The sequence below is a fragment of the Chenopodium album genome, chromosome 12 (genome assembly GCF_948465745.1).
Source record: "Chenopodium album chromosome 12, dcCheAlbu1.1, whole genome shotgun sequence".
In the NCBI taxonomy this organism is placed as follows: domain Eukaryota; kingdom Viridiplantae; phylum Streptophyta; class Magnoliopsida; order Caryophyllales; family Amaranthaceae; genus Chenopodium; species Chenopodium album.
In genome coordinates, this window is record NC_137845.1 from 51309487 (window position 1) to 51379470 (window position 69984).

General features: G+C 33.7%; 9 protein-coding genes, 3 non-coding genes and 1 pseudogene across 13 annotated transcripts in view; 6 read left to right on the forward strand and 7 right to left on the reverse strand.

Moving 5' to 3' along the window:
• The first annotated feature begins 1964 nt into the window (after positions 1–1964).
• Positions 1965–9876, forward strand: LOC145572553 (kinesin-like protein KIN-5C). The gene is made up of 23 exons (XM_081631520.1): positions 1965–2165; positions 2332–2461; positions 2917–3075; positions 3172–3521; positions 3656–3794; positions 3938–4035; positions 4115–4271; positions 4496–4565; positions 4646–4722; positions 4920–4973; positions 5052–5132; positions 5214–5325; positions 5419–5505; positions 5598–5773; positions 5928–6089; positions 6315–6422; positions 6604–6762; positions 6847–6930; positions 7011–7216; positions 7357–7458; positions 7654–7763; positions 8951–9102; positions 9364–9876. Exons 1-23 carry the CDS (start codon positions 2116–2118, stop codon positions 9559–9561), a joined length of 3021 nt encoding a protein of 1006 aa, XP_081487646.1. The 5' UTR covers positions 1965–2115; the 3' UTR covers positions 9562–9876.
• A 7908-nt stretch (positions 9877–17784) lies between these two features.
• LOC145572554 (beta-fructofuranosidase, insoluble isoenzyme 1-like) lies at positions 17785–20278 on the forward strand (annotated as a pseudogene).
• A 1706-nt stretch (positions 20279–21984) lies between these two features.
• On the reverse strand, positions 21985–23569 carry LOC145570600 (ubiquitin-ribosomal protein eL40 fusion protein-like). The gene is made up of 4 exons (XM_081629724.1): positions 23305–23569; positions 22714–22834; positions 22221–22287; positions 21985–22076 (listed from the first exon to the last, which is right to left on the reverse strand). Exons 1-4 carry the CDS (start codon positions 23492–23494, stop codon positions 22026–22028), a joined length of 429 nt encoding a protein of 142 aa, XP_081485850.1. The 5' UTR covers positions 23495–23569; the 3' UTR covers positions 21985–22025.
• Positions 23570–26715: 3146 nt separating this feature from the next.
• On the reverse strand, positions 26716–28602 carry LOC145570603 (ubiquitin-ribosomal protein eL40z fusion protein-like). Its single transcript, XM_081629728.1, has 5 exons — positions 28500–28602; positions 27953–28039; positions 27690–27801; positions 27257–27323; positions 26716–26748 (listed from the first exon to the last, which is right to left on the reverse strand). The coding sequence occupies exons 1-5, from the start codon at positions 28600–28602 to the stop codon at positions 26716–26718; spliced, it is 402 nt and encodes a 133-aa protein (XP_081485854.1).
• Positions 28603–30125: 1523 nt separating this feature from the next.
• LOC145570602 (UPF0426 protein At1g28150, chloroplastic-like) lies at positions 30126–33538 on the forward strand. 2 transcript variants are annotated; one of them, XM_081629727.1, is made up of 4 exons: positions 30126–30261; positions 30375–30503; positions 33117–33343; positions 33520–33538. In XM_081629727.1, exons 1-3 carry the CDS (start codon positions 30220–30222, stop codon positions 33294–33296), a joined length of 351 nt encoding a protein of 116 aa, XP_081485853.1. In that variant the 5' UTR covers positions 30126–30219; the 3' UTR covers positions 33297–33343; positions 33520–33538. The 2 variants fall into 2 exon arrangements, with proteins under 2 accessions (XP_081485853.1, XP_081485852.1); XM_081629726.1 differs by lacking the exon at positions 33520–33538 and having other exon boundaries at positions 33117–33466.
• Positions 33539–37522: 3984 nt separating this feature from the next.
• Positions 37523–37594, reverse strand: TRNAK-UUU (transfer RNA lysine (anticodon UUU)). Its single transcript has one exon. It is a non-coding gene; the product is annotated as a tRNA-Lys (tRNA).
• A 14700-nt stretch (positions 37595–52294) lies between these two features.
• Positions 52295–53341, forward strand: LOC145571303 (F-box/FBD/LRR-repeat protein At1g16930-like). The gene has a single exon (XM_081630360.1). It carries the CDS (start codon positions 52295–52297, stop codon positions 53339–53341), a length of 1047 nt encoding a protein of 348 aa, XP_081486486.1.
• Positions 53342–55807: 2466 nt separating this feature from the next.
• On the reverse strand, positions 55808–57043 carry LOC145571304 (uncharacterized). The gene has a single exon (XM_081630361.1). The coding sequence runs from the start codon at positions 57041–57043 to the stop codon at positions 55808–55810; it is 1236 nt and encodes a 411-aa protein (XP_081486487.1).
• A 3293-nt stretch (positions 57044–60336) lies between these two features.
• On the forward strand, positions 60337–62039 carry LOC145571306 (F-box/FBD/LRR-repeat protein At5g53840-like). The gene is made up of 4 exons (XM_081630362.1): positions 60337–61311; positions 61400–61555; positions 61638–61647; positions 61762–62039. Exons 1-4 carry the CDS (start codon positions 60337–60339, stop codon positions 62037–62039), a joined length of 1419 nt encoding a protein of 472 aa, XP_081486488.1.
• A 1554-nt stretch (positions 62040–63593) lies between these two features.
• LOC145571307 (FBD-associated F-box protein At4g10400-like) lies at positions 63594–65179 on the forward strand. The gene is made up of 3 exons (XM_081630363.1): positions 63594–64559; positions 64642–64797; positions 64877–65179. The coding sequence occupies exons 1-3, from the start codon at positions 63594–63596 to the stop codon at positions 65177–65179; spliced, it is 1425 nt and encodes a 474-aa protein (XP_081486489.1).
• Positions 65180–67986: 2807 nt separating this feature from the next.
• LOC145570601 (ubiquitin-ribosomal protein eL40 fusion protein) overlaps positions 67987–69984 on the reverse strand; it is a 2620-nt gene continuing 622 nt past the window's right edge. Inside the window, exons 4-5 of the mRNA XM_081629725.1 lie at positions 68524–68590; positions 67987–68294 (exon numbers count right to left, since the gene is read on the reverse strand). Of these exons, the coding sequence (XP_081485851.1) occupies positions 68268–68294; positions 68524–68590 (94 nt within the window). The 3' untranslated portion in view covers positions 67987–68267. The remainder of the gene's footprint in view (positions 68295–68523; positions 68591–69984) is intronic.
• LOC145573285 (small nucleolar RNA SNORD24) lies at positions 68841–68931 on the reverse strand. The gene has a single exon (XR_014097334.1). It is a non-coding gene; the product is annotated as a small nucleolar RNA SNORD24 (small nucleolar RNA).
• On the reverse strand, positions 69787–69892 carry LOC145573588 (small nucleolar RNA snoR99). Its single transcript, XR_014097572.1, has one exon. It is a non-coding gene; the product is annotated as a small nucleolar RNA snoR99 (small nucleolar RNA).

Consider the following 69984-nt stretch of genomic DNA (forward strand, 5'->3'; position numbering starts at 1 on the left):
TTAATCACCTGCTCGATGGCTTCTAGCCGGCCTTGGGCTTCAATGACGGTCAAACTCCTCCAATGCTCGAAGTAGCTTCATAAAATCCCGGGAAAGTGCTCCAAAGGTGCAATTCCCTACAAAACTCAACAAACACTACGAAAACACTAGAAAACGCATATTAGTAATAAAAGTGGCTCTAAGGAGCCAAAAACACTACTAATTATGACCGAGGGACGGGGGTAAAACACTATATAAAATGGACATATCATTCACCCTAGCCTAGATGTTGGCATCCAGATAATACACCTTACACAGACATGAAGTTTATTATTTGAGATGCCTCCGTATAGGTAGAGGTGTGAAATATAAACACCTTGTAGACCCCTAAATCGTGTCTTCCTAATTTAGAAGTCCAATGATTGAATTATACAATAGCTTAATTGGTCCAAATATACGATCGAGGAAAAAGAATGCCAAATATTATTTTCACAGCTTAGTTTTGTAATTATCTAACCTATTTACATAGATGTAATCCCAATCTTAGTTGTTGGCCAAGTTTTCTTGTTACTTAGCCCAAAATCAAACTCACTTAGCCTATATTCATAAATGTTAGCCCGATCTTAGTTGTATGTGAAATAGACGCTTTATTAACATGAGATGAGTATTTTAGACGATTTCAAACACCCAATACTTGATTCGTAAACCTGTACTAAGTCAAATCGAAGAGATGAGCCACCATTGAACAATAGTGGGGTTAAGACTCTGAATTTGCAATGCATGACACATGTTTAAGATCTCGAAATGGCAATCATGCTCTTCTCAAGATTAGGTCTAACATGTATATTTTTTTTATTTTGGTTTTTATTGAGATGAAGAGTGAAAATGAGTAGTCAAATAATCTTTATGATAACATTTCTTGTTTTTTTTAAATATATAATAACATTTTCAATGGACTAATTAGTTACCTTTTAGGTGGGCTTTATATGGAATGAAAATTTTGTACCTTTGATTATGATTGATTGATTAGGTTTGTTATATGATTTCGAGGTGTTATTATTTTGTTAGGGATTAACGAAACATGCTTATGATTAAGGGCCTGTTCACATCTACTTAGTTTCAGTTTAGTTCAGTTCCAATCAGTTCAATTCAGTTCAGCTCCTAATTTCCCTCTGTCATAAAATATTCATTTCAGCTCAGTTCAGTTCAGTTCAGGTCAGCTCCAATCAATTCAGTTCAGTTCAGTTCAGCTCCAATCAGTTCAGCTCAGCTCAGTTCAGTAAATGTGAACAGGCCCTAAGTTGAATAACATGGTCGAGTTGGAGGAGAAAGAGGTTGGGGAAAGAGGTGCACGAACCAAGGGACAACAATATTTTAGGACTAATACTTTGTTCACTTTACCTTATTAGATCAAATCTTCTAAACTCCATTCACTTGTTGACATATATATTTAATTTCGTAATTGTAAAATTATGAGAATTATATGTTTCAAAAACACACGTTGAGACGAATCTAACGAGATCACACTTGATAATATTTTTTCTTATATATTGATGTACAATAAAGTTAAAGTTTAGTTAAATCAAACAAAAAAAAATTCAAACAAGACCACAATAGAGTTTAAAAGAAATTTAGCCAATAACATTCTATTTCATGGGAAGAAACACAAAGCTTGTGACATGTTAGAAAATTGGTTGATCCTTGATGTAACATGGGCCAAATATCACAATGTTAAAAACCCCAGTGGCCTTATCCTATTCATCTACTTGGGCCAACGTACATATAATTCAAATTAATAATTAAAAAATGAAAACCTTAAAAAAAAAAAATACTCCCTCATCTCATCAAATCACCACCGTCCATTTTCTTTCAAATCCAATCGTCAAATTCCAACCATTAGATCCAAAAAAAAATAAAAACTTTGAAACTCAAACATCCAAATAAGCTTTACAATTAACGAGGAGCGCACCTCCAAATTTCAAATTTCTCCTTCATCCCGCTTTTTCTCTCTCCTCTTTTTCCACACTTCAAACTTTTAGAGAGAGAAAATCTTACTTACAAATTCATTCAAAATTTGCAGATCTTCATCTTTTTCTCTTTCTCTTCAACATTTGAAGAGAAATTTGAACAACAAAAATGTCGAATAAGGAGAAAGGGGTTAATGTTCAAGTCATTCTTCGTTGCAGGTAATACTAATGCTTTTGATTTTTTGAATTTTTGATGGATTTTTGAGTGTTATTTATATTAGGATTTAGGGTTTTGGAAATTTGTGATTAGGGTTTTTGAATAAGTGTGGGATTGAAAATTGATTAAGATTTTTTTGGGTTTTATTTGGGAGTGATTTAATTACAGGCCGTTTAGCGATGAAGAGCTGCGGAATAATGCGCCGCAAGTTGTTACTTGTAATGATTATCAGAGGGAAGTTGCTGTTTCTCAGAATATTGCTGGCAAACATTTTGATAGGGTTTTCGCTTTTGATAAGGTAATTTAATTTTATTTATCAAGGGTTTTCGATTAATCAAAATTGTTACAATTATTTTGAATGTTTGTTTAATTTAAACTAGGGGAAGTGATAATTTCCACAAGAATGCCGCTTTGAGTTTATAGTAATTGTTGTTGCGAATCGGAACCGAAACTGGCTAGCTAAGTTTAGGGGTTAGTGACACTGTGATAGTGGTGTACAATTGTGCTGATTTAGAAGTAATCTAAGGAAATGATCCAATGATGTTGTTTTATTTATCAAGACATGGCGTTTAATTGTTTAATCATATGTCGAAATGAATTCGATTTGATATAACAATAAATTCCATGTGTGAATTTTGGTTAATGTGGAATGTTTGTTGATAATCTAGATAGGTTTGGGAATGAGTAAAATGTATTAAAACCCTAGTAGGAGAGTCTCTGTGTCGAATTTGATTGGTGGGGGTGTGTGTGCAGGTATTTGGTCCAACATCCCAGCAACGAGAACTATATGATCAAGCAATTACCCCCATAGTGAATGAAGTTCTAGAGGGGTTTAACTGTACCATTTTCGCGTATGGTCAAACTGGTACAGGTAAAACATATACAATGGAAGGTGACTGTAAAAAAAACAAGGTACATGAACTTCTACTGTTTGTTACTTGCTGAGGTCCTTGGCATTGAATCTTTGTTACTGAATGGTTTGTTGATTTACCTTGCTAAACGTGACAGAGTGGTCCGAATGGAGAGCTTCCCATTGGAGCAGGAGTCATACCTAGAGCTATCAAGCAGATATTTGATACATTGGAGAGTCAGAATGCTGAGTATAGTGTAAAGGTCACTTTTTTGGAGTTGTATAATGAAGAAATTACTGATTTATTAGCACCGGAAGAAATTTCGAAAGCTGCTTTGGAGGATAGGCAGAAGAAGCAGCTGCCTCTTATGGAGGATGGTAAAGGAGGAGTGCTGGTCAGGGGTTTGGAAGAGGAAATTGTCACCAGTGCTAGTGAGATTTTTACCCTACTTGAAAGGGGATCAGCCAAACGTCGCACTGCTGAAACTCTTCTTAATAAACAATCAAGGTCTTTGATCAAACTTCACTTTACCTGTTATGTGTTCATCATTTTCCAGCCCTTATCTAACCCAACAACCTGTTAAAGAAAATTAAGACAGAAGGATGGGAAGAAGGACTCATTGTTTTATTGTTATTTTTCAGTCGATCACATTCTTTGTTTTCTATCACCATACACATTAAAGAAGCAACACCAGAAGGGGAAGAGCTCATCAAATGTGGAAAACTTAATTTGGTTGATTTAGCAGGATCAGAGAATATTTCTCGGTCTGGGGCTCGTGAGGTCTGATGCTTTTTGTGATATCTTTCATTTACATTTTGCTGACATGCCGCTGTAATGATAGTCCTGGACATGTTTAAATTACGATCTTAATCTAAATTGACATCCAGTAATGACTTACTGTGCTGATCTTACTCTTTATGTAGGGTCGTGCAAGAGAAGCTGGAGAGATTAACAAAAGTCTACTCACACTAGGGCGAGTTATCAATGCTCTGGTAGAGCATCTTGGACATATTCCCTACAGGTCAGTGATTTGGCTAGTTTATGTAAAACTTTTAATTATCAGTCATTAAAGCTAACCTTTCAATAATGGGAATGTATAGGGATAGCAAACTCACAAGATTATTGCGTGATTCGCTTGGTGGACGGACAAAGACATGCATCATAGCAACAGTATCACCAGCCGTCCATTGTCTTGAGGAGACCTTAAGCACTTTGGACTATGCACACAGAGCTAAGCATATCAAGAACAAGCCAGAGGTTGGTTCACTAATATTCCAGTCTATATGTAATAGATGATCCAAATATTTCAAGTACTTCAAACTGTATGGTGATTCTGTTTTATTTTTTAATTATATTTTTGTGGTGTTATGTTCATTTTTTAATATTTATTTTGTAGTTTGGTTATTACTTTTTGTTTAGTTACTCTCTGTGCTCTAGAAATTTACCTTAGATGATAGCATTAATGTGTAAATATTATACAGATCAATCAAAAAATGATGAAATCAACACTGATAAAAGATCTCTATGGTGAAATTGAGAGACTGAAGGGAGGTGAGAAACTTTTGTCTATAAGTGATGTGAATTATTCATCCTTTTTGAAATGTTTAGCTGAACCTGTAACCTTCTTTTAGAGGTTTATGCTGCACGAGAAAAGAATGGAGTATATATTCCAAAAGATCGTTACTACCAAGAAGAAACTGAACGAAAGGTATTAACATCCTCCTCCTCCTTATGGCCTTGTCTGACTGCTACAGTTAAGAACATAGAATTTCCTCGTTTATAAGTATAAGTATGTTTATATCATTATGTCGTTTGTTTTTCGGCTTCACTATGCATACATAGTCTTCATATTCATACAAAATATCGCTAATTTAAAATATTTTATTTGTTTTTCTACACGTGTAGACAATGGCTGATCAGATTGAGCAGATGGGAGTCACAATTGAGAACCAGCAGAAGGTATGATACTTCTTTGAATTGAGAATTGGTACTTGTTAAACTTATTGAAGTGTTAATTGTGATTTGCCATTGAAATAGCAAGTTGAAGATTTGCAAGGAAGATATGCTGCTCAAGTTCAAGAATGCTCTGACTTGAGTCGAAAGCTTGATTCAACACAGGTGATGCACGTTACTACTGCCTATAGTATGCTGTTGTTTATGTGCCATGCGAAATTTTGACCGGCAATGTCATCTTTGCAGAAAGACTTGAGTCTTACTAGAAAATTGCTAACTGGCACTGAAGAGGAACTGAAGAAAAGTAAATACACGCTTAAAGAAAAAGATTTTATAATATCCGAGCAGAAAAAAGCAGGTTGAACACTGTTTGAAATTTATTAAGATCTATTGTTGGCTGGTGTTGCTGGGTGTTCTGATCACCAAAAATTTTCTGTCATGATCTAAACAGAGAGAGCATTGACTCATCAAGCTTGTGAGTTGCGCTCAGACCTGGAGAAATCCCTTCAAGATAATGCCTCACTACATTCTAAAATTGGTATGAAGCTTGTTTATGTTATTTTGATTGTTCATCACTCGCTGCATGCACATCATATTTGATATCTAAAATGATTTCTCTTTGAGGAACAGATAGAGAGGACCAGTTGAATGCTGATAACAAGTCAGTGGTGGAAAATTACCAAACTGAGCTTTTAAAGCGACTTGGTTCCCTTTGCAGTACAGTAGCTTCTTCAATGTCTCAACAAAATGAAAACCTACAAAGTATTGATAAGCTCTGCCATTCAATGATTGATAACCATAATGTGGTAGGTACTCAGATTCAGTTATGGTTGAACTTGTTTTTTAACGTCTAGATCCTGCATGTGTTGTCTAATGTTTGATGACCTATGGCTTTCTTACATGATATGATCTCAACATTAACCTTTATAAATATTATTTTTGCACGAATTTTGTCTGCAGGCTGTGACTGATTTGAAGAAAAAAGTGGTGGCTTCAAAGACTTTGTATATTTCCCATGTTGATGCCCTACAAAATGTTGTTCGCTTGCACAAAGCAGGCACTGATGCTAATTTGGAGGAAATGGCTTCTCTAGCTTCTTCCAATACTAGGTCTATTGAAGAGGTATGTTAGGAAAACCAATGTTCAGATTTTTTTGGAATGCTTACCTATGTTTTTGGTCCTTAATTTTTATGTGGTAACCCTGTTATTTTTAACTTGATTACTGGGTTCTAATCAAGCATCAACTAGCATTTGTTAAAAGATATTCACTTCATGATGATTACTCAATTTAAGCGTTTAACATGAACAATTAGCTTTCCAGCCTCTAATTTTTTTTTGGGGTATTAGTTTCTAGAGGTTGAGGATGGCAAAGCAGTGTCTATATATGATGATCTTCAAGCAACTCTTGCAAGCCACCAAGGGGAAATGGCGCTTTTTGCCCGGGAACTGCGTCAGGTTGGTGTTTTTAACTCATGAACTATTAGGAGCATTCTCTTATTTAGATAGTAATTACTTCTTTTGAGTACTTAAATCTGAATCTGTCACTGTTTAAATGGGCATTTGCACTTCTATGCATTTGTTTGGAGGGATCACAAAGGAGTTTATTTTATATATTTTTGTGTGTGTGAAAATGCAGAGGTTTCATGATAGCATTGAGCACATGAAGGGGATTGCAGAGTTCATAAATATTTATTTGCAAAAGATGACTGAAGAATCAAGCAAGCTTGGTGTTCATGCATCTCAGATTGAGAAGATTCAGATAAATAGTATTTCTGAATTCCAGAAAGCATTTGAGGTCTGTTGCTTTTATTTTTGTGCGTGTAAGTAATACATTATGATTTTGTTGTTGTTTATGGTGTTTTGTGGGGGCTATTTTTAGGAACAATCTAGATCTGATGCTGAAAAGCTTCTAGCTGATGTGACTGATTTAGTAACCAGCCACATTCGTCGTCAGAAGGAGATGGTATGTGGGTCACTTTGTGGTTTCAACTCATGTCTTACTGTTTTGATATTTTGATGAAATTCTAAGAAATTACCATGCAGGTTGATGCAAGACTCATTGATCTCCGAGAGACTGCTATTGCAAACAAAGTTTACTTGGATGAGCATGTTTCATCTTTGGAGGGCTTCACAACTGATGCAAAAAGAAAATGGCAGACATTCTCGATGCAGGCTGAGAGTAATGCGAATGATAATGCTGATTACTCTGCAGCTCAACATTGTAGCATGGAGTTGCTTTTACAGAAATGGTTGGTCTTCTGATCAACAATGGTCATGCACGTGTTCATTGTGGAATTCTTTCGTTTAGTCATTTGTATATTATTTTTATTGGTTTCATCTTGCACGTAAATATTTGCTGACGTTTCTCTTATTCTTTTTTAAAATTTAGTGTGAGCACGGCTGAGACGGCTTCCAAGCAGTTGAAGACGACTCATGAGTCTGTAAATGAGAAATGCAGTAATCAAGCTTCAACAATGATTTCTTTAGTGAGGTCAGTGTTTGGTTACAAATGCCGACAAGTTTTTTGGATTGTATAATTCATAAAAACCTCCAGATGCTGCTGCAGATTGCATGCTCTGGCAGTCATGATTCTGCACAGCAATTTTTAATTAAGAGAATCACTATTGAGCCAACCAGTTTACTTTGTCTATGATACTATGTCATATATCATAATATCTATGTGCAGGAGCATGGTAGAAAGCCATGAGCAGCATGATTTAGAAGTTGATTCTGCAAGGGTTGCAGCTGGTCAAGATGCAGCTAAATGCAGTGAAGATATTGTGCACGATCTAGATAGTAAGTTTTCTGTTATGGTTGTGATCTTACTGAGAGTCTTGTTAATATTGATGACAGTAATTAATATCTACTGTGCTCAATGTTTTTATATTGTGAAGACGAATGAATCTTTTTAGACACTTATTTTTTTTAAGTTTGATACTGTAAGTTGGATCTTTATGGTGGCTTACTCTATAACTTATTTCCTACCAGTTAATATATTTGTTGAAAATTAAATAATATTTAATGAATATTAAGGGAATAACAGACAAAACATGTAAGGGAAACAGTGACTAAATTTATTTTGATAATGGTTTGGGAAAACAAATGTTGTTAAATTTGCTCTAGATAGGATAATTACATATAAAACAGAATATGAGTATACACATTAAAAGAGAATAAAGTATATTCTCTAGAATTTGGTGTGTGTAATACACTGCATTTAACAAATTTAGGTCTTTGCACCTTTGTGGAAGATGGACTATAGCCTTATTTGAAACTACAGTAGACAGTTGGAGAGGTATATATGATGTAGGAGGAAGTTGGACATTGTGGATTGAAGATGGAGAAAAAGTTTTTTGCTTTTGCTATTCATCTCAAATCCAAAAAAATTGCTCTAAGAAATGAGAGAGTTAATGGTACTTTCTCTCCCAAGTATTTAGGAACTGCAGCTTGCAATTATAAAAATATAGGATTTGAGGAAAGTGGGGGATAGATTATTTTTGTGGGAACGCCTAAATTCACTTCTCTAGGCTTTTGGAATGATTTTAGAGAAAATTGCTCCTCTTGATGTACTAGATAATGCTTTCCGTAATGTTTCTTATTTTTGATGTACTAGATGGAAGTGAAATCAGTCACTTGGGGAATTCAGTTTTAGTCTTCTATAATGAAGGTGCCATACGGTTGATGGATTGATGCTATAAGAATTAATGCTCAATTCCTATGGTTGGGTTGGTTGAAGTTAGCTTATGGGTGATCTGATAGAATGTTTGGAAGTAAAACTGTGACTTTCATCCTCACAGAAACACTTGAAATCATCTGTATTTTGGTTATACACATTTCTTTGTAAAGATCTGGTGCTTTTGTGTTTGCTTTGTACATTTGGATATTGGTAGTCTTTTTTTTCAGTCACCTTGTGTGCTTAAAAAAGACACATCTTTGTTCAATTCTCAAATTATTTATTGTAATCTGGTGCAATTTTTTCACAGGATTATCGGAGAGGCAAAATGGAGAAATGTCGGGTATATGTTCATCTGTCAAAACTCAGGTAGAGAACCTTGAAGTTTTCAGGGAGGATCATGCTGGGCAGGTTGTACGTATTGAAAATGAGGCACAGACGACTTTCCAGCAGAGATATATGGTAAAGATATAGCTTATAGCCATGCGCTTAAAACTGTCAGGTTAAAAAACCTGCTGATGTGTTGAATCCGGATTAAGAATTTAATAACACCATATGAAGTACCTAGGAAGAGTTGTTTATTAGTTGTATAACTGAAAGTTGTTGGTAAGAACAATTTTGTATATAATCATTGGGCATGATTAAGTTGATATTAAATGCTCTCAGAATTCAGATTGCTGGCAAAGTGACTATTCTGATGATAAAAAATTCTTGTTTTCTCAGGATTATGAACCAACTGGGGCGACACCAGTAAGATGTGAGACAGATGTTCCAAGCAAGGGCACTATTGAGGCCTTGTGCACCATGCCAATGGATACTCTCTTAGAAGAATTTCGAGAAAATCACCCTTATGAGTCAGTGGAAGATAAAGAAGTAAAACCATCTCTCATACCACGTTCACCCTTAGTAGAACGGAACTGAAAATTTTGGCAATGATGGGGTGTGGTGCATTTTGCTAAATATATATGTAACTTCCATGTATGCTGTTATTGTTATTGCCAGAAGCATAGTGAAACACATTTCTATTTTCTAATTTCTGTAGCTAGGGGGCTGAGCTGTGGCACCGATGCAATGCGTTGAATAAATTCCATCTTGGAATTTAACAACTTATATATAGTGTAGATCACAGGGTGAGTTTTATTGCAATGAAGTTGTTCACTCAGATAGCCATATTGTTGAATATGAACGTGTTGTAAGATACAAACTACTTTGGTTTAAACCAATTTATTGGGAAAGCAATTAGTCTTATCATTATTGCGGAGCTGCTTATGTCTGCTTTGTTCCATTAAGAAAAAAATGTTGCAACTACAGCAATGAAAAATTCCTTGCTTTGCAGAATGTTCAATATTTGCACTCCTTTATGACTGATTGGTTTGTGTTCTGTATATCTGTTAATGTTCGAATTCTGCACTCTTAATGAAGATGATGCTACCAGTTAATTAGGGCAGAAGGTCCAAACTCGATGGTTTTGATCGAGTACATGTAAGGGTATCATGGTACTGATGGCAGGGTTAGCTTAAAAACAAACTCGAAGTTTTGTCCAATTACGGGTGAAAATGCTACATCTATTCATCTACCCAATTGCTAGATAACCCTGATAAACTATTACGTGTTGGGAGAATAATATGTGTAATTATTCATCATATGCACAATCTATAGGAAGCCTAATCACCTAATAAGTCTACATCAACACTAAGTTCTATTATTAAGCATATAAATTCATGATAAACCCATTACTAATAAACCATCAAATTCTTCCAGATGACTTTGATCTTCTACTACTAAAGTTAATTAGAGCAGGTAACTAATACGACGAATTGACCAAGTTTTTTCCATTCAAATGCACCATAGGTTAGACTATTGGAGAACATATGGTATAGATGTTTGTCAATAGAATGTTTATACTCCGTCGAAGTAATATTTAGATGGCCCTGCCTCTTCCGCGGCTGGATTCCCTTGGCTAGTTCATCAATATGCTTTAGACAAATTGGTAATCATAATAATATACGATTTTTTTGTAAAACAAAGTTATGTCTGAACACAAATTTTAGTCCACATTTAAGATTCATCTATAAGTACGTATACTAATATATGAACTTTCCCTTTTTCTTTTATGATTAAACTTGTGCATTGACAAATGTGTCAATCAAACTGTTACATTTAACCTAAAACAAAGGTATACCGTTTTAATTATTTTTACAATTACCGTCTTAAAATAAGTAGTGTTATTATAAATTTACGTTATACAATTTTATGCTTAGGGAAGAATTCCAATTGAACAATCACATGATGATCTAACATAACCTTTGGTTAAATCACTACGCTAAGACTACGAAAAGGTCTATATGTGACAAGTTGGCTGAATTTCCATCTCTATGCATAGCTTACTCAATTGAAAGGGATTCTACCTTCTTTAAAATGTTTAGCCACCCATTTGTTATCACCTATAGCTGCTCACATCCTTGCAATTTATGTTGATGCTACTTTACTATCTTTTTCGCGCATATTACTTGATTTTAATAAGCTCACGTAAAAATTAAAAAAAAAAAAAAAAAAAAAAAAAGCACTTATTTTAGTGTCCACATTTACACATCTAAGCTAAGTAACATAGAAAAAGCTAGAGATCAGTAAATTAATTTTGCAATGTTGGATGGGAATAGGGATGGCAATGGATCGGATGTGGGTCGGGTGATGCTTCATCCGCCTCCATCCGCCAAAAATCCATCCATCACCCGACCCATCCATCACCTAATTTTCCTTCATCCACATCCGATCCATCCGTCATCCATGGATGAATCGGGTGGATCGGGTGATAATTCGGGTGAAATATATATATAAATACAACTTTGCACTTTAATAATTAAAATTGAGATTTGAAAAAAAAAATGATCAATTAATTAAAACTTTTATACATCCTTCTAATACTCGTTCCTTTTTACTAAATTAAAAACAAATTTCAATTCCTAACACTACAATAGACATTAATTTATTAAAAAAAATATTTATTTTTATTTTTTTATATATAAATTTAACGGGTGGATGGATGGGTCGGGTGATGGATCGGATGATGGATTGGATGTATCATCATCCGTATCCGACCCGATCCGTCACCCAACCCATCCATCATCCATCCGTCATCCGCTTAAGTTCGGGTTTTCATCCATATATTTGGATCGGGTGGATGGTTATCCATCGGGTTTGGATGATATTGCCACCCCTAGATGGGAAAGATGTGTTGGATCCCAAACCACATGATTCTAGTTGCCTCCTTTATATGAAATTTGGCTAAATCAATTCTAATGAACTATTAAAATGTTTTTACCAAGTTTAGGTTATGGTTTTGACACTTACCTATGCTTCTTTTTCTTTAGCATCCATCATTTCTTGACGTGGAAGGCTCTATAGAAGGTCATTTCTTTACCTATTCTCAATTAGATCTTATTTGATAATTTTGGTTTAACTCGCTAAATTAGCTGGTTTAATTACCTGATTGTAATAGTTGTGTAAAAGTATTTGATAACTAGCTAGCTGTACTTTGACCGTTTTTGTATAAAATGAAAATATTTTTTTTTATAGTTAGGGAGTGGGATTTGATCCAATCATTCCCTTTTTTTTTAGCTCATCATAAATTCATAATAGTATATTTCACTACACCAAATAAATTCCAGCTAGCAAGTAGTGATGAATATTTATGAAAAAAAATTTAAAAAGTGAAAAAAATACAGAGTAATGGCTTGCTCTGATTTACTTAACTGAGCTGAACTGAACTGAACTGATTGGAGCTGAACTGAACTGAACTCAAATGAATTATTTATGAGAGAAGGAAATTAGGAACTAAAATGAGCTGAACTGAACTGAACTGAACTGAAATTAAGCTGAAGAGAACAAGCCCTAATAGAGATATATACTACATAATTTCTTTTTTTTTCTCAACAAACGAGGTTGTTTTATCACCAATTAATATTACACTGGATTAGGTCCCGTGCCATGCACGATAATTTTCACTATTTATTATTAGTTTAACACTATATTTAATTATTATAATAATTATCAAATTGCAAAATAAGATAAAAAAAAAGGTCGTAATTACAAAATAAAAATAAAATTATATCATACTAAAGAAAATAGTGGGAGTATTACATGCATGACTAAAAAAAATAATTATGAATTACGCTACAAAGTTATATGAAGGAATGAAAATATTATTGCATAGTATTAAATAAACAAATACGAAGTAATTTTTTGTTGAATGTGTATAAATAGAATACAATTACCTAATAGTAATGGAAATATTATTGCATAGTATTAAATATACTTTAAGAAGGTTTGGAAAAAAAATATATTATTTGAGCAAATTTTTTTAAAAAGGAGATGACATATGTCATTCCTGGTATCACCTTTATTATAATAATATATTGTTATAGTTACAGATTTATGTGTTAAATTCAATTTGATACAATATGACGTAATTTTTTTTCGGTACTACAAATTAAATCCATGTGATTGTAATATAACATAAAAATATCTCAAATAATATTAATATTAGTAGTAAGAATCTTTAATTTCTATTATAATGTATGAACTAAATATATGCATTATATAATTTTATTGTCTTAAATAAGTTGTCAACCAAAAAGATATAAAAAGAAAAATAAAGTTAACATATTTTTTTTTATTTGAAAAGTGTTTTTTGGAGGGAAAAAAACGACATCAGAAAGTGACATGTGTCATTTCCGGTGTTTGTTTTAGTATTATGTTACTAGATTAGTACCCGTGCGATGCACGGTAAGTAATAATCTTTTTCTCATAATTAATTGTGATACATAAAAATGAGCCAACTCATGTGGAATAAACAAATGCAATTATTTCAATATATGAATCAATTTTTTTTTATTACTTTTTCAGTAATATTCAATAATACTCCATTTAAAAGATAATTAAAAAAAAAAGTGTTGGAATTATATTTTATGTAAATGTGAATGGAAAATTTTAGAACACAAAATAAAAAGGTATACATTTTATATAGAGATAATAATATATAATTGGAATAAATATTACGGAGTATTATAGTTGTATTATACTATTATTCCAAAAATAAAATAAAAAAATTTGTTAAAATGGGAGGGGGAGTTTTGGAGGGAAAGAACAGCACCAGGATGTGACACATGTCACTCCCGGTGTCTGTTTCAGAGGAAAATAATCTTTAATTTCTATTATAATGTATGAACTAAATATATGCATTGTATAATTTTATTGTCTTAAATAAGTTAACACATTTTTTTTTATTTGGAAAGTGTTTTTTGGAGGGAAAAAGCGACACCAGGGAGTGACATGTGTCATTTTCGGTGTCTGTTTTAGTATTATGTTATTGATTGATTCTTTTTTCCTCTTTTTAGTTAACATGTTTTAATTTTGACACTAATGAGAAATTTTACTTTGATTACATTTTGTCATTTATTATGATAAAATATACTTATGTGAAATTTTATTAAAATCACCACAATGTATCTAGAGAATACATACAAAATACTATATAAATATTTTTAATAATTTTTACTTATTAATAATTAGAGTTTATTGATCGTTAGCTTAGATATATTAATCGTTGATGAATAATGTTTCTAATTTGCATAGTGTTCCTATATCATAGATAATCGACTACATTCGATTAGATTACAAATTATACTCGATTATGTATAAAATAGGAAGAGAATAAAAAGTAAAAAAAAAAATTAAATAAAATAAAAAGGTCAAGATTCTAAAAAGCCTTCCAAGAAGTATTTTACACACGTCCAATTATTTTCTACTTTTTATATACTTCGTATCTATTTATGTGCATCTAACTTACATGTCATGAATAATTTTTTTTTTTTTTAATTTTTTCTTTGATGGGACATGACATGAATTAATTTTAGTCAATATAACTCTCCAAGAGCTTCACTAGTCATCGTAAATTGGTAAAATTATTGTTTCTGAAAAATTGAGGAATACATTATAAACTTAGAAAAATTGATTCTAATAATTCCACTTTTGGCTGGTTCGCTATTAATAATCCTACTTTTATAGGAAACCTTCTTCTATTGGTCCCTTGTGATTAGTAACCTGTATTTTAGGTAAATTATTATTATTTATTTAAAATTTCAGTGACACGTGTCACTACATTATTGGTCAAAAAGAAAAACCTTTTAAAATTTTTTTGATTGAACTAATTAAAAAAAAAAAAAAAGAACCAGCCAACCCCCAATGACTACCCTAACCCCCAACCTTCGGCAGCCTCTCCTCCCCATCCCCATCCCCACCGTCGGAACCTGCATCCCCACCACCGGAACCCCTCTACCCACCCCCACGCAGCAAAACCCAGCCCTTAATTTCAATGAATTAAGAAAAAAAAAGTAAAAACCTTCAAGAGCAGAAGGGATGGCTTGGGTAGGAGTTTTGGTGGTTAGAGGGGCTTCTCGTAGGTTTTCGGCAAGAGAAGCGTTTTTAAAAGGTAGTGGTTATAGTGGTTTCGGGGTTAGGATTTGGATTAGGGGTGATTTTGGGGGTGCCTTTTAGTTGGCTGGGTGTGTTCTGAAATTGGGGGGTTTCGGCTGACCGTTTTCGGGGATTTAGGGTGGCGGCCAGCCGATTTTTGATGGGGCTAGGGTGAGGGTTGGGGTTTCACAGTGGTCAGGGGTGGCTTGTGGGTATTTTTCTTTTCTTTTTTTAGTGTTTTTTTTCAACCAATTACAAAATGACACGTGAAAAATTAACTTCTCAAAATTGGTTACCAATAGGGTAGAGACCAATAGAAGAAAATTTCTTAAGGTGTGATTATTAAATAATAATCTAAAGGTGAGATTATTAACAACGAACCGACCAAATCTGGAATTATTAGAATCAATTTTTCCTAGAACCTTCTATGAGCAAAAACAACTTTTGTCATATCCCTTCCATACATACCCTAATTAACAATTCCTATCATCAATACATCGCATGTTTATTTGGTTGAACAACACGAGAAATAGATTTTTCTATGAATTTGTTTTTTCACGTGTGATTTTATATTATAAAATATGCGTTCAATTGACCATGAGAAATTAAAATTTTGTGAGAATTGCATTTATCTGTATTTTACAGTAAGTAAAACTTTCTATTTTACGAGCATAATGGTACCTCCGGCTTATCTTAGAGGAATTAACATAAAATTGATAAGTTAGTTTGGGTAGCTGTCTAACTACCCATAAAAAACTTTGATTTCATTTATCATATTTTGTTCTTATTTGTATATATTTTTTATGGAAAAAAAATCATGCATATGAAAATTGTTCAACACATATCAAGCGTACGTTTTCAATACACAAAATTTTATAGTTTTCTTCCTACTATATATAAATTTAAAGATTTTAGTAGTAAACCAATATAGTTAAAAGATTTTTGGTAGGATAGGAATAATCACTTAATATAAATTCATTTCATTAATTAAAATATATTTGATAATTTTTTATTTATGTAAAACCTGGGTTGAGTTATCCAATTCAAATTAATCCCTCTCTTCTATAAATAGGGAGTTCACCATGAACATCAAATTTATGCCCTACTCTTTTCTCAAAATACTCTCCAAGAAAAAAATGAAGAAAGTTACCATACTTGAATTTTTAGTAATAATTCTTTTTTGTTTAACAATTCATGATTTTGTGGAAGCATCTCATAATGTGTATCCATAATTCCAGTCTCTTGTAGCCAATCAAGTCGATTATATCCACAGAACTGGCTTTCACTTTCAACCTTCGAAGCATTGGATCAATGGTAATTTTCTTTTATCTCTTTTTGTAAGACAATCAATAGGAAGAATTTTAATCAAAGATTTATTGTTATCATTATGAAACATTTGATAATGGAGCATTTAATTGCAATTTATTTGTTTAGGAGTGATACACTAAATCAATTTTAATAATTTTTTTAACCAAAGAAATAAGAATATTTGAATTCAAAAAATCTTTAAAACCATATTAAAAAGATAAGTATGGTTTTTTATGGTGTTACCCAATTTCTAAAATAGGGTTGAAATAGTGCATTTTTAAGTGTAAAACTTCATTATTAATCAAGTGGAGGGAGTAATAGACAGTATTGATTCCAATATATGGTATGTATTTATACAGATTTAATGTAAATTATATCTAATCATACAAACACACAAACCATCCACTTGTTATTTAAGGGTTGTTTGTTAGGTCAAAATAACAAATGGTTAAAGGTGGACATTTCAAAGATTACTCTCCCTTAATTTGATGCCTTCAAGCTTTATTAAAATATCTAGTAGGTGGTATTGCATTTTTGGATAATAGTAATTTTTTTTTGTTTCAAATATGATATTTTTCATTTTATTTGGTCGTCTACTACCATAATTACATTTCTCTTTGCTATATGAAATTTGTTACATGCAATTTTTTTTTTTTTTTTTTTTTATTAAATGGAAAAAGGCATTTTAGATTTGATAGAATATTTATATTATACTGATCCTTAATAGAATTTTTATTATACTGACCCTTAATAGAACTTGTAGTATAATTTGTTATCTAAGCTCTAGCAGGTGGATAGATTAGAGGCTTTTGCTTCTATCTTTAAGATAACCTACGAACTCAATTTTTTTTTTTTTTTTTTTTTTTGTTTTGTTTTGTTTTGTTTTGTTTTTTTTTATTTTATTTTTATTTTTTTTTATTTACAGAAAAGATAACCTACGAACTCATTACTTATCTTAGTTCTAGCAACGGATAGACTAGAGGCATTTGCTTTTATCTTTAAGATAACAAAACAAACGTAGTATGTTTCATAATACGTAATTCATAATACACAACTATGTTGTAAATTTACAATTTTTTTACGTAGTAGGTAACAAAAGCTAAGCATGTATGATTGTATGCTGATTTGATAATTTAAAATAAGTCTAATATTTTTTTTATTTTTTTATTTTTAATTTTTTTTTGACTTCTTTCACTAACCAAATTTTTTTCTTCTTCTTTGGTCATGCAATTTTGCAACGGTCCAATTCTAAAACAGATCCAAATGGTAATTTTAACTCGATTAATTACTTTATTACATTTTATGTTTAATCCTTAATTTTTAAATAATTATTTATTTATTTATATGATTGGCACAGGACCTATGTATTACAAGGGTTTGTACCATCTATTTTACCAGTACAATCCGTGGGGATCTACCTGAGGCAACATTGTTTGGGCTCACTCAGTGTCAAGGGACTTAATCAACTGGGAAGCTCTTGAACCCGCAATCCACGAGTCGAAGCCCTTTGACATAAATGGGGTATGGTCCGGATCAGCTACGATCCTACCCGGTAATCGTCCTGTTATACTCTATACAGGCCTTACCGCTACTAGTGTACAAGTCCAAAATGTTGCAATTCCAGCCAATTTATCCGACCCATATCTTCGAAAATGGGTCAAACCCGATTACAACCCGATCATTACCCCTCGGACGTAAACACGTTATTTCGGGACCCGACCACTGCATGGTGGTCCCAAGGCATTGGCATATTGTGGTGGGTAGTAGGAGGAAGCATAGGGGTGACCTATTTGTATAGGAGTAGAGATTTTAAGAAATGGACCAAGGCTAAACACCCATTACATTCGGCCCCAAACATGGGTATGTGGGAATGTCCTGATTTTTTCCCGGTTTTGACCCGAGGTAAACATGGGTTGGACACTTCAACAACGGGTTCAAATGTGAAACATGTGCTAAAGGTTAGTCTTGATGTAACAAGATTTGAGTACTATACAATTGGAAAGTATGATGCAAATAAAGATAGATATGTTCCGGATAATGCTAAAATTGATGGTTGGAATGGGTTAAGATTTGATTATGGTAATTTTTATGCCTCAAAGACATTCTTTGATTCTCAAACGGGTCGTAGGATTTTGTGGGGTTGGTCTAATGAGTCTTGGACCCCAGACATCACTGCCCTCAAAGGTTGGGCCGGTAATCAGGTAAAATCATTATTCCTAAATCTATTTTTTTTTGTTTGATTTAACGACTGTTTATAGGTATTTGTTAAATCTAATTATATATATATTATTTTTTATTTAAAAACTAATGCAATGGCTCATTAAATAATACTTATATTTATAAATAATATTAAGTTGAGAAATTAAATTGCTTTTGTTTTGGGTTTGTCAATCGCCCTATTAAAGTTTTACAAGCTTCAATAATTTATTTATTTACGATTAATTTTTTTAATTTTTTTAATTTTTGACAAAGGCTATACCAAGATCAATATGGCTAGATCCAAAGGGAAAACAATTCCAATTCAGGTATATGACTATTTATCGTTAACCCGAAATATTACATTGAAACTAATATTGACAACGTGATAACTCAAATTCAATTATTTACGTAGGCTGATGTTGAGGTAACATTCAAGATCCCAAATTTAGAAAAGGCGGATACATTTGATTCTATTTGGGTAGATCCCCAAGATTTGTGCATCCAAATGGGATCAAATGTGAGAGGAGGAGTTGGACCATTTGGGCTTTTAACACTTGCTTCAGATAATTTGGAGGAGTACACTCCTATATTTTTTCGAGTTTTCAAGGCCAAAAACAATAAACATGTAGTTCTTATGTGCTCTGAAGGCTCAAGGTATTTATTTATTTATTTATTTTTTTGTTACAACTGTTATATTATTATTATTTACTAAATTAGTACCCGCGCGTTGCACGGTAGTGATAAGCAATTTTTTCATATTTCTTTTATATCTTTTGCTGTTGATAACATTTTAAGTAACATGATTTAGCTCGTCTTTTATTTTATATAAATAAAGTTTGTTACTCTATAAATATTTTAAAAAGAAACATGTACATCATCCTTAATGATTATAATTTAATGCTACATCATAATATTTACTATGTTATTGAAAATATACTAAAATGATGGTTAGAAAAACATACTTCGTATAAAATATTGCATTATCTAACGAGTTTATACATTTAGAGTGGAAACACAACAATATTGATGTCAAAGTCAGGTTCAGATTTTTAGTTTTATACCTACTTGGTTCCAGTTTTTAGCAAATAAAATGGAAAGGCAAAAAAAAAAAAAAAAAAAAAAAAATTAAAAATTGACGAAATTGGAGGGAAATTTTTTAATGAGAACTTGACACATAAGATATTTTAGAAATTGATGACATCATGTTTTGTAATAGTTAATACATATCATAAAATATTTTTTTTTATTAATTATTGTGTGCTAACTTTAATGTAATTTTGTGTTTTCAAAAGTTCTTCAACGGAAAAGGGATTATACAAACCAACATTTGGTGGTTTTGTAGATGTAGATTTGAGGTTTGGAAAGAAAATCTCTCTTAGAACCTTGCTAAGTATTACTCAATATTTTCATATTTAAAATGGTATATATATAGTCTATTTAATTTTCAACTTATTTATTCAATTTTGTGCAGATTGATCACTCCGTTGTGGAAAGTTTTGGAGCGGGAGGAAAAACATGCATAGTATCAAGAGTTTATCCCAACTTAGCAGTAATGAATAAGGCTCATTTACATGATTTTAATAATGGTACAAATGATGTGATTGTCGAGCATCTCAAAGCTTGGACAATGAAAAAACCCTTTAAAATGAACGATTAGTTTATGTTCTTAGGGGAGATAAATTTGGCCTTAAAATAATTAACACTTTACATGTTGTAACAATACTATATTTTGTAATGGTCATTGATTATGATTTGATAGTAACATTTATTTGTTGAATTAGGTTTTGATAGATTATAAAGTACACGAGTTTATCCCAACCTAGCAGTAATATTTTGATAGATTATAAAGTACACGAGTTTATCCCAACCTAGCAGTAATGAATAAGGCTCATTTATATGTTTTTAATAATAGTACAGATGATGTGATTGTCGAGCATCTCATAAAACTAAACAAAAATGAAAATGGAATAAATCCTGCAAGCACACTCTTGTTATTGAATACTTTGGAATTGTGCTAAGTCTATGTAAAGCACACGTTGAGCATGGTTGTTGATGATCACGCTTTTTACAATGGTATATATATGTTGTAATTGAAGAGCATCACAAAGCTTGGACAATGCAAAAATCTCTTCATCTTCTTAGGGAAGATAAATTGGTCAATTAATTAGTACGTTCATATGGTAACAATACAATATTTTTCAATGATCATTAATGGCGGATTGTAATTGTATTATAATGTTTATTTGTTATATATATTAGATTTTGATTAATTATATCAAGCATTACAAATAATAAAAAAGATAATCATGAACAGAAGTAGTAGTATTTTTAAAATTATTTTAAGATGAATCTAATAACTTCTCATATAATTTGATGATATTTATAATAGTCAAAGTTTTGAAAATAAAGTTGACTATAAAAGTGAATAAAAATGAAAGGGATGGAGTAACTATTTCAAATAAAAATGATATGGATAGAGTAATTAAGTAGATCATTGCTTCTAAGAGTATGTATTTATGGTAACTCTATGTAAAATATCTCTAGTCATACAAGCACACCATCCCTCCACTTGTTATTCAAGGGTTGTTTTTATTTTTATTTTTTTATTTAAGGGTTGTTTGTTAGACCAAAGTATCTACCTACACATCAATATAATTCCTCTTTTTATTTTGATTTATTATTTTTTTTTTATTTTTATTTAATTTTTAGCGGAGTTGTGAATTTGATGACATTTCAAAAATTACCATAAAAAACTAACTTCATTGATTACTTGAGATAAACTCACTGTAAACTAACAAAAGTTCAACAACCCTAAGATGGAAAAGGTGATCAAGGGCATGTTCGGCAAAACATAGCCGTGAAGGTAGCTATAGCTGTGGAGGTAGCTGTGAGCTGTATATGTAGCTGTTAGCTGTCAACAAGCTGTTAGCTGTGAAGATAAATTAGATATGAGTGTTCGGTAAAGTAGCGGTTGACTAGCTGTTAGCTATAAAAATCAACATTTTCTTTTTAAAACTATAGATTAAATTTTTAACAGCTACCTCAAAAGCTACCTCCAATTTCAAAAGCTAATATTTCTAACTTTTTATAAAAGCTACCCTAACCACTACTTTGCCAAGTACACACATTTTTTGTCAAGTAGTGATTTGACTTGGTCAAACCACTAAAAGCTACCTAAAAACTACTCAAAAGCTAGCGCCGAACCCGCCCCAAATGAAGGTAATACAATCTATGGAAAACCGTACTATTAATCAACATATATATATTTTTTTTGAACCACCTATTAATCACATATATATGCATCATCAAATGCTTATTCCAAAATACTATAATTCTACATATTTGTAATACTATCATATTTGATATCCCTAATGTAACCCTTAATCACAGCTTCCAAGCAAAGATCACCGTGCTCCGGCCTTCCCATTTGCCAAATAAACCTTCTTAGCCCTTATCTGTATAATTCGAGTTAAATATAACAAGATCAAATTAAATAAAGTATAATGAAATAATTGACAAAGAAACAAACCATTAACAATAATAATATATAGCATTATTTTTTAAAATGGTTGATCAACACAAATGATTAACATGAATACCTCATTGGTATGTCCACATTTCTTCTTGCGGCAATTTGTAGCCCTCAAAGGCAGCCGAGCATAGCACCTAGGCGTCACAAACATTTGTTTCATTAAGACATTAGGGATTTCGTACAATATTATCTAGGGTTCGATTTGATTGACATTAATGGTTAAAGTCACGAATGATATTTTGATAGGGTAAAAGAGAGCGAGTTTAAATACTTGTATAACATTGCTAAATGGTCCAATTGAACCACATTAAGTTTTATTGTACTAATATTGTTACGAGACAATATTTGCTAAATGGTCCAATTGAACCACATTAAGTTTTATTGTACTAATATTGTTACGAGACAATATTTGACTAGATTATAAGTTACTCCGTATGAAAAATCATTTATCATTATGTAGCAACCACAACAAGAACAACAATGCAAAATCGATATCGATAGAGAATGGCACATGACTTAAAAAATCGAGCAGGATCGTAGGGGAAGTCGGAGAAACATACTTGCGGCAAACCTTCTTGTGTTGATTATATTTTTGAGCCAAAGCCAATAAACTTGGTTGATAACATGACAATGTTCCGTATCCTCCTCCTCTCAGCCTTAGGACAAGGTGAAGAGTCGATTCTACAATATTACAACACCAACAATAATTATCAGCAAAATTAAACCAAAGACGAAAACAAATTATGATTATAACAAATTACTTGTATTTATTTGTTACACTTGTATTATGCGCAATTTCCAATCAATACAAAGTTTTTACTCATTTGTATTTGTAAAATTATATAAAATTCCTAATTCAAAAATATAGTTTAATACAAATTCAACAAGTTAACATAACATCACATTATGTATTCTTTAGATTTATTTATAGATTAACTCAGTTGTAAAATAATGTTGTAACATTTTAAGTTCTTAACAATCATACAAATCTAACATGACCCGGCCCTATGACTATAATTTTATTTTTATAACTCACAAAAAAGGGATTTTTTTATACAAACAAAGGTCAAATTTGAAGTTTCTGAATAATAATGTATCAATATTCAAAATGTAACATCTTTATAAAACGGAGAACTTTCAAAAATGAAAACCTTTATGGATGTTGTAATCGGCTAGAGTACGGTCGTCTTCAAGTTGCTTTCCGGCGAAGATGAGACGCTGTTGATCGGGTTGAATGCCTTCTTTGTCATGGATTTTAGCCTTGACATTGTTGATGGTATCACTAGATTCAACCTCAAGGGTGATGGTTTTCCCCGTAAGAGTTCTCACAAATATTTGCATTTTTGTTTGTAACTTATCACTCGAATCAACTTTAAAAGGTGAAGAAAACTGTAAATTGAAGTGGTTTATTTTATAGGCAGATTTACGGTTATATTTATAGTGGAAATTCAATGCTATTACGTGGGTTAGGTTTTTTTAATCTACGGAAAACCTCTCCCCAAGTATATCAAAATTAAAGAAAAACCTCTCCCCAAGTAAATCAAAATTAAAGAAAAAAAAAAGAAAGTGTTCCTCAAAAGAACATAAAAATAAAAAATAAATAAAGAAAGGGGAAAACCTCTCCCCAAGGCATGTACCTTTGCGTCACATTTGGAAAATAAATTTACTTTGTAATAGATATTCTTGTGCCAACACGTCATATAGTTAAATAATTAAAGATAATTTTATAATGGCTACAATAATATTGTAGTCATTGTAATATTTCAATCTGAACCTTTAAAATTTAGTATTAAATTTTGACTGTTCATAGAGTTGACTAATTTTTATTTATTTATTTTTTTGAGGAAAAGTTGACTAAATAATTAACACAGTAGATGATATATTTGTATACAAAAAATTAGTAATAATAAGTTTAATAACTGATTGATTACTTTAAAAAAAAAACCCTTAAAGTTTAATTCTCAAACCTTAATTCCATTGATTTTCGTTTGATTCTGAATTTCAACTTCCGTAAGATATGATGTATTTCATATAATATTGGTGTCAGGGTGATATTAGTTTTCTTGCGGGAAAAATGATACGCAATAGTTGTTTGTGGAGGACAAAGTATCTAATATTCCTATTTAGATGATAATACAATGTTAACTACGTTAATGTTCTGCGGTACAAAGTATAAACAATAGAGATTGAGAGTCGCTTGGTAGAGACAGCCATAAACCGTTTGTATTTGGCAAAACAGTTTAATATCTTTCAGAAAAAAAAAAACAATTAATTTTTTTTATTCAAAATTTTATAGTCAAACAAATAAATAAACAAGATTTATTCTTAAAATTTTAATAGTTGAGATTGAAAACAGTTATAATGGCTACATATTTATTGTAGCCATTGAATAATCTTTGTTTTTGAAAAAAAAATGATAGTGAGAGGAAGCACAAATGCAGTATTGTTATGACAAATTCGTAAATATTTTGAAAGTTAACACTTAACACTGGTATCATTGAGCTGTGAATTATATTATACCATTGATAGTAGAAATGCAGAACGATACTATAAATGGAGCTAAAGATGATTACATACTTTTGAACTTGATTTATATACCATTAGGTTGTGAAATTGTACCATTGTTAGTGTAATGATATTGTAAATGTTGGCCTAGTAAATAGTAATGGTACTTAATGATTAGGTACACAAAATTCTTGAAAGTTAAAGTGACGTAATGTGGTCCTATCACTTTTTATTGTTCTACTAAATTAACATTATGCCATTAACATTATGCCATTGGTATGCAACAACAGTTACACACTCTTTTTGTCTCTTTTTGTTTGTTCCAATTTCTATAAGAGTGTTCCTTAAAGATTGCTCTACACTATATACTACTATACAACTTTACTCTCACACAATTTCAACCAAAACTTAAAAAAAGCAGATATCAGTTTGGGGCAAACAGTTAGAAATAGAGGAGTAACCATTATGCCTTTGGAATGCCTACTACGTGCTCCATATATTATAATTTGTAAATTATTGATAGATAATTTAAGTCATCATCGTAATTTGTTGTCCCTCTGTTCTCTTTATTTACAACTTCGTATATAATCACATAGTCTTTGCTTCATTTATCCTTAGCTTGGCATGTATGCTGATGCAAATATTTAATTATTAATATCTTTTAGTTATCAATAAGAAAATAATTGAAGACTAATAATCTGTTCATTGAAACGATTCTAACAAATACTCATAAGAAATACTATCTTTTACCTTACGTATAAAGCTGCAATTGCATAGTCATGCTAGGGTTGACTAGTGTAGGGTTTTAATCCACTAGGAGGTCTAGAATAACTCTTTTTACCTTATGCTCTATAAAATAAATATATGTTGCATAGTCATACTCTGTACGATGTAACTGATGATCAGTGAACTCTTCTTCCTCTACTACTGAGACTGACCGACCTGCTAAGAGGTATGAAGTCGCTTAGTAAAGCTTAAGCCTTAAGGACTAATTTTCTCTATTAGAATAGAAAGAATTCTTAATTGCTTTTACACCTTTACTTTTTTTAAGAAGGTCTAAGATCTACCGACTGTCCGGGGAGTATACATAGTAAAAAAATGAGTGCTTGTGGATCTAGTCTTTGACTTATGAGCGGATTCCCTTTACTCTAACAAGTAAAAACTATCTTAGGGCATGTCTGATTTACTGAACTGAAATGATTGGAGCTGAGCTAAACTGAATTGTTTATGAGAGAAGGAAATTAGAGACTGAACTGAAATGAAATTAAGTTGAAGAGAACAAACCCTTGCTCTCTTGAGTAAACAAGTGAACTGCCTTTAAGAAATTCCTATTATTGATTTCATGAGATAAAGCACTTTACAAGTCTATCAAGGAGCGACTAGTCGAAAGCAATGGGACCTGAGACTGGATGGAGGAGATGTGCCAATTCGATCGAGTAATTGAAGTGATAGTATTAGTTAAGACCCCAAGGCCTTTACGAGTGGAACCTTCTCACTCATAATTTTGGACTTAGTCTTTGACAGCAAAGGTCATATAGAAAGGGTATATCTAAAATTACCCTATTTATCATATGGTATCATAGTATGTTTGAATCCAACGACTCAATTACTCAAAGAATCAGTCCAATGTTGTAGACTAACACAATATAACATTGTACGTGTGCTCTCCAACACCGCTTAAATTTATCAACATCGAACTTGTAAGACTTGATTAACTAATTATTAAGTATAGTTCATCACTTCCAAGTATAGCTTGGCTTTGATTATTTATTTTTTGACATGAGTTTGATGGACGAAAATAATGTAGTATAAACAAAGGAATAAGTGTTCTGATAATCTTGACAAGATTTTTAGTTAATTAGTACTGTATTAATTAATGTAGTATACGCCCATAAAAGGAGCTAAAATAACAAGACAAAATATTAAGGGAAGTCTTAATGCATAGTTATTAAAAAAAAACAATCACTGCTAAAAACAATAAAATAATGTAAATCAAGTCTGATTTTAAGAAAAATCTCGTTCTTCTCCGCAAATCCAACCATAAAATGCAAGATTGCTTAAACAAATTTAGATGGCTTTTTAGGTCTCAACTGCAACAAAATAACAATCAGAAAAAAAAAAAAAATGAGGATAGGTAAAAAATGGCATTGCTAATACTAAAAAAAAATCTTAATAATTAGTACTCCATAACAATCTACTCGTAACATCTTTTGATAAACAATAATAAATGATAGCCTTTAGATCAAAATATCAAAAAGAATTTTTATTTTTTGATGAAAGAGTTTCTTTTAGAAGTAGTTTTGAGTTTTGATTATATTAAATTTCTAATCATATGCTTCTGCCTTCTCATAATCTAATCAGCTAGAGGTAGATCCAATGCAAATTAATTGTAGCTATAACAAACAAAACACTCAAACAAATTTCACAATTAGTAAAATTCCGATCAAATAAATTACTCCGCATCAAATTATATGCAAGTCATAAACGCACTCAAACAAATTCACAATTAGTAAAATTCCGATCAAATAAATTACTCCGCATCAAATTATATACGAGTCATACGAAACAAATGTAAAGATAAAAAGGGAAGAGAATTACATCAGTACTGTGTCCGCATTTCTTCTTTCTGCACTGTTTAGCCCTACTATGTAGACGGGAATAGCAACTGCAAACCACAACACAATAATTTAAGAAACCATATAATCATACAAATTATTTTTTATAATTGGTTTTAAAACATTGTTAACCTTCCCAATTAAAAAGAAAAAAAGAAAAAAAAAGGAAAGTTCATATAACAAGCATGCAATTACACTTTATGATATTTGGATGATTTCTATGTATGAAACTAATAAAAAAGGAACCATGATTATATTAGATTTTGAACATTATAAGATGATATATGTGACTATCGTGTACACAAGGGCATCTAAGAATTTATAAACTAAAACAAGAACAAATATGTGCACGTTTATAAATTATTGTATCACGAATAACAACGTAATTAGGAAAGAATGATAATAATTATATATACCTGCGGCAAATCATCTTGTTTTGCCTGTATTGTTTTGCCAATTGAACCAAAGATGGCTCGATATTCATTGGTTTGCCCCCTCTAAGCCTCAGCACAAGATGAATAGTCGATTCTAAATTACAAACAACAATAACGAACAATGATTAATTAAAATTAACAAATACTTGTAAATTCTTAATCAAAATAATAAAATTAATGTATGAATTGTATTATCATGCATATGATAAAAATAAATAAGAGAGAATTAAAAAAAAAAAAAAAACCTTTCTGAATGTTGTAATCCGCAAGAGTACGTTCATCTTCCAACTGCTTACCAGCAAAGATCAAACGTTGCTGATCAGGTGGAATCCCTATACATATTTCAATAAAACGTTGTTAATATGGACAGAATCAAGATCAAAATTCGTTGTAAAAAAAAAAAAAAAAGAAAAGTTAACAAAATTATTTCAAAAGATCCAAATTAGAAAATATAAATTCCATATATTTTTTAGTCAAATAATTCCAATACCATAAAAAAAAAAAAAAAAAATCTTTTATGGTAAAAATTAGAAAATATAATTCCGTAAAGCCCTGGCTGTATTTTTTAGTCAAATAATTCCGTAAAGCCCTGGCTATATATTTTAAGTCAAATAATATTTGTTTCAAATTAGTTAAAAGATTTGATTCCCAACTCCAACTTTACTACCTTGATTCTTTGAATATGAAAAAGAAAAGCAATCAGACCATAAAAAAACAAACTAGACATATATCGTATATAAAAATACGTTACAAACGACAACCACAACACGAATATGAAACATTAGTAAGTACCTTCTTTGTCTTGGATCTTAGACTTGAGATTGGTAATGGTGTCACTGCCCTCAACTTCAAGGGTGACAGTTTTCCCAGTTAGGGTTTTCACGAAGATCTGCATGTTTTCTTTGTCTTGGTAAATTCAATTGAATTTTTAATTTCACTCGACTAATTTGATGTTACCTCGTATTTAACGAGAGTTTTTAGGGTTTGTGAAAGAAATTGTAACGCTAGCCTCACTTTATATAAGTTTTTAATACCGGTTTAGGGTGCTATGTAGATACTAGTAGATCTATATATGTCAATACGTGTGTATGACAACTCATCATAGTATATTAACGTGATAAATATTTAAATAGTTAATCTTATACGTGTGTATGACAACTCATCATAGTATATTAACGTGATAAATATTTAAGGGTTTTTCTAAGCTATGCCCCATAATTTCTTTGGTTTCTAAGCTGTACCCATACTTTTTCAAAGTTATAACCCGTGCCCTCCACCTCACGATATTTTATCAACAATACCCTTTGACAGCCATATCCGTTAATGAAAGTTAAGTTATTTTATCAACAATGTTGTCGTAGTGTTATTAATTTGACACGTGTCCCGTTCTAATTGGTTTAACGCTTTAAAAAAAATTTAAAAATCAGAAAATAAAATAATAATAAAAGGTTATTGTTAACGTCAAAGGTTATTGTTAATAAAAATTAGTGAAGTTGAGGGCACAGGTTAGACGTTTGAAAAAACATGGGCACAGCTTAAAAACCGAAGAAGTTTAGGGGCATAATTTAGAAAAACCCAATATTTAAATAGTTAATCTTATACGTGTGTATATGACAACTCATCATAGTATATTAACGTGATAAATATTTAAATAGTTAATCTTATATTTATATCAGGGTGGCTAACGCACGCGATATGCGCGTCACAACTAGCCATCTTTAGAGAGCTTTTTAGTTGTTAGCAATATTAATGACATAAATAAGTAAACAAATATTTATAGAGTATAAATAACCGCGCACTATTCTTAAGAGTTAAAAAAGCAATTAAAATATTAATGAAGAAAAATAAGTAAATAAACATTTTAAAGGGTAAAATTGTACAAACATTATTCATAAGATCAGAGTTAAATCACGCTAGAAAAAACTTAGAGGCAATCAACATCATATGTATATTCATATTAATAGAGGCATGTTGTAAACAAACATTTTAAGAATATAATTGTCCTCATGCTACTACTTTTAAGTGTTTTCTCATACATACTTTTTAAAAGGTATGAATACATAAAGGGGCGTTTCAGATATTATATGTGTGTACCGAACTTCACAAGATTGAATCTCTTTTGGAATTTCAAAAATACTAGGCATTTCTCCCCTAAAAACCTTTTTTTAAAAAAATTAGGCATTTGGCCTCCACCTAATTTTTTTACATAATAAAAAATGACTTTAATTCTGGCGATAAATCCGATGACTTTGCCCTCGGTCGGTGGTGGTTTGTTAGGAGGAGATAATGTTAGATTGGGTTAGAGTAAGAAAAATATGAAATACACGCAAAAATGTATTTGTCCATTCATATTTAAATGTGGGCGTTACCTAGTAAAATAAGAGCGAGGTTTAGCTCTTCACAATAATAAACGTGTTTAGTTTTTGGCAAGTTAACATTTATCTTCCTCTGTCAATTGACCGGTGAGGTTAGTGGTTAGGGTTCTTGGTTATCGGTTGCAATCATCAGAAAAATGGCAAATCTTCTACTCATTTCTCCTCCAATTAGCTCATTGGTAAGCTTCTTTGAGAAATTCTCTTTCATCAATCATTAAATTTTGATTTTCTCTCTGAATTGAATCACTTACTTTCTAGTTCATTGTATAATCTTTAACTTTGTTAATTGCAGTGGACTCCTAAATTTGCCCCCAAAAATTATCAGAAATCATTAATTCATCGGAATTCGTCAAGAACAGTTTCAATTAGAGCTTTCTTCTTCAATCCATCTGATGAACCAATTTTGAAGGAAGCATTTAAGGTTTAAATTCAATTTCAATTTATAATATTTATCTTATTTGATATCTGAAGTGTATATGTTTTAATTGTTCATTAAATTGTTAACCTGATTTTTGACTTGTTAAAATGAGCTGAAATCAGGCCTTTGTTAGATGAAGTTTAACCCAGTTCTTAGCAAAAGATAGGGCTGTTGACATAATTACTTTTTATTAAAACAATTATCGAAACAGGATGTACCTTAGGTTACTGGCTTTCGTGCTTTGTTATGTTTCGGAAATTAAAGATTAGAATGCCAATTTAAGGTTCGAAGAATTACTTCCTTGATTGTGTTTTTATTTTCGATGTTTCCGCCTTTAAAATGGCTGAAGTTTGTTGTTTACATTTTAACCAAATTGAAAAGACTAAGAAATAAAGTAATGCACAAATTTTGTATCTTGGGTCTGCTGGTGTTATTACGAGTGCAGCAGCCTTAGGATTGACGCTGCAAACTTTAATATTTGTGAAATGGTTTAAGAAATACGAAGTAAGTGTTAAACATGATTAACACTGACAACTTTTCCTACTCCAAAATGCTCTGAATTGATCCTTTGATACTTCAGCATAGCAAAGCAGACTTCCCTTTTACTGAACTCGTCAAGTTATTTGTTCCCCTTAGTTGAGTTGCATGCTTTCCTTTGAGTGGTTGACTTAGATATAGGTTCAAGATTGAGCCTAAGCTTTGAACAGATCTCTGTATCTCAGCAACATCATAATTAGATTAATCAGCCAATTTCGGCGATTCTTTTTGGAGAGATCTTAATAATACCTTCAGTTGTGTACATTCTCACTTATGCATGATTATGACCAAAATTTCCACTCTTCTGATTCGTTTTTGCTTGATTTCAAATGTTTATTGAAGTGGCTTGTTCCTGATGAGTAAGATTTCTTACTTTTGTGTCCTTGCAACTTCAAGAGCTTAAAATTGATGTTTGCTCTGTTTATTTATTTATTTTTTGTGATTTTTGTATGGAGAAGTAAATCCACTCTAATATTTTGTTCCTGTTACTACCTTCTTCTCTCCACCGGAAAAAGATAAGAAAAAAAATTTGCTGTCACAGTTTTGCTTTGATTACTAAAGTAGTGTTAACAAAAATCCTAGATATAAATGCATTGTAAATTAGTAAAATGACATCCTGCAGGTGTTTTGGTGGTTGTAAAGGATTGTCAAACTATAAATTTAAACTAGATTCTGATTTTTTTTTTTTTTCCCCTTTCCTTTTGCTCAATTTAGTTCCTGAGCTTCATGATTAAGGGTTAGAAAGTTACATTTTCCTATCCATGTTGCTAAAGCAATGAAATAATATGACGAGACAGAGCTAAAAAATCGCTTAACAGGCATTATATCTTACCTCCTACCATCTTAGCTCATTGACACCTCAGAGTCGCCCCCCTCCTAATCAAAATAAATGAATTATCTCCAGGTATATATGGAATAACTTTTACAGTGAAGCTGTCATAGTATCTTACCTCCTACCATCTTAGCTTATTGACATCTTAGTGCCGCCCCCTCTCCTAGTCAAAATAAAAGAATAATCTCCAGATATATATGGAGTAACTTTTACAGTGAAGCCGTCATAATTAGGTCCTTTTCAGGAAAGTTGAACACAAGCATTGGCTTGGTGCTGCTAACTTGCTAAGCCAACAAAAGAACACACTTCAGTGAGACTTTTGGTTCAGCCCATTGCAGCTGACCAAAACAGTAAATATTGTGGAAGGGTGACTAGTCCATGTTTAGTGTAATTATATAAGATCATATAAAAAGTTATGGAGATTGGAATGAGTTAATCAATTGGTCCTGTTTTTCACTAATGGATGAATGTCTGGATGATTACCAAGGAAGATCCTTGAAAGCCAAAAGTCTGGACTCTGGGGCACGCTGTTGATACGATGCAGAACTACATTCTGCAGGCACGCTATTGATAGAGTACTAATTTATCTCTGTTTTACCAAATTTGTATACCATTTCAAGAGGACATGGCAAAAGGAAGTGGAGTCAAACTATATATGAATTACTCCATATTATGTAAGCTGAATGCTGTTTATATTACTAGGCTTTCTGCTGGCAAATGTTTTTTATTGTCTGCTTGTATATAACTGAGGGTCGAAAAGGAAGGACAATCCACCCTCCTCCTGAGTACAAAAATAAAAAATAAAAAAAGAAAGAAGGAAAGGAAAATGAAAAAACACATCTGCACGATCAGAGGGGTAATGGCAGGGGAGCAAAATAGAGCAGTTCAGACATTGGTACAATTAGGCTCAGTATCTTGGTTGCTTTTAATTGTCATGCTCCATGACTATCATTTTATCCCACTATCAGCACTATGCTTAAGTATTCGATCCTGTATGTATGTTCTCTGTTAGCAATAACACTGTACTTGCTTTGATGTGGGTTTTTTTTATTTTTTATTTTTATTTTCTAGGGTACTTAAAACAACTTACAGCTCTCAAAATTGCTATGTTGTCTTTTTTTCCCTATGATATTTCAAAAAATTTTAATGCTATTATTCCATGACAACACACATAGAAATGCATAGTCATATACTTCGTATGTGCAGCACTGTTTATAATGATTTAAGCTTCAAAATTGTCTTTTCAGGAACCTGTGGCATTCATGGGTGGAATGTTCGCAGGCCTTCTTAAGCTCGACTTGAATGAAGAGCCCCTTAAGGAGTGGGTAAACAAGACAGTCGAAGCTTCTGGAATTACCGAGGAAGAAATTGATGCCCAAGGACCAGACATAGAAGAAGAATCTCCCCAACAGATAGATATTGAGTGATTTGAGTTAGTACTTCTGTCCGCACTACAATTCGACTCCTATAATTTGTAAGATATTGAAATACTTGATTAGTTCTGTAATGTGTATTGTGTATTTGTTCATTAGCAGTGCAATGTAATAAACTTTTGTACATCCTTATCTGCAATTTTAAAAATTATACTTCCATATTAGGTTCAAATGATTCAAACTCTCATGTATTGTGCTACTGTTATTTTGCCAACAGGTTCATACGAAGTATTATTTGGCGCTTGCCCCAGCTCTCTAATGTAAGAAATACTCAATACACGAGAACGGTGAGTCAGTGACTAGCCACTTTTCCTGGCTGCATTTGCCATTTCATGAGAAGTAAAATTGGATCGATCCAAGAACTTTAATAAGAATAGATACAGATATGAAAAGATTATGGACTTAAATGACACATAGTTACTATTGAAACATCATAGCGAATTTGTTTCTAAGATGAACAAAAAATCACGAGCAAATACGATGATCAAACCTACCAAAGTGGGAAAATAAGTTGAACATCGGCAAGATTAACCTCAAAATACACTTAGCTATATTATGAATAAGATACAAATATGCCTTGAAAGCTAGATTGTTTATATGAATTGTATCCAATGTTTGAAATAGATTTATCAGTGCTCGAGGAAAGGAAGGCAGGAGGAAGAACACCCACAAATGCATCCTCACTGGTCACTTGCATTCTCGATTTGACCTCTCATTCGTTATCATCTGTAAGCTCTCACTCTTTATCATATTAAACCTTTTTTCCAATAATAAAATTGCTGGCATTAATCTGGTTTTCAGAGTTTTGGATATATTTTACAATTACATCTTTACCTATTATATTACTTCATATATATCATCTTACATATTATGTTATTTTATAAATTTGGATATATTTTACAATTACATCTTTACCTATTATATCACTTCATATATATCATCTTATATGAAAAATATATAAAGCATTAATATAATTGGGCTTCTGCCGTTATATATATATATATATATATATATATATATATATATATATATATATATATATATATATATATATATATATATATATATATATATATATATATATATATATATATATATATATATCATCTTACATACAGTATTATGTTATTTTATAAATAATTTCTTTACATATTATTATGTTATGTATAAACGTATTAGGAATTTTACAGTTCATTAGGTTTTGGATATATTTTACAATCATATCTTTACCTATAATATAACTTCATACATGTTATCTTTACATATATTAATTTATTTTATAAATTATCTTTACATATTACATTAATTTGTATAAACTGACAAGGATGAATTCTTGTATAAACATTTGTTTTTTGAGATACTTCAATTTTAATTATTGTTATTGTAAGATCCAACTTTTATAATAAGAAGAGTGCAGTAAAAATAATTTCAGATGTTAAACTTTATCACTGAGCTAAGAAAGCAAAATCTTTTATTTTATCTAGCATTAATTATAAACTTTGTTGACTTAAAATAGGACTACTAGACTTTCCAAAAGTTTTATTTTCCCTTAATCTTGGTTATGTTTCCCAATAGTGATTGGTTTCCTATTTTAATTTTACTAAAGTTTATCATAAATAATAGTCGAATCGAAACAATTTAACATCATCAAATCAATAGATTTCATAGAAAAAAAAAAAAAAAAAAAACATTACAAGAATCTTTATTATAAAACCCAAGTAGCCTATCGTAGTTCAAAATCAATGGCATCCAAAATTAGTTTAAGTGTCGTGCCCAAAAACGATTCGTTTGATGAAGAAAAATCAAGAATTATGGAGCTTCCAAAAGAATTGTTGACAGACATAATATGCAGACTTCCAATTAGTAGTCTCTATAATATGAAACTTTTATTGTTACACAATAAAGAGTTACATAGTATAATTTCAGACCCAAAGTTTCCTCAATTTTATCAAACGTACGATAATATTCATCCATGTAGTTTCATAGCGTATACACCGTCATTGAATAATAAAAGGATGTTCTTAGTTGAGTATGACTCCAATCGTAACGACTTCATTATAACCCGTCTTAACATGAAATTCATACCTGAATTTAGTAGAAAGGATATGAAGATGCAAAGCCTCCAAGTTTTGACTTCGTGCAACGGTTTGCTCCTTGTAAGGTTATGGTGGTTTGTTGACCATTATTTTTATAATGCTCATGCTGAGACGTTCATGTTCCTTGTAGATCCTATCAATTGTCGTTACCTCACGATTCCTCAAATTATTGGATTATCAACAACAAGGAGGTTAGTGGTTAATTGATACTCTTATCTCAATTCAATCTCGATCAAGTTAGTTGAATATAATTTCTTTTACAATTTTTAAAATTGTGTATAGTATATTGACCAAATCTATATCTATATCTATACTTCTATACTTAGTATTTAAAAAAGCAAACCAAAAAAAACATGTGTCATCATTTTATTACACTTCCCTATCTTCTTCTTCAACTCAACGTGCCACATGTCATTTTATATTTTTTATTTTTGATTATACTATTTTTCTTAACTCTTTCATTAAACACTTCATCTTCATCTCCCCTTTTTAATTCAACCTTTTTAATTACTCTCTTTGATTTTAGTCTCTCCATCTTTCTATTAAGTCTCATTTTAAATTAAAGTCCCAAAATTTTTATTTCTTTAATTATGTTTTTATTTACATAACACTCATAATTATTTATTGGTATTTTCTCACTCATCTCTCAATTCAATTTTCTATGAACAAGCCGTGCATTGCACGGGCCAGAAGGCTAGTTATTAAATAATTTTAACGTACAAACTTTTACATATGTTGTTTTCAAGACTACAAAAATAATTATGGCTCACATATTCTTAATACGTTCTTTTTTATTTGACCTGTTTTTTTATTACGCTTGTCGATATAAAACTTTAACGATTAATAACTTTCATTATCTATATAAGTAAAAATTATAAAAGTTATGTATTATAATTTTACTTATTAAGATAAATTAAAAAAAGATCCAACATGAATATATTTTTCCTTATTTTTTATTCATAAAAGATGGTCAAAAGAGGAATAATGATTAGTGTAAAAATCAAAGCGGGTCAAGTAAAAAAAACAGAGGAAGTAGTAATTATTTAAATTTTATTAGGTAGAAATTTTTTTTATAATTTTTACCAATTGAAAGTTAATTAATTGATTTTTACTTGCCACAGGTTAGGAAGGTATGAATTTGGTTACGTCCCTAAAATAGGAAAATATAAGGTGGTCAGATTTTGGGAGAAAAGCTATGATGTCCTCACAATAAACGACGACGACAAATTCGAATGTACAAATTGGAGAAGAAGAATTATTTCTCAAGATCATCCGTTATATCGTGAGTATACTATGAAGGAATATCCAGAGGTTTGGGAAGGTTCTTTGTATTTTCTTGTGGATAGAGACACTAAAATTCTAAAGCTAGACATGGAAAAGGAGGAACTTGAGTAGTCTCTACACCAAGTATCGTGCTCGATTCGGGTTTTTGCGGAGGGTTTTTAGGTGTGTTGGGAGAGTCTCTCTACATAGGTATAAAGAGGTTTGGCAAAGGTGTGGAAATTTGGATGATGGAAGAGTCTTGGAGAAAGGCGTTCGTGATAGGTAAATCTCAATGTAAGTTTAATTACCCATTTGAGATTATTCGAGTTTTTGATGATGGGAAGATATTGATCTACTCCCCTAATTCTAAAAAGTTATATCTTAATGATCCTAAAGATAAGAGTGAAGAAAAGTCTATTGAGATACAAGGAATGGATTTTATGGATGTTATCAATTTTGTGCCTAGTTTCCTGCCTTTAAAACATGTATAATGTATCATCTATATAGTGGTACTTAACGTTTGTAGGTTAATTTTCGAACTTATAAAAAATTTGATTTTGTACTATCTGGCAATTGTAATTTTGTTTATACGGAGTTATATCTACCTATTTTTTAAAAATAAAAAACAGTTATATTAATCTATTATTTGCTTAATAATAAGGTCTACGAAGTAGTAAAAACCTTGTTCCAAGAGAAAAAAAAATACAAAACCTTGAATCAAACCAATTAATTAAGCCATAAAACTAATGTTTGCTTAATAGAAGTAAAAACCTTGTTCCAAGAAAAATAAAACCCTGAATCAAATCAATTAACTAAGCCATGAATAATTCGAAACAAAACTATTCAACAACATTAAAAAAACGCCGTCTGTGGGGATCGAACCCACGACCACGTGGTTAAAAGCCACGCGCTCTACCACTGAGCTAAGACGGCTCAATCTTAATTGTTGTAACTAAACATATATTATAAACAGCTACTATCAATCTATCACTAAACAGCTAGACTTTCCAAAAGTTTTACTAGTAACTTTCCTTAAGTTAAATGTTTTCCAAATAAAGTTTTTATTCTTCAAATTTTTTTTGAATTTTTATTAGACTTTCCTAAAGTTTATGTTTCTTACGAATTTATTTATTTATTTATTTTTCTACAAAAGAAGAATATTATCATTAATAAATATCCATACGACATCTACAACAATAATAAAGATTTGTAAACCACAAATCTAGAGAAAATAGCATAACATTTACAATCAAAATCAAAACTAATTTGCATATCAGGCATAGCTCACACTCCACTGCTTCAGACTTGACGCGAGCAGTGATTTTCGATGTCTTTGCATCTTTCCAAGTAGAGACCTTCGCAATTTGCGCGGATGTTTTGATCGTAGAGTTGATGACGAACCCTAAACCCATGAATCCAAATCACCTTCTCAAAATATTATTAAAACCCTAAAAATAAAATTTTCATCCATAGATGAGAATTAAAATCCCAAAAAATTGGAAAAACCCAAAAAAAATTGGGACAGACTATCACAAACGGAGAGAACAAAACAAAGCAAAACAAATCAAATAACAAAAAGAAAATTAAATCAAAGAAAAAGGATCGAAAATAGTTCGAAAATTAGACTATTTTCGGCCTAAACGACCAAGAAAATTAAAACCCTATAGAGAGAGGAGAGTGAAGAGGGGGACGCGTTACAGAGTATTTTAATCTTTTTAGATTTATTTTTTATTTGCTATATTATTTGTAAGACTATATTATCTTTCTACTAAATCTATATCTATATCTGTACTTAGTATTTAAAACACAAACCACGAATCACTCGTATGTCACATGTCACCACAAATCATTCATATGTCACATGTCACCTTTCTTAATCTATTCTTTTTATAAATTCTTTCTAATATCAAATTTAAAATAAAAAAAATATATAATATAATGTCTTTATGCATTCCGTAACTTGTAAATTTAAGTAAAAAAGTGAAGTATTTCATTTTCACCATAATAAAATAAAGTTGAACTAATTAGTACATATTGATACACATATTATAGTACAATAAAAAATAGTCTTTTATTTACTAAACTTAAAATATAAGTTAAACAAATATGTCATTTCATATCCCACAATATTCATGTATATACACGTAACTAAATTCCTTCATCTCTCCTCTCTTCTAGGGTTTCCCCAAAATCTTGGCCGTTTAGGCTGGAAATAGTCTAATTTCTTCGGAAATTAGACTATTTCTGACCCTTTTCCCTAAATTTTCTTTAGTTTTGCAATTTAGGTTTCAATAAATCTACACGAGTAAGTGTAGATACGTCCGTCTCCCTATGGTGCAGTGTCTCCCTATAGTGGAGTCATTAGTTTTTGTTGGTTTAGTTGTTTGTTAATGTTTAGGGTTTGTTTGTGTTTTAGGGTTTATCAAAAAGGTAATCATCTTTTGCCTATTGTCAGTTCTTTGGTAAAGATTTGTTCAGGATCTCAACGGTTGTCAAGGTTTCAAATGCGTTCAAGCGAATCAGATGAAAATCATCCTTACGGCTACAACAAATCGTTAGACCATCTCTCTGAAAAGGTTGTATATTCCAGCGATGTGTGCGAGAGATGTACCACAGTGCAAGATTTTTCAACGATCGTAGCTTTGATTAAGGAAACCCTAATTTGATTCAATTTTATGTATTTGTTAATGTAGATTTCATTTGTAGATGCCGGATGGCTTTTTATTAATAAATTGATTGCTTTCAAAAAAAAAATTTCCTTCTTATCCCCCCATTCCATCCTCATTCTCCTTTTCTTTTAAGTTTTAACAGTAAACTTCATTTACCTCAATGGTCACGAAACAATTACTTTGTATTATACATCAAAAGTTTCCACTATTGAAAAAATACCTACGTATAAATTTAATCTAAGTAACAACCCATGCATCGAACGGGCCAAAATGCTAGTTCTAGGTGAAGAATAATGCAGGTTATTATCCTTTCATTAATGAAGGCAACTTCCTAACAATCTGATGGCAAAGTCTATCATTAAAAGATATTCCTTGGATATACAATCCTCTCCTACGACAAAGAATTTTTTTTTTAAGGTGAGAAGAAAGACTCTGACTGTACCTCAACCCTCACAATTTTTTTGGTCCGGAATTTGCATGTCAGACATTTTGAGAATGAGGGGGAAGGGTAAGGGATTCCCACCCTCAAAGTGTCTCTAGTGGGGATTGATCCCCCAACCTCAAGGAAATTATATTATTTGCAATGATTTGACATAAAATAGAGAGGAAAAATGTCCATCGTTGCAAATAATATGAAACAGAGGTAGTATATTAATTACACGTACCTCCGTTACGTTAGTTCCAACTTTGGGGTAATATTTGTGAGATATAAAATATTACAAAGTTGCAACTAATATGAAGCGGAAGTAATACAAGTTTTGTGCCCGGACGATGCCCAAATTGTTGATAAAATATTTTTAAAAATTTTTTTAGCTTGGATGTTGAATACGATCCTATAATCAATTTTTTTTTCTTTTTTTTCTTTTTTTTAAAAACAGCAACTAAACAAAAGACTAGTTCGAAAAGCTATGTAAATTAACCCTACACATATTGGCAATCTCATGGGCTTGTGTAATCTGGTCTCTTCCTACTTTCCAAATGATGCAGTTCATCAACAGCTTCCCTGATTGAATCAAATCTTGAATCGTCCAGAGCAGCCTGATTTCCCTTCTTCTCGGTTGTTGAATCAACTATATAAGAGCTAGCGAGTCTGTAAAAACAATTAGTCATTGGTACCCTTTCAGTCTCGCCCATTAGATAGCTTTTACACAAGCCAGAAGTTCCGCATGTAAAGAGGAAAGCGCTTTGCCAAAGGTGCCTCCACCTTCCAAAAAGATTGTCTGGTCAAAGGAGTAAGCCCAGCTCATGCCAGCATTCCCCGTATTCTTATGCCATGATCCATCCACCATTACGGTCACCTCTAGTCTGTCATCCCTAGGGGCAGTGAAACAGTCATCTTCACTGCCAATGCTAACTCTAACAAACCCGGCGGTGCACCATTATCCCCTCTCTCTTTAGATGTAAGTGAGGCTCTGTCCTCTACACTTTGCCAGACAGATAAATTCTGCATTGCAGTGGTGTAGTACCTGAATAAGTCTACCAAATACCCTCCCTTATTGTTAAATACCCTTTCATTCCTTGTTAACCAAAGGCTCCAAAGCACCCCCACTACAAGAAAAAGGTCTAATTCCGACGGAACGGTTCCGATGGACATGAAAATCCGTCGGAAAACACTTAATTTCCGAAGGAAATTTCCGACGAATTTGGAAAATCCGTCGGAAATTAAATTCCATCGAAAATTAAGTGTTTTCCGACGGATTATTCGGTCGGAAATTAAAGTTTCCGACGGAATATTATTAGTTTCCAACGAAATTTTGATTTTTTTTTTTTTAAAAAAAACCAGAACCCTAATAAACCCGCCCCTTTACCCTTACCCCTTCATTTCTCTCTCCTCCCTCATTCTTCCTGTTCTCCTTCTCCCTCCTCCCTCCTCTCTCCTCCTTTCTTCTTCTCCGCCCCTTCTTCTTTTTCGTTCTTCCTCCTCTTCATGTTCATGTCTTCTTCCTTCTTCCTTCTCTTCTTCGCCCCTTCTTCTTCTCCCTTTCCCCTTTCTTTTTCGTTTGTTCTTCATCAAACACACCATCAAACTAATTCGTGAAACCCTAATTAATTTTTTGAACAAAGTAAGGTTTTTCATGTCAAATTCGACCATGAAAACCCTAGATCTAGAGTTTTCATGGTCTAATTTGACCTTTAAAACTCAAATTCAAGCCAATTTCGAAGTGTTGTTAGTGAAATTCAAGGTATGTTCTTACTTTTTTTTTTTTTTTTATTTATGTTTTTATGGTTTTTGGTTGAGTTGCGGTGGCGGTGGTGGTGGGGGTTAGGGTGGAGTGGTTTCGATTGTGGGGTTAGGGTGGAGTGGTTTCGATTGTGGGGTTAGGGTGGAGTGGTTTCGATTGTGGGGTTAGGGTGGGTAGATCTGGGTTAGGTTGAGTTGCGGTGTCGTGTAGTGGTGGTTAGTGGTGGTGGGGGCTGCTGGTGGTGGGGGATTAGGGTTAGGGTCGTGCCAAGGGAGGGAGGTCAGTGGTGGTTCTTGGTGGGTAGGGGCTGGTGGTAGTGGGGGATTAGGGTTAGGGTCGTGCTGAAGGGAGGGAGGTTAGTTGGGGTTTAGATCGGGGCTGGTGGTGGTTAGGGTAGAGGTCTGATTGGGGTTTGGTGGTGGTGGTTGGAGGTTGAGAAACGTCGTGTCGGTGGTGGCGCGATGTTTTTTTTTTTTTAATTTGCTGACAGCAGTTTCCGACGGAAAATCCGTCGGAACTTCCCACGGATTTGTGTCCGTCGGACGTTTTCGACGGATTTTTCTGGTGCCGGAAAATGCCACTCGAGGAATGAATTCCGTCGGAAAAGGTGGTTTTTCCTACCAAGGCCTTTCCGACAACCACTTCCGACGGAATTCCGTCGAAAACCCCTTTTTCCAACTGATTTCAGGGTGTTTCTGACGGAATTTTTCCGTCGAAAATGGGCTTTTTTCTAGTAGTGCCTGATGAATGTATTAATCCGTTCACTATTCTTGCCATCCTCGCTATTAAAAAGCATGATATAATTCTGAATCCAGTGTCGCATAGGAGTAGATTCATCAGTTTCAGACGAAATATGTAGTGGACAATTTTCCAAGCATACCTCACAAAAGAGCACATCCTAAACAAATGTTGCAGATCTTCCGTTGCCATACCACAAGAGTCACACATATCCTCTAAATCCACCCCTCTACTGGCCAAGTTTGACTTAACTGCCAAACCACTCATAACGAGCTTCCACAAGAATAAGCTCCATTTGGGCGGTATGTTGAGCTTCCAAATGAGTTTGTAAAAGATAGTATCTCCTATTTCCTCTTGTTTCAAATAAAACTCAGGCATTAGAAAAGCATAACCTGTTTTAACAGTGTACATTCCAGAGGAATGCCCTCCCCAATAAAGAACATCCTTCTCCTCACAAGAAGGTAACTCCATTTCCATAATCTTCTGAGTCGTAATCCATTCAAATCTGTCCCTAATGATTGGCACATTCCATGATCTTGTGTTGTGAGAGATCAAATCTTTTAGCCTTCCCGAGCCAATCCCACCTAGAAGTTGGTCTGATTTAAATTCTGGAGCAGAGCCCTGCACCCATTTCATATTGGCAATCTTAACCCTTTCCCCATTTCCTATCATCCAATGAAAACCCTTCACCATTTTATTTGCCACATTGTACAAACCACGCCTTCTCCAAGAAGCATTTCCACGAAGGCACTGAACAGTATCCCCAAAGCACAAAGAGCATGAATGAGGCGGCTCCAAAGTACGCGCCAGTAACAATTGTGGATTACAATGCATTCTGGTCACCTGTTTAAACATTAATGCATCATTAAAATGGACCATAAATCTAATACCTAGACCACCCATATCTTTTGGCATTTGGATAGTCTCCCGCTTCACCCAATGCATACCCTTTTCTCCCTTATGACCCCACCAAAACCGAGTAATCAAAGAATCAATCCTATTAGTAATTGAAACCGGCAACTTAAAACACTTCATCACATGGGAAGAAATACTAATCAAAACAGTGTTGATTAAGATCAGCTTTGTCGCTTGAGACAAATTTAGAGATGTCAATGATAAGATACGTTTCGAGACCTTATCCACCAGGAAATTGAAGGCCACCTTTTTCCCTCTCAAAAAATCAATTGGCGCCCCTAAGTGTCTGTCCAAGATGGAAACCTGCCCAATATTTAGAATAGCCTTTAGCTCCTCTACATTTGCCAGCTGAGCCAACTTGCTAAACTTTACAAAAGATTTATTCAAGTTTAATTGTTGCCATGAAATATCTCTAAATCTATGGAGGATATCCACCACATTTTGACAAGATGTAGGTGTAGCATGGAAGAAAACCATAGCATCATCTGCAAAAAAAAAGGTGAGAAATCCCGGAAGACCGTCTTATGACTCGTAACCCCCTGATCTGATTTACATTCTCTGCCATAGAGAACATACGTGACAAAATATCCATACAGAACAGGAATAAATAGGGAGACAAAGGGTCACCCTGGCGTAACCCACATTCTGGCTTAAAAGCCTCCGACACCTAACCATTAATGAGAGTCTTGTATGTTACAGTTGAGATGCATCGAGACACCCACTGTACCCAAATCTTTGGAAAACCATACCTCCTAAGCACTCTCAGAAGGAAAGCCCAATTGACACAGTCATAGGCCTTGGACATGTCCAATTTAATCACTACTTTGGTAAAAAAAAAACCCCACTACTAGTATTAATCAAATGCAAAAGTTCATGACTGAGCATCACATTATCCTCCACATATCTCCCCGGCACAAAAGCATGCTGGTATTCTGAGATAAGATCTGGCAGCAACGATTTCATCCTATTCATAAGACATTTAGCTATGCATTTATAGATAGAATTACATAAGCTAATGGGTCTAAACTGTGTAGCTAACTCTGGACAGTCAACTTTTGGAATCATAACAAGCAAAGAGGCATTAAATTCTTTTAATAGATAACCTGTAGAGAAGAAAGATTGTACCGACTCAACAACCGAGCTGCCCAACTTCTCCCAATGTTGATGGAAAAATTCTGCTATGAATCCATCCGGACCTAGAGCCTTTAAATTGTGAATAGAAAACAAGAGACAATTTTGATAATGCATTAGACATATGATATCATATTGCTTACTTATATAATAGTGTACTTTTTGTAGTTTTACATTACCAAACTAAAATATTTTTAATGATTAAAACATATTTTTACTAATTCTCTATTATTTTTTAAATAAATTAAATATATTATAAATGGATCTTATTTAAACAAAAAACTTTTTAAAACGAAATTTAAGATGGAAATAGAACCAAGTTATACGATATTTATTAAAAGTTATGATTAATATTGTATATATGAAACATTAGTATTATACCGATAATTAAACTATATACAACATTTTTATCTTAAAAAACATATCTAAAACTTGCTTACTTAGCATCATATGTGTCATAATAATACCCATTTGTTGCCTACATATCGCGACACTTGACAAATAACTGGAATGTCAAGGCCTAACTGCCAACGAAATCGACTTTATTTATTAGTGATATGATATGATTTCTCATAAGACTTTAATTTTTTCCAAGTGACAACATATACAATCAAATTTTGTTTCAAAACTGTTAGCTAAAGCTCTATTTATAGGCAATTGTTTTTTTTTTTTATTTTTTTTTTTTTTTGAAATAACAATTGTTTTAGTTCTTATTTCATTAAAAACTATGATGTTCGAACTAGCATTTTTTCCATTTCACTTTTCAAATTAGCAATGCAATAACTTACACTTTGTTACTAAGTAAATTTTCCTTTAAAAAGTTTTACACTTATCAAAAATCTAACTCTACAATTAATTTAATCTATTACAATTTTTTTGTTGAAGTAAAAAGTATTGTTTGATCCCTTTTCTCAAAAGTATTTCACTTTGTCCTATTAATAGACAGTGTGTTAATGATCATTTTTACAATGTGTTATGTATGAATTTGATTGCGTATCAAATATAGATAACATAAGTTAGAATGATATTTTTTTAAGAGTAAACCATGACAAATAAAAATCCCTTACATGCAGCAAAAATTTGTACTGTGAAAAAACACCATATACAAAAATTTATAATTTGTGTAAGAAAACATATTCGACCTTTTTTGTTTTTTTTTTTGTTTTCTCTAAAAAGATATCGCTTACGTAAATTTTTTTTTTTTAAAAAAATAGCATCGAAAATCACTTTCTCATTAAATACCATGATTTGTGCAAAAAGAAATCAATTCAAATAAAATCGAGGCAATAACATAAAGTTAATTTTTTTTTCTATTTTCAATATGTAATTGAATTTGGAATAAAATTAGGATTAATATTTCAAATTTTAATTGTTTTTAATAATTTGTTGATTATACATGTAGGGCTAGCTACTGAATAAAGATGTAAATTGGAGTTTAGGTTTTTCGAACTAAGGACGCAAGAAATAGAGTGAAATTGCACTATTTAATTGATTATATTAGGAGGCTTACTTTACCCTGCTTTCAGACATTTATCCCTAACCTGACATTTTCAAGAGATAAGATCAATCAATGAGAAGAAGTAAATAAAAAATTATTTTAATAGTTAATTTTAATTACATCTTCTACAAAGTATGTGTTTTGTTTTAAAAGTAATACAATATTTAAGTGTAATGAATATATTAATAATTTAATAATGAATATTCCATGTTAGACGTATTAAATTGACTTAAATCTCAATTGTATGCCTATTATTTTATAATGATATAATTTAATTGTTGGCACTTGACAGTTTTATAACTCATACAAAATTGAAAGTTAATCTGGTTAAAATGGTTAGTTATAAAAATAAAATATATCAAAAATAATAATCATGAAAAATTAAGGTTTGAAGGTCCAGCCGATTGAGTTACAACTAACTTAGAAATAGATTAGATCGTTAAAATCAAGCCCAAAATTCATATCATTTCAATTCAGAATTAAATCTGTTCTTTTCTCATGGTTCCAGTCTCACCTATTAGCGGTTACTACATTTTTAACATTTCTTTCCCTTTCATATATATTTTCTCACTAAAATATTGATGCTACTATCTTATTCTATAATTTTTTAATACAACAAGTACCTCACTTACCTCTTATTATATCAAACTCAAGTATATTGGATAAAACTATGTGATACTCAAAGTGTAAGATAAAAAAAACGAATGTCAGATTGCATTTTGCACTCAAGTGTGTATATATAAATTCTTTTATCAAATGAGTGTCTATGAATGATGCAAATGTTCTAATGTTGCACTTTAAAAAGAACTATGTAAATATATAGAAGAAGAAGTGGAAGAGAAGAGCCCTAAATTGCCATTTAGGAATTGAATAAGGTTCAAATAAAATATTAGAGACATTAGAATTTGAAAATCGAAGGGAAGCTGTAATGACGACAATAAATGAGTTGAGGAAAAAAATGAATTAGTATGTAGGTATATCTTAGATTAACATAAGAATGCTTTCAAAAAAAAATATTAACATAAGAACATGTTATAGTGTTGGAAAAAATGAGAAGACGAAGCTTTGTCGCTATCTCTCAATTGAATTTACTACAAACATTTCTAATCTCTCCTTGATCGCCTGTAAGGACGTCAACTGCTTGCAGTTTCACCATTGCATTTGCAAGTGCAACATTGAATAAAGTGGCATTTAAAGACAATTGTACAACTGTTGCTTTTGTTAAAGGATCATTAGCCAATGCTTGGTCAATTGAGAGGATTCCTCTTTGTTTCAAGATTTGATCATAGAAAGTGTTGTCAACATTGCCTGAATGTTGTGGATTCTGGTTTAGGAGAGCGAAGTTGTTTGAGAATTGTCCCTGGGGGCATGATTCTGACAATTGTTCGCGAAGGGTTGGGTCCATGGTTGGGTCAAACTGGCTAGTGCCCGAGTAAAGGCGATCTTCAAATGATGTACAATGTGCAATTCCAACAGTATGAGCACCTAATAATTCCAAAAACAAATTGAACCACATTAGAAAGTACCTAATGCATGAAAACCAAATCTTGTACTTATTTCAAAGCAACATTAAAAAAAATGTACCATATGATCAAACTACCACTATAATAGGAAAGGGTACATATGTTTAGTGAGGTACCTAAAAGAACAACCATTTCTTCAGCAGTGAAATTTTTTGCTTGGAAAACATCAATTGTTTCTTGCACTGTCAAGGTAGGACTTGGAAGATCAACATCTTCAGCTTTTGAAACTATTCCATCTCTTCTTCCTGTTTCTGCTAAATATTCTGGTCCACCTCCCTTTGTAGGAAAAAAAAGGGTATTATTAATTAACGTTTAGTTATCTAAATAATCAAGTAAGTAGGAAAATCTTGGAACTATCTTACCAATTTTATTACGACGTTAGTAGCTACTGCTATTATGTCTGCACAAGAGACAATTCCAGGGCATTCTTCTTCAATAGAAACCTTTATTGTATCAATAAGTTCATATCCCCTTACAGTGAGATTAGGGATCGCGGTCTTTTCAGTTGTATTTCCTTCTATTAGAATTGAAGCATCACATCCCTTTACAAGATAAACATTCTATACATTAGGCTGGAAAATTGAAAGTAAAACCACTATTTTGAATTAGAAAAGAAACCAAAGTGTAACCATTATCTTGAAACAGATTAACCACAACTTGATAGATAAATGTTGAAACAAAAAGAAGATATATACTTACATGGACAAAACAGTCATGAAATTGTAAGCGAAGTAGGGCGGGAAGGCTAGAAGTATCATTTAGGAAATGTTCTTCAACAATAGTTGAGATGAGCGCTTCAACATCCATGGACTTATTAGAGCATTTCCCTTTATAGTAACCAACTTGCAATTTAGGAGTGTCATCAGAGTTAGAAGGATAAGAGTTGGGGGAAGGTGGTCTTAAAGGAGTAGGCGGAGAAGGTTTTGAAAGAGGAGGTGGAGAGAGCGTTGTTGAAGGAGGAGATGAAGAAGGTCTTGATGGAGAATGAGGTGGAGGAGGAACTGTGGGATAAGGGGGTGATAAGGTTGGATTAGAAGGTTCTTCAGAATGATCATCATCCATTGGAGGAGGCGGCGACAATAAAGGAGGAACAGATGCCTGAGAAGGTACTTGAGGAGGAGGAGGATCAGCTGTAGGAGGATAATAAGGAGCAACAAGAGGAGGAATCTGAGGCGGCGAAAGAGGAGGAAGGGCAACAGGAGAAGGGGATGGTGCAATAGGTGGCGGCAAAAGAGGAGGAGAAGGCGTAATTAGTGGAGAATCAATAGAAGGCACGGGAGTAAATGTGTCGTCTATAGGCAAAGGAGGACTCGATGGCTCTATTATTGGTGGAGTCGGAAGAGGACTAGGGGGACTCGGTAGGTCCATTATTGGAGGAGTCGAAAGAGGACTAGGAGGACTCGAAGATGTGGGGGTAATAGGAGGATCATTGGAAGGTGACGGCTTAGGTGGAGGGTTAGGCCGATCATTAGAAGGTGACGGCTTTGGTGGAGTGTTAGGACGATCTTTTGAAGGTGACGACTTTGGTGGAGGGCTAGGACGATCACCGGAAGTGATAACCACACCGGCTTCAACACTCAACAAGTTGTGTCTCTTACAATCAACATTTTGGCTCGTTGTTAAAATGATTAGTACAATAACTAGAGTTAAACCGAGCCTAGACAATGGTGCATACAAGAGCCCCATAGCTAGCTAGCTTATTTGATCTTGTTGTTTTTTTTTTTTTTTTTATAAAGATTTATGAAAATCAAAGCCAATTTTGGCTAACTATATAGTAGTGTAAATATGCGTTGACATAATTAACTTACATGCCATATTAAGTAATGGGTTGCCATATCTTTTATACGACATTGACGTGCTTACGTGCTATCATGTAACGGTTCAAATTAACATATTTAGGAGAAAATTAATCTAGTAGCTTAATTAGAGCTTTATAATATAAAATCCATGTTGATCTTAGGCTCATAATCTTCATAGATTCTTAAAACTAATTATCTATTAGTTATTGTTGCTTTAAATAATTGTTCCAGATCGAAGTATTGGATCGAGTTGTTTCATTGTATATTTTCATGATACTAATTGTTTAGATTATTTAAACATGCATTTATAGATTTAGTGTTCAAAGCTATATATTTAGTATTAGTTAACATTTAAGTGTTACGAAGTACAATTATTCTGAAACAAAAGAAATATATCGCGCCAATTCTTTTACTCATTCGTCTTTGTTTTCATTGGAGAAGCCAGAATATTTACAAAGATGAGTTGCTCAGCACTAAAGCCGATTACAACAAGTCAACAAATGATAAATGATTTGGAATATTATTACGAAGTCAATGAAACAATCTACTTGATTATCATCCTGGCTGTCCAGTTTAAAAGGAACTTGTGATTGTTACCCTTCAATATATATATATATATATATATATATATATATATATATATATGTGTGTGTGTGTGTGTGTGTGTTATTTTTCTTTTCAATCCTTTAAGTAATTCCAATGTCCCATTAGGGCCATTACCCCTTAATTAGCTAAAGGAAAAAAGTTTCAATTTGAAACAATAAAAAAATTTCTAGTATGACATGAGATTTGACTCAAATAAGAAATTTTACAACGAAGTATGATAAATAATAATAAACTAGTGTGTGGTCCGGGCATTATATTACTCCGGGTGTTACTTTGAAATATATATATATATATATATATATATATATATATATATATATATATATATATATATATATATATATATATATATATATATATATATATATATATATATATATATATATATTTATTAAAGAGCTTGAAAGAAAGACTTGTTGATTTATTAATTGTCAGTAAATTATAATAATACAATGACAACAATAAATTATTTTGAATTACTTATACATTTATATTAGATTCTAATATGTATTTATATATGTATGTAAATGTATAGAACATGATTTGGTTGTAGCTAAGATGGTAATGTGTGGTATTTATTCATTGAGGTTTAGTGTTCAAACCTCATTATATGCATTTTTTAGTTAACCATGACATGAAATGAAGATGTGGCGTGTAAAATGATGATGTGCATGATTCTAGTGCGAGAATGGATATACGTGACACATAAATATTTTTAGAAACACTTTTTAATATATAAGTATAGATATAGATTGTCTCTATTATTTAACTCAAGAGTTAAGAATATGGTAGCTATATTAAGTGTCATATTCTATGGAAATTCTATTTGAAACTATTCAATACTGTCATTTCTCTGTATTAGCTAGAGGTTTTAAAACTACATCCGGCCTAATCCGAAACCAACACAAAAAATAATCGATTCAGATTTTAATATGCATGGACATGATAATTTAGCATGACTCAAGTATATATTTAGACCAAACCCGACTTCACCGAAAATGACATGAACGAACTGACACCTTTAGCTTTAGCTAATAGAGAAAGGAGTATTGGTTTCATTGATAAGTGTAACCGATAGCTAATGATCAAATCACGTACCTTCCTTTATGGATTGGATAGATTTGGAGATATTTATATTATAAGACATATCTTAAAAACTGTAAAATGTTAAACTGGGACAAACAAATTATTAGGATAAAGGGGTACTTGTACAGTTGTACTCCCCTCTTTTATTATTTATTTTTTTTCTATTTTTTTAAACTTAAAGTGCCACGTTTTAACTAGACAAATAACATTACCCTTCGTCACTTTTTTACAAAATAGTCACGACAAAGGCTCTGTTCACTTTAACTTTTTTTTTTTTTTTTTTTTTTTTTACCTTACCTTAAATAAATAATATTAAAGAAAAAAATAATTTCAATTCAATAAAAAAAATCAGTAATTATAAAGAAGAAATATAATAGAAAATCAGTAAAAATAATTTCAGTTCATTAAAAATAATTTCAATTTAGCAAAAATAATTTTAATTTAGTAAAAATAAGGTAAATTAAACTGGGCCTAATATATAGGCCAAAGTAATACAAATATTAAAAAACAGAGAAAGTAATCCTTTTTGGTCAAACTTTTAGTTATTTAACCAAGACTAAACTTGGCGGGAAACAAAGAGTTTAATAGTTTATGCAATATAAAAAATTGGCGGGAAAAGGAAGAATGAGCAGCAAATTTTTGGCGGGAAAAGGAAAAGAGAGCGGCACATAATTAAAAGCGCGCGTAATTTGAAGGAAGTTAGATTGATGTCTTTGGTTTTCAGTTTTCACTGCCATCTTACTTAACTCATCTAATTAAAAGTTCAAATCCAACTAACGTGGTATGTCTTCTCAAAACTCTAACTAACTTTTGTTCAATTTTAACAAGATTGGCTTTTAATTTGTTTAATATTAATGTGTCTTTTTTTTGTGCAATTATATTTTTTGCTATTTGTTATGCTTAAGAAATCAACTATTATATTTTATTTTATGCGCGATTAGCATACTTTATTTGTGTTAGTGTTTAATGAAATCTATCATTTTAAAATCTCTCTCGATTTAACAAGTATTTTCAAAATTATATAAATGTATGCTTAGTAAGTGGAATTCGAGTCTGATCATGCTCTCGGGTGTATATAATTTAGTTGTTGGGCCTTACAACAAAACTACAATTATCATGTATTATGCACTTGTATAACTGGTTTGGGGATTTTATAGTTAACAATTCCATGATTTTATCAAACAATTTTCTAATAACAAATTTGTTTAAATGTACAATTAGCATACTTAATAACTGTGTTAGTGCTTAATGATATTTATGTCTTCCTACTTTCTCTCAATTTTACATGTATGTAGTATTTTCTAATTAAATGTACGGTTATGTGCTCAAAAACTGGAATTTGAGTGTACATCATGCTCTCGGGTGCATATAATAATGCACTATGTACTTTTGCTATTGTTGGGTTTGCTTAACAATTCCATGATTTCATCCACCAAATTTCTAATTTCATTGTCATCTTTGTGAAGTAAACATTATTTGTTCAACATGAAGAGCAAAGGCTTGTTTAAAATGAAGAAAAAAAGCCGGTGTTCGGCCAAGTGTGAGGACAGAGGGGAGGATAGAATCAGCAATTTGCCAGATCATGTGTTGGGCAAAATTCTTTCTTTGATTCCAACTAAAGAAGCTCTTAGAACTTGCATCTTGTCGTCGAGATGGAAGTATCTTTGGACTTGGGTGACCACTCTTGAATTGGTTGATTTTAAAGATGAAAAGCCAGAGAAATTTGATGGGTTTGTTAGTCATGTCTTACAACACTGCAAGTCGATTAACTTGGAAAAATTCTGTTTAGCTTGTCGGGAATCAAGAGACTTCTGCCTTATAGATGAGTGGATTTCTTCTGCAGTGAGTCGAAAGCCTAAACAGCTTATCTTGGATTTGTTTGGTGATACTATCGATTTCAGAGAAATCGTACTTTCTTCGTACCCTACTTGCAACATTACCTATAACACGATTGTTATCCTCAAGTTGAAGTCATGCTTCGAGATTGAGATACCTGCATCATTGGCCTCTTTTCCGTGTCTGAAAATTCTGCAGTTTACGGGCTGGTTTCCTTACGAAAACCATTGCTCTGCATTCGACAGACTGCTGTCTAACAGTCCTGTGTTAGAGGATTTACACCTTGAGGGACATCTTGAATCAGAAGCTGAATTTGAGTTTAATTTACGTGTTCCTACTCTGAAGCGGTTGAGGTTAAATATGAAAACTGATGTATACGGAGTTCATCCACACACTGTCACAATTGATGCACCGAAGCTGGAAGATTTCGATATAGCAGATGGAACTTGTGCAGAATATGTACTGGAAAATGTGGGTTCTTTAGATTTTGTTGATGTTGATTATGAAGCCTCTTGGACCGATGCTCCAGAAGATGATCATATTCGTCGACTACTTGGACTTCTTTTTGGCATTGCTAAGACTAAGGAATTATCAATATCTGCTGATTCTTTACTGGTAACTTCTGCAGTCCATATCAGAAACTTTCTTTGCCCTGAGGCCACGGGAAATGGCCCTAGGATGTCCATGCCCCAATGATCAAAGGGTAAGACCGACTGAATACTTGTGAGGGGATGGGTCGGAACGTGAGGCATATCGGCATACATTTGGCATTTCTCACATATCTTGACAATTTTCATGGAGTCATTCCTCAGAGTGGGCCAGTAGAATCCAGCCCTCAGTGCCTTTCCGGCTATAGTTCTTCCACCCTGGTGGCTGCCACATGCTCCTTCGTAGATCTCTCTAAGTACATAATTCCCCTCCTCCGGGGTTATGCAATTCAGTAACGGGTGTGTGAAAGACTTTTTATAGAGGGTTCCGTCATGAAGTAAGAACCATTCAGCCCGTTTTTTATCATCTTGAAGTCGGGGGTATCCTCAGGTAGCTCCCCCTTCAGGCAGAGAATGATTTTATCCATCCAAGTCTCGCCTCTATCAACTTCCGTGATGGCGGGCCTTTGAGTACTTGGTTTCTCTAAGACTTCCCACATGATGTTTCGGGGGGCTATCCCCTCAGCCGAGCTTGCTAGGCGGGCAAGAGCATCATCTTGCTGGTTTTCTGACTGGGGAATGTGATTGATCTCAAAATTGTTAAAACGATTTTACTAAGAGTTCAACCTTTTCAAAATAGGCTTTCATGTTTTCTTCCTTTACTTCAAATTCTTTTGTCATTTGCCCTACTATGAGCTGTGAGTCTGAGCATACTTGAACTGACTTAATTTTCATGTATTGGCACAAGTTTAGCCCCAAGATGAGAGCTTCATACTCAGCCTCATTGTTAGAAGCATGGAAGGCGAACTTAACAGCGTATTCAAATTTCTCTCCCTCCGGGGAAGTGATTACCAGCCCGGCCCCACTTCCAACCTTACTAGACGACCCATCCATGTAAAGAGCCCAGGGGGCGAAGGTGTCTATTGGGGTAGGCCTGTGAGCGCATTCAGTTATGAAGTCAGCCAGGGCTTGGGCTTTGATGGCCTTCCGGGGCTCAAATTCAATTCCAAAGTCAGCCAATTGATCTGACCAATCAGTCATCCGGGAGGAATGGTTTTTTCTCTCTAGCACTTTCTTGATTGGCTGGCTAGTAAGAACTTTGATCGGGTGTGCTTGAAAGCATGGCTTTAACTTCCTGCTGGTCATCACTAAAGCGTACACCACCTTCTCAATGAGAGTATATCGTGTTTTGGCCCCCCTTAGGGCATGGCTGACAAAGTAGACAGGTATTTGGCCTTCCTCTCTCTCAGCAACAAGAACCGCACTGAGGGCATAGTTTGATATGGCCAAGTATACAAACAATGTTTCCCTAGGGAGGGGGCTAACAAGTTTCGGGGTGTTCGTCAAATGTTCCTTTAAATGCTGGAAAGCTTTCTCAGCCTCCTCATCCCACAAGAACTTGGGTCTTTTGAGTGCCTTGAAAAATGATAGACTCTTGTCAGCTGATTGGGATAGGAATCGCCCCAGCGCAGCTAGGCAGCCTGTAAGGCGTTGCACTTCTTTCACATTCCTGGGGGATTCCATGTCGAGGATGGCTTGGATTTTGTCCGGCATCAATGCCCCGCTGATTCACCATAAAGCCTAGGCACTTTCCACCTTGTACCCCGAATACACACTTGCTGGGATTGAGTTTCATTTTATGTTTTCTAAGGGTGGTGAATGTTTCCCTTAGGTCTGTTGTATGATCGGGGCTCTATTTGCTTTTAACAATCATATCATCAACATAGGCCTCAATATTCCGGCCTAGCAACCCTTCAAAGATTTTATTCATTAGGCGCTGGTATGTGGCCCCGGCATTTTTTAAGCCGAATGGCATCACATTATAGCAGTATACCCCCTGGCTAGTGATGAAGGTCGTGTGGGCTTGGTCTTTCTCCGACATGGGTATCTGATGATACCCCGCATTGGCATCCATGAAGCTTAGGAGGGCGTGACCAGCGGTCGAATCCACTAACCTATCAATCTTGGGCAAAGGATGGTCGTCCTTCGGGCATGCCTTGTTCAAATTTGTAAAGTCTACACACATACGCCATGAGCCATTTGCCTTCCTAACAAGCACGACATTGGATAGTCACTCAGTGTATTGACATTCACGAATGAAACCCGCTTCGAGAAGCTTTTTGACCTCAGCAGCTGCAGCTTTGTTTCTTTTCGGCCCGGCATGTCGGAGTTTCTACTTGACGCGCTTGTAGCCCTCCTTGATATTCAGCTCGTGGGTCATCACCTCGGGGTCTATGCCCGGCATTTCATCTGCTATAAAAGAGAAGATGTCTTTGAATTCTCTGAGTACTTGAATGATTTTTTCCTTGAGCTGGGGGGTCCAAGTTCTTTCCCACTCTCACAGAGCGGGGTCATCCCCCAAAGGTATGCTCTCATCCTCCTCAATAGGCCGAGGCCTACCGTATTGCTTAGGGTTCTCAGCCATGTAGATGTTCATTACGGGGAGTTGGGGCTTATCAACATCCATTGCTTTCCGCTTGGCCTCCTTATCTTCCTGATTGACTGAGTTCTCGGATTACCTCAAGCCATCTACATAGCATTTTCTCCCCTCGAACTGATCTCCATATATCTTCCCCACCGAGCCATCATCGGTCTCGAATTGAAGGAGCAAGTGATAGGTTGAGATTGCGACCTTGACCCTGTTGAGTAGGGGCCGGCCAATAATCATGTTGTATGGCAAGGGGGGAACCACCACTAAGAATGTATGTACTAAGCTCCTCCCTTTCTTCTTTTCTCCTAAACGGACAGGTAGTTTGATCGTTCCTAAGGGGTAAACATGCTGCCCCCCAAAGCCAACTAATGGATTCTCCAGGGGTGTGAGGTATCCCCTGCCAAAACGCATTTTCTCAATGCACTTCCAAGTAATAATTTCGGCTGAACTCCCGCTATCCACCAAGATCTTTTTGACCTTAGCGTTGGCGACCTTCACATGAATCACTAGAGGGTCATCATGGGGCCTTTGAATCTTCTTAGCATTGTCATCACCGAACACCATGAGAGGGTCTTTCGGGAGGGATGAGGGAGTACCAATATCGTAGATAGGTTCTTCGAACGACCGCAAATGACTCTTGCGTGCCCTGTTAGACAAACCCCCGGAGGCAAATCCTCCGGCTATGACATTGATGCTCATGTTGGTGTCAGCTGAGTTATGAGCTTCCTGCACAACCTTGGAAGCCTTGCTTCTTTGTTTATCCTTCGGGGGGGACTTGAGATATCGATTAAGCTTTCCTTCTTCTGCCAGCTTATCTAAGGCTCTCTTAAGTTCTCTGCAGTTCCGGGTGGTGAGACCGCACTCTCTATGGTATTCACACCAGAGCTTCTTGTTCCTCTGCTCTATCGGTGTGTTCATTAGGTTAGGCTTGGGGAGGATAGCCTTGTTCTTTATGTCCAAGTAGATTTCACGCTTATCAGCATTGTACTTGAGTCCTTCATCATTACTCTCAGCCCTCCTCGGCCTTCTATTCTTGTTCTCATGATAGTTATCTTCTTGCTTTCTCTTCCCCTTATTGTTTGCCACGGGTGCCTTGCACACCTCACTTGCCTCAATGATTCTTTCAGCTCTTTCCATGGCTTCAGAGAAGGTACTTACTTTGTCATGCACGAGCTCAAACTTTAGCTTGTTGGACTTGAGCCCGAAGAGAAGGGCTATAAAAGCAACATTATCTTGGAGGTCGGGGATGAGCTGGGACTCGGTGTTGAACCTTTTGATATAGTCCTTCAGACTTTCGTTCTCTCCCTGCTTCACCGTCATCAGATGAACGCTAGTCTTTGTTTGCCTATTTCCAGCGATGAAGTGCTTTTTGAATTAGGTAGCCAGCATGTCAAACGTTCTTATGCTCCCTGGGGTAAGGTTGTTGAACCATGTCTAAGCTATGCCTTTGAGAGTAGTAGGGAAGAACATACACCATGAGGCTTCACACCTGGTTTGGACTCCCATCTGTGCTTTGTAAGCGTTCAGATGGTCCGTTGGGTCTGTCTTTCCATCATAAGGGTCCAACGTAGGGATTTTAACCTTAGGAGGAATAGGGGTATTCATTATCTCCTGGCTGAAGGGGGTGATGTTCTTGATAATCCCAAGCCTCCCTGGCCTGAGGGAGGAAGGACGCTCGGGACTTTTGCTTGCTGAACGAGCGGGCTGAGTGGACCTCCCCCTTGGCCTGGAGGTGGCTGAGTGGATCATGCAATCCCTATACCTTGTTGATCCATGCCGAGAGTGAACTCTAGTTCGACCTTTATGGGGGGAATCATTCTCTTCCTTGGAGTTCTCCCGCCTGGAGTTGATTATCTCTCGAGCGTCTAGAGTTCCCTCCCTCAGCCTTCGGTCATTAATTATCTCTCTAGCATCTCTTAGTCGGCTTGGCTACCTTATCTCCCGCTGGGGGTTGGGGGACTAATGCGGTTGAGAGCGACGGGATTCCTGATGCTGAGGCCGAGAGGAGGCTTGATGGAGATGGGACACGCGAGGCGGAAGGTTAGGCTGTGGAGCGTTCCCCTGCCTGCTTTGCCCCACGCTCTGGTTGACAAGTGCCCTTAGGCTTTCTTCAAGGCTTTTGTTGATCTGGGCCGCCAGCTGATCCAAGTCTCGGCGGGTGACTACCCGGGGGCTATTCACCTCTCCAATGGAGTCACTACGAGCTTGGGGTTCTATCTCCTCGACTATATGGGCATGCCTAGCCGAGAGAATCGGAGCTTGTCTAGTAGCATCTTGATATGTGCTGCGGGGACGCCTAGTGTTCACCATGACTTCTTGTTAGTTTTCCCCACAGACGGCGCCACCTGTTTCTGGAAACAGAATTCTCCTCGGGGTTAGGGTAATAATATCAAGATGTCCTAGAGGCTGAGTCCAATGAATGTCCGAATGTCCCTCCGCTCCGCCTCGCTGTCTGAGAGCTAGGCCTGCAAAAGAGAGGGAAGGTTAACTGCCCCGGGGGTGTGACCCGGAAAAGCCCCTCCGATGCTTGAGTGAGCGAATGTACTTTCTAGTGAGAGAAAGTAGAGAGAGAGTACTTTAGAGAGAGAAGGATAGAGAATTAGAAAAAAAAAAGTTACCATCATTAATGATTGGAGAGCTATTTATAGATGTACTTTTAGGTGGCAGAAGTTGTACTTAGTTATACAGGTTAGGGGTAAATCCGTACTTTGCTCTGACTAATGATGGGCTGGATCATGGAGGGGTATTTTCGTAATTCCAGGTCAATGAGCTTAGGACAATGGACTTGGCCCAAACACCTAGCTAGTTCCGTCTTCAGCAACTGTAAGTGGTAAGTCTTTCTCAATTTTATGCCCTTTTAGAAGAACCCTAACTTTCATTCAATTTGGGGATAATTGGGTTTTGTTCTCTATACGTATTGCTTGATTTTTTCTATTTTTTATGTGCAGTTTTATTTCTTGCTATTTGCATACTACTGTAGTAGTTTTATGTAAAACTTATCATGTCATACTTACAATTCTTACATGTAATTGTAAAAAACAGAAAAATGTATGTCTGAATATTCAAAAATTGGAATTCAATTGCAGATCATTTTATCAAGTGTGTTTATATTTTGTTGGGTTTTACTCTATAACCCAACAACAAGAACTACAAGCTTTAATTCCAAAATAATCCCTACCTTATAAAAAGTTCAAAAGAACTCTTATGATTAGTGTGATGACTTTTTTACCTCTAAAATGTTTATTTACCCATATACCCATTTATGTCATATTAATTCTTATGCTTCCCGCATTTATTTCTCTTAACTTCTTTAGTCTTCCTTCCAACTTCCAACGCCCAAAGTTATTTTTCTTCTAACGTTAGAAGGCAAAACTATTTAACCTGATAATAATCCTCAAGGGGTGGGGGAATAGGCCGGATATAATCCACTTTATTACTATTTTCATTAAAAAAAAAAAACACACACACACACACAAACCCACTGAATTTAATTACCTCATCACCTAATTAGACATTTTTCTTTTGAAACTTTCTCCATTAACTTTTAATTGTAACATTTTAACTTTCACGCTTGTCCATACATAATTTCAATCTCTTGTATCTCGGATTATAGACATGTAAAAAATCTAAAGATTAAATATTTAAAACATATATATATATATATATATATATATATATATATATATATATATATATATATATATATATATATATATATATATATATATATATATATATATATATATATATATATATATCGAGATGAATCTAATAAGATCCCACGTGACTATTTTTTCCAACAAAAAAAGTTAATAAAATAAAGATCAATTTTAAAAAAATGAAAAATGTATATATATTTTCAAGTGTTGCAACTAAAAGTGACGGATGATGTATATTATAATTCACAACAAAAGCCATATTGCACCACAAAAAGCTTACAACTAAAAAGTGAATTAGTGTATATTATATATATATATATATATATATACACTTTCAAGTGTTACATTTCTGTACCTACGCAAGGATATGATTGTCAACAATTTATTTCTTAGTTTTTGCGTTAAAAAGCCTAGCCAGTAAATTTTGGGTGTCGTGACAAGCTATTACAACTCGACCGTAAACATCGATTATATCGCGCGCAACGCGCGCGTCTGCTCCCTTAGTTTGAGAAAATTAGTATATAAAAAGGGAGGGAATTATTAAAAACATGTAAAAAGTTTGACAAAACCATAACAGAATGAGTTGTATGATGACGCATTATACTATTATATTTTTAATGTTAGTTGAGGAATTTGGTTCATGTAACCGACTCTACTTATGGGATTAAGGCTTTGATTGATTGATATAGTTGAGGAATTTCCTATTTGGGTAAATACAAGTTTATCTCTCATATACATAATTATTGCTTATCAAGTGGAGTTTTCGTAAATAAATCAATTTTTTTCCAATAAAAGTAGGCCTTATAGTGATGATGACCGGATAAAGTTGTTAATTTTTTTTACCAAAACATCATGTAAAACAATTAACCTGGGCTTTTTATGTTCTGTTTACAATTTCATCCAACAATTTTCTAATTCCATTGACACCTTCATGAAGACATAGGTTTGTTCAAAATGAAGAAAAAAATCTGGTGTCTGAGCAAGTGTGAGGACGGCGGAGAGGATAGGATTAGCAGCTTGCCAGATCATGTGTTGTTGCGCAAAATTCTTTCTAAGATTCCAATTAGAGATGCTGTTAGAACTTGCATTTTGTCGTCGAGATGGAGGTATCTTTGGACCTCGTTTACCTATCTTAACTTAGCTAAGCGTACAAAGGAAAGGCGGAAGAAATTTGAGGGGTTTGCTAGTCATGTATTACAACACTGCAAGTTGGTTAAGGAAGTTAGTTTGGTTTATCGAGTAAAGAAAAGATTTAAAGACTTATCTGTTGTTAATGAGTTGATTTCTTCTGCTGTAGATCGGAAACCTAAAGTGCTGTACTTGACTTTGGCAGCTAAAGATATCGATTGCAGTAAAATCGTGCTTTCTTCCTACCCTACTTGCAACATTACCTATAATACGCTTGTATATCTCAAGCTGAAGTTGTTCTTCAAGGTTAATATTCCTGACTCGTTGGCCTCTTTTCCATGTCTCAAGGTTCTGCATTTTACGGGCTGGTTTCCTTACGAAAACCAATGCTCAGCATTGGACAGACTCATCTCTCGAAGTCCTGTATTGGAGGTTTTCAAACTTGTGGGATTTCTAGATTCAAAAATGGAATTTCTTGAATCAAAAACAAACTTTGAGTTTGATATATGCATTCCTACCCTGAAGATATTGGAGTTACATCTGAAAACTGATGTACAGAGAGTTCATCCACACACTGTCACCATTGATGCCTCAAAGTTGCCAGTTCTCCATATATTAGATAAAACAAGTGCAAAATATATAATGAAGAATGTGGGTTCTTTAGAATTTGTTGAACTTAATTATGGAACCCCTTGGTTCGACAATCCAGAAGTTGGGCTTGAGCATATCAGTCGACTGCGTAGTCTTCTATTTGGCATTGCTATGACCAAAAAATTAGCAATATCTGCTGATTCCTTAGTGGTATGTTTGTGTTTCTGAAACCATAACTGATACTTGTGCAAAGAATAACACTTCTTTTAAAATGAATTTGTTTCTTTGTGTTTTGTAGAATCTTGAATTGTTGGTCAGTCGACTCGTTCTCCCTTGGCCACAATTTTCTCACTTAACAACCTTGGAGTTGAGGGCATGTGAATTCCATGACTGGACATTGTTGCCACATTTCCTCAAAATCTTGCCAAAACTAGAATCTCTCCGGTTGAACAAGGTGAGCCTTGTATATAGTTCAGGACTTTGATCTTAAACCTTTTAGATTGTGGATACAGTTGCTGAGTTTTCTTTTTTGACAGGAACTTTATGGTAAAGTCCACCCCTGGGATAACGGCGATGACCTATATGCATGAAATCCACCATACAATATTCCTGAATGTTTGAAGCTGACCCTAAAGTATGTTTCAATTTCATCTTTTGAAGGACGCAAAGATGAGCTCCAACTTGCAGAGTATTTTCTGAGGAATGCTCAAGTGTTACAGGTTATGATGATCACAACTGATCCTTATCCTGTCAAAGATGAGATGAAGGAGAAACTACTCATGTTTGATACAGCTTCCAAGACTTGTCAGGTCCATGTTTACAAGGAGGAGGAGAGCAAGCTTTTAATTCACCGAGAGTTAGACCTCCAAGTTAAGCGTTTTATCAAGTGCAGATCATGCTATGGAGTGCGTTTAAATTTTGTTGGGCTTTACTGTTAGAGATATCGGAAAATATATGTGTGATATATTTTCCGTATATATCATTTAAGAGAATAATATATTTAGGATATTTATGGTAAGATATTATTTTGAGAATATATCATTAGGATATATGGTATATCTTTTAGGAATATTGTTTCCTATCTTATGAGGTTAGGTTTTGTATAAATACTCAACCTATTGATGAATAATAACCAAGCAATGCAAAAACCATTCTATTCACTCTTCTCTATTAATTTGTCATGGTATCAAGAGCAGGTTAAATCTTGAGACTGTTCATAATAATTTCCCTCCTACCGGTGGGTTAGAAATTAAACCCACCGGTGGGATGATCCTTTAGCAAAAATTACCAAATTTTTTTTTTAGTTTATTCCGCTGTGCAAGTTAGTGTTGGTGCAAAGTTTGAGTTGATGACTTGATGTATACATTACATCATGCGTGGCTTTTGTAAGCATTGAGATCAAAATAAAGTTGTTGGTGTGTCTTTGACTCTCAAAGATTCAAAAAAAAAAAAAAAAAAAAACGGCTCTCTTGTGTCGTGAGACAAGATATATTTGGTTCTCCTTGTGCCGTGAGACGAGGTTTGTGAGTTGATTCGAGCATAATTTTGCTTCTTTGGATTTGAGTGTGGTTTACTCTGAAAGACCAATAAGAAATTTGAGTGTGGTTTACTCTGAAAAATCAATAAGAAATTTGAGTGTGGTTTGCTCTGAAAGGCCAATAAGAAATTTGAGTGTGGTTTACTCTGACAAACCAATATTTGATTGGAGCTTGATTTTGCTCTGGAAAAACCAAAAATTGTTATATTTGCAGGTTCGAAAAGAATGGCGTTCCTGTTTGATTGATGACTGATGAGTTCGAAAAGATGAACGTTCTCATCGTTGAAAAGAATGAAAATATATGTATGATATATTTTCCGTATATATCATTTGAGAGAATAATATATTTAGGATATTTATGTTAAGATATTATTTTGAGAATATATTCATTAGGATATATGGTATATCTTTTAGGAATATTGTTTCCTATATTATGAGGTTAGGTTTTGTATAAATACTCAACCTATTGATGAATAATAACCAAGCAATACAAAAACCATTCTATTCACTCTTCTCTATTAATTTGTCATTTACTCTAAAACCCCAACAACAATAACAAGAAGCATTAATCTCAAAATAATTTAGAGTGGCTAACATAAATCATCGTAAGGAATGACATTGTAGAGTGAAATCCAAGAAGATGATATATATGAAACTGAAATTTGAGAAAACTTTACAAAAGAGGATATAAAAAGTAATTTAACTCGATCTAGAAAGGGAGGGAATCATTCAAAACACAGGGAATCATTCAATACACATACTCTTTTGAATGATTCCTTCCTTTATATAAAATTTTGAATTGAGTATATAAAAACCGTATGAGTTGTATTATGATGCATTATACAATATATACTTGTATATTTTCAATGTTGGTTGAGGAATTTTCTGTTTACAAGTTCATTCAACAATTTTCTAATTCCATTGCCGCGTTCATGAAGACATAGGTTTGTTCAAAATGAACTTAAATGGCCGGTATCTAGGCGAGGGTGAGGACAGAGGAGAGGATAGGATTAGCAGCTTGCCAGATCATGTGTTGGTGCACAAAATACTTTCTAGGATTCCAATTAGAGATGCTGTTAGAACTTGCATTTTGTCGTCGAGATGGAGGTATCTTTGGACCTTGTTGACCATTCTTGACTTAGCTAAGGGTGCAGATGAAACGCGGAAGAAATTTGAGAGGTTTGTTAGTCATGTATTACAACACTGCAAGATGGTTAAGATAGTTTATTTGGATTATCGAGTAAGCAAAGGATTTAAAGACTTGTCTGTTGTTAATGAGTTGATTTCTTCTGCTGTGAATCGGACTGAAGTACTTTTCTTGACTATGGCTGCTAAAGATATCGATTACAGAAAAATCGTGTTATCTTCCTACCCTACTTGCAACATTACCTATAACACTTTTGTATTTCTCAAGCTGAATTTGTTCTTCAAGGTTAATATTCCTGACTCGTTGGCCTGTTTTCCATGTCTCAAGGCTCTGCATTTTACGGGCTGTTTTCCTTACAAAAACCATTGCTCCGCATTGGACAGACTCCTCTCTCGCAGTCCTGTGTTAGAGGAATTAGAACTTGTGGGATTTCTTGATTCAAGAACAGAATTTCTTGAATCAATATTAGACTTTGAGTTTGATTTACGCAGTCCTACCCTGAAGAAATTGGTGTTAGATCTGACAACTGATGTACAGAGAGTTCATCCACACACTGTCAACATTGATGCCTCAAAGCTGCAAGTTCTCCGTATATTAGATAAAACATGTGCAAAATATGTAATGAAGGATGTGGGTTCTTTGAATTTTGTTAAACTGAATTATGAAGCACCTTGGTTTGACAATCCAGAAGTTGATCATATCAGTCGACTGCATAACCTTCTATTTGGCATTGCTATGACCAAAAAGTTAGCAGTATCTGCTGATTCTTTAGTGGTATGTTTGTGTTTCCGAAACCATAACTGATACTTGTAAAAAAAAATTCTTTAAAATGAAATTGTTTCTCTGTGTTTTGTAGAATCTTGAATTGTCGGTCAATCGACTTGGTCTCCCTTGGCCAGAATTTTCTCTTTTAACAACCTTGGAGTTGAGGGCATCTGAATTCCATGACTGGACTTTGCTGCCACATTTTCTCAAAAACTCGCCTAAACTAGAATCTCTTCAGCTGAGCAAGGTGAGCCTTAAAATATATAGTTCGACAGCTTCATCTTATATATCTTTTCATACTTTGCTGAGTTTTCTTTTTTTGATAGGAACTTTATACCCCCTGGGATAATGGCGATAACCAATATGCATGGAATCCACCAAACAATATTCCTGAGTGTTTGAAGCTGACCTTAGAGTATGTTTTGTTCTCATGTTTTGAAGGGCGCAAAGATGAGCTCCTACTGGCAGAGTATTTTCTGAAAAATGCTCAAGTGTTACAGGTTATGATGATCAAAACTTACCCTTTTCCTGTCAAAGATGAGATTAAGAAACTACTCATGTTTGATACAGCTTCCAAGACTTGTAAGGTCCATGTTAACAAGAATGTGGAGAGGAAGCTTTTCCCTTAAGATTTGGATTCACTGAGGGTTAGACATTCAAGTCATTCTGTCCTATCTAGTCCCTGTTCAGCAGTAGCATTTGAGGTAGCAATTAGCGTTTGATGTCTGATGATGCATGATGATCCGATTTTGCTCTGGTTCATGAATTTCATCATACAGCAGAACAGTAATAAGCAGTAATGGTTTCTATGATCTCCTGATGTATTATTGTTCAATGCCCTATATATTTCTAAGAGTTTTAGGACTTAAAGTCTTAAAAACTCTTTTTATGTTGTAATGCACATCTAATTCTAAGAGTTGCCTTGCCTTAAACTTCAGCGGCAGGGTACCCCTTAATATTTCTTCTGAATACTTGCATAAGATGTTAACTTCTTAATCTCACAGGAAATCAGATAGTACGAAGTAAAAATCATAGTGTTAGTCGCATGCGTATTGACGAAGCAAAAGCATCATTGTTGCATTGAGAAACTTAGTGGAAAATGGTATAATGCTGGCTAATTGAGAGATAAATGGAAAATGGTATAGTTTTACATGTTAGTTTTATCCTCTGGATTTTCTCATATATTGCATTCTTTCTGCAGCTTCTTTGCTGTGTTTTCTCTTGTTTCAGTGGCATATATATGTGGTTATGCATTCATACTTATCAAATTAGTACCTTATAAACCACATATATGGCTCGGTTTGATGCATTGTACTTGCAGGCTATTCTTCGTGATTGACACCAATACCAACCACTACATTAGCTTGTTCTTTTGAATGCTGCAGGTAATCATATTGTACATCAGTTTCAAATTTAAAGTGATGAAAGAAATTGGTTAGGTACAAGAATGTACACTTCAGATGCAGCAGTTAAAAATTCATATGATTCTTTATCTCAAGATACACTTTGTATGTGAATTTATGATATCAACCCTGAAGTAGAATTTGACGAAGGCTTGATCATGGAGGTTTAGGTCTTCTCCTGAAATGGTTAAGAACGCTCTGAGGAATTTGAATATACGGGTTAACATCTTATCATGTCTGTCCATGGGCATGCTAGCTACATGATTACATTAATAGTGTTGGAGATTTGTCACTTACAACAGAATTATCAAGTCTCTAGCCAATATAAGGCACTTGAAGATTATGTGGGGGATATTATGAACTATTTGAAGGAAAAGGGCATGATAAAGGTTGAGATATATTGCATCATTGTTGAGACCGGATGCTAGGATGCAGAAAGTGGACGGGATATTCTTCATATTTCCCTCATGGAAAAACGTAGGATTTCTCCATATTTAGCTGCACATAATTGGTCTTTTGTAATGTAAATCAGCTCAAAGATGTATTTCAAGTCGAAAAATAAACAAATGGTATAAGAGCTATGCCTAATGACAGTATTTGCAATATAACATTGAAAGATTTGATCCAGCAGGGCAGGGCTCACTAACGCTTTCAAGGTGTTAAGGATGATCATAAATTTACAGTGTGAGCCTTACGTAGACACGTATACGATGGTGATAGATTAAAGATGTTCTTTGAGAGTAAATTGGAGATGGCTGTGAACAATGGAAGTACATGATATGGAAAGGTTCTTTTCACGCATCAAGTGTTACGGGATATGATGATCACAACTGATCCTTGTCCTCTCAAAGATGAGATGAAGGAGAAACTACTCTTGTTTGATATAGCTTTCAAGACTTGTCAGGTCCATGTTTACAAGAAGTTGGTGAGGAAAGCTATTCGCAAAATATTTGGATTTAGAAGTTAAAATTCCACATCTATTTGTCGTATTTAATGTAAATCTCCTCAGACAAAATGTCTAACGATCTGATTTTGCTCTATTTGTTGAGTTCATCAAACAGCAGAACTGTAATAAGAATATGGGATGAGAAGTGGCGGTAACGGTTCCTATGATCTTTTGATATCCTTCTCTTTCGAGTTTTGAGTTTGGATTTGTATGATATATTTGGCTCATTGCCCTTTACATTTAAGGCTATGACGTGAAATTCTCTTAAGCTTGTACTCCGTAATAGATATCTCAAATGTTGCCTAAACAATTGCCTTAAAGTTTAGTAGCAGGCCTCAATATCTTTAAGTGCTAGGAAGCCAATAGCAAAATCCATAATCATTTTTAACGAAATTGTTTATTTTCACATTTTAATTCAAGCTTCTTCTTTTTTCCCCAAATATAATTTGATACTTGTATACTTTACCCAAACCTTGCTCGAGAGTTGTCGGATTCGTGCCCACGCATATCTAAAGATTTGATTTGCACACATTACCTTAGATACAACAAACTTCTTACCACTTAAAGCAGTGTTTGTCCAATAATAATAATCCAAAAATCGTGTACATGTGCTAGTGTAGCACTTAGCAGTTAGCACTCTAAGCAAGTAAGCAACTACTTTGTCATGTACTCTAGTATACAATTACAATCTAACTAGACAGACGATAAGAAAAAAAGGAGCTGATTCTCTCTTTACTTCTCTTGTAGGAGAGACCTAGACCGAACCCGAGCGATTAAGTTTCAGGATTTAATAATTTGCACACTATCTAAATCATTTACCTCAATATTCAACACCCGAGCGATTAAGTTTCAGGATTTAATAATTTGCACACTATCTAAATCATTTACCTCAATATTCAACACCAAACAATAGAAAAATTGTCATTCGTTCAACCAAGTAACGCACCCATCTCGAGCCTTTAGAATTTTATGTTACTAGGACTTCTCGTAACATGATTACTTTAAGTTCAGAGCAATATAAGCCAGATTTCACATGAAATTGAGAGATGGAACGAAGCCAAAAATCAAAATTGCTACTCAATAGAAATTTCCAAAATCATAGACCAAAATGTTGCTCCATATATCATGACTGTTCTATCCATACAACAGATTCAACCATTCTAAAACACGACACACAAACAAAAACTGCATCATCCTACGGCCAACATGAGTAATTGTTTCCAAAGAACAAAATACAGACAACATTAGCTTAAGGTACAAACACAATACAGACAATTGACGGGCAACCTTGGTTAGAGTACACCCGGCCAAAACTTTGAAACTATCATGACAACCAGCTTGAATGATGATACAGCAATCTGCAATAGCTTACTTGATCTTCTTCTTTGGCCTCAGCTGTAGTACATTATAAAAAGCACAATAAGCAACTGATCCATATCAAAGCTTTCAGAATATATTGGACAATGAGCTCGTACATCAACACATGCAACCTTTAGTTTACATTTTTAATTGTACAAGCTTTTCATTATTATTTTTATAAAAGAATTTTAATGTTATTATTATATGAGATAAGAATGGAGCAACTCAATAACCATCAAACAGTACAATGAAAAATGGTAAAGACCTGGTTACTGTGCCCACACTTCTTCTTTCGGCAATTCACAGCCCTGGGATGGAGACGTGCATAGCACCTACAAGAAGTTGAAAAAGTGTCAAACAAAGGAGCCTATAATCAAGCAGACTATGAGACCAAAATATAGAATTGGAGAAAGAAAAATTGGTTACATCAAATACATACACATAAAAGCATGAAAATGAAGTAATAATTCAGAAACAATCCAGTACACGGGGGATGAACCTCTTGTTACAAGACATGGAATGATGCATCAGATACTGGACTCAAAATAAAATAAAAAGGGTGGCAACAAAAATTTAGGGAGTGGCCTCAGAGATCTTGGTGGAAAATGATCATCACATGGATCCATGATGAATCCAATCAAGAGTAGCAAATATATTCCTTACATCACTGGCCAAAGTTTGTCATATAAACCCTCTTCACTTGACCAAAAAAGATATCTACATCAAGGGAATAATTCGAAACAAAGTTGATGCGAAGGAAACACAGAGGATGCAAGAAGAGATGCACTGTAAGTCTGTAAGGCTTTGAGTGATGAAACAGCCCAATTTGTTATCGTTCTTCAGATTCGTGAAAATCAGCCTGATATATCCCAACTCCTATCTCATAAACTTCAAGGTTCAGGATCCAAAAACCTTTCTACTCGTAACATTTACATACCTATCAATGAGTTACATGCCCGCCCACCCCATTCACTTATTTTCTCCCTTTGCACACTCAATGTTGAGGCGTTTTCATTAAGCATAGTGCAAAAAATGTATAAACATTCTAGTCATACTTAACATTGCAACTGCTATACATTCTACCTACACTAAACCCCAAGAAAGATAACCATAAATTTGTAATAACCCAATCACCTTGTCCTACTGAACAAATGAGGCATAACACCAAAGGCAACAAGACCAAATCAAGCAAATAACAAAAGCTCAAAGAAAAAAACTTCACCTTCATAGCAAAAGGTAGTAAAAAACACCAGCAGATACTCCCCCCTCACACACACATTAACACATACTTCCACACTCCGCGTACTCGAAAGAGCACATGATACAACCATTCAATGAAACATCATAAACCCCAATAAACTAGTTTTCCCCCTATTATCGCAAAGTTAACTCAAAGGTCAATCCTTTTTCAGATTGCAAACAGGCCGAACACAAAAGCACAGGCAGAGCCCACAACCAAGCACACAGAACCAATGCTCAAATACTCAAACAGCACTTCAATTAACAATGAAACCAACAATAATACAACAAATGTACCAACCATGAAAATCAACTGGCAAATAAAAAGTAAAGTCAGCTGATAAAGTTGAAGAATGGAATATTAATTTGGGGACCTTGTATATCCTCATTAGCACGGTGTAATTGCCGATAAGGTTAAGTTAATGTCCCAATACAACGCAAATTAATCTCACTTAATCCACTAACTACCACAATAATCACATCCTTA

What these genes read in the sequence shown, in the direction of transcription:
- LOC145571307 (XM_081630363.1), top strand. Translation starts at nt 63,594, where the DNA reads ATGAACTTAAATGGCCGGTATCTAGGCGAGGGTGAGGACAGAGGAGAG. An exon ending in TATCTGCTGATTCTTTAGTG is followed by an intron (nt 64,560 to 64,641) that starts GTATGTTTGTGT and finishes TGTGTTTTGTAG; the next exon opens with AATCTTGAATTGTCGGTCAA. An exon ending in AATCTCTTCAGCTGAGCAAG is followed by an intron (nt 64,798 to 64,876) that starts GTGAGCCTTAAA and finishes TTTTTTTGATAG; the next exon opens with GAACTTTATACCCCCTGGGA.
- LOC145571304 (XM_081630361.1), bottom strand. Translation starts at nt 57,043, where the DNA reads ATGACGGTGAAGCAGGGAGAGAACGAAAGTCTGAAGGACTATATCAAA.
- LOC145571306 (XM_081630362.1), top strand. Translation starts at nt 60,337, where the DNA reads ATGAAGAAAAAAATCTGGTGTCTGAGCAAGTGTGAGGACGGCGGAGAG. An exon ending in TATCTGCTGATTCCTTAGTG is followed by an intron (nt 61,312 to 61,399) that starts GTATGTTTGTGT and finishes TGTGTTTTGTAG; the next exon opens with AATCTTGAATTGTTGGTCAG.
- LOC145570600 (XM_081629724.1), bottom strand. Translation starts at nt 23,494, where the DNA reads ATGCAAATATTTGTGAGAACTCTTACGGGGAAAACCATCACCCTTGAG. An exon ending in CGATTACAACATCCATAAAG is followed by an intron (nt 22,835 to 23,304) that starts GTTTTCATTTTT and finishes GTAATATTGTAG; the next exon opens with AATCGACTCTTCACCTTGTC. An exon ending in CACAAGAAGGTTTGCCGCAA is followed by an intron (nt 22,288 to 22,713) that starts GTATGTTTCTCC and finishes TGTGACGCCTAG; the next exon opens with GTGCTATGCTCGGCTGCCTT.
- LOC145572553 (XM_081631520.1), top strand. Translation starts at nt 2,116, where the DNA reads ATGTCGAATAAGGAGAAAGGGGTTAATGTTCAAGTCATTCTTCGTTGC. An exon ending in ATATCAAGAACAAGCCAGAG is followed by an intron (nt 4,272 to 4,495) that starts GTTGGTTCACTA and finishes AATATTATACAG; the next exon opens with ATCAATCAAAAAATGATGAA. An exon ending in TATTGTGCACGATCTAGATA is followed by an intron (nt 7,764 to 8,950) that starts GTAAGTTTTCTG and finishes ATTTTTTCACAG; the next exon opens with GATTATCGGAGAGGCAAAAT.
- LOC145570603 (XM_081629728.1), bottom strand. Translation starts at nt 28,602, where the DNA reads ATGCAGATCTTCGTGAAAACCCTAACTGGGAAAACTGTCACCCTTGAA. An exon ending in GGATTACAACATTCAGAAAG is followed by an intron (nt 27,802 to 27,952) that starts GTTTTTTTTTTT and finishes TTTGTAATTTAG; the next exon opens with AATCGACTATTCATCTTGTG. An exon ending in AACAAGATGATTTGCCGCAG is followed by an intron (nt 27,324 to 27,689) that starts GTATATATAATT and finishes TGTGGTTTGCAG; the next exon opens with TTGCTATTCCCGTCTACATA.
- LOC145571303 (XM_081630360.1), top strand. Translation starts at nt 52,295, where the DNA reads ATGAAGAGCAAAGGCTTGTTTAAAATGAAGAAAAAAAGCCGGTGTTCG.
- LOC145570602 (XM_081629727.1), top strand. Translation starts at nt 30,220, where the DNA reads ATGGCAAATCTTCTACTCATTTCTCCTCCAATTAGCTCATTG. An exon ending in CTCCTCCAATTAGCTCATTG is followed by an intron (nt 30,262 to 30,374) that starts GTAAGCTTCTTT and finishes TGTTAATTGCAG; the next exon opens with TGGACTCCTAAATTTGCCCC. An exon ending in TTTTGAAGGAAGCATTTAAG is followed by an intron (nt 30,504 to 33,116) that starts GTTTAAATTCAA and finishes TTGTCTTTTCAG; the next exon opens with GAACCTGTGGCATTCATGGG.